The 67,220-nt window shown below is 39.0% G+C and overlaps 2 protein-coding genes across 6 annotated transcripts; both read right to left on the bottom strand.

The window, feature by feature from the left end:
• Positions 1 to 14,284: 14,284 nt before the first annotated feature.
• On the bottom strand, positions 14,285 to 45,902 carry LOC121864679 (plant UBX domain-containing protein 2-like). 5 transcript variants are annotated; one of them, XM_042363837.1, is made up of 5 exons: positions 45,802 to 45,902; positions 28,577 to 28,708; positions 25,677 to 25,838; positions 20,484 to 20,625; positions 14,285 to 16,413 (listed from the first exon to the last, which is right to left on the bottom strand). In XM_042363837.1, exons 2-5 carry the CDS (start codon positions 28,702 to 28,704, stop codon positions 16,261 to 16,263), a joined length of 585 nt encoding a protein of 194 aa, XP_042219771.1. In that variant the 5' UTR covers positions 28,705 to 28,708; positions 45,802 to 45,902; the 3' UTR covers positions 14,285 to 16,260. The 5 variants fall into 5 exon arrangements, with proteins under 5 accessions (XP_042219771.1, XP_042219767.1, XP_042219770.1 ...); XM_042363833.1 differs by having other exon boundaries at positions 45,819 to 45,859; XM_042363836.1 differs by having other exon boundaries at positions 45,806 to 45,828.
• Positions 41,727 to 45,373, bottom strand: LOC121864678 (vacuolar protein sorting-associated protein 18 homolog). Its single transcript, XM_042363832.1, has one exon. The coding sequence runs from the start codon at positions 45,029 to 45,031 to the stop codon at positions 42,104 to 42,106; it is 2,928 nt and encodes a 975-aa protein (XP_042219766.1). The 5' UTR covers positions 45,032 to 45,373; the 3' UTR covers positions 41,727 to 42,103.
• Positions 45,903 to 67,220: the final 21,318 nt, after the last annotated feature.

The raw sequence follows: 67,220 nt of genomic DNA, 5'->3' as shown, positions 1-67,220 counted from the left end.
AGAAATCTGTTGACATGTAATTATTGCGGGGTGAAGACGTGAGGTAGATACAACGTTTAGGGCGGTACAACTTGCTGTAAAGACTGAAGGCTGTTGTTGGTATTGCCCTGGCTGAATAGTAAAGGTGAGATAGGCGATTGCAAGCCATAAGGAAATGGGTTTCCTTGGGATGAAAATAGATGAAGCTGGATCCCTGCTGGTTGCCAAACTAGAACAAGTTGAGAAAGAGATCCTTGCTAAGACTGAGGAAGTCTTCAGCTGTAGGGAGCTGAAATTATCTACAAAGTTACCCGTATACCGAGGAGTGGTCCTAACCATCCTGATATATGGCATCGAGACATGGGTCACATACAGGTGGCACTTGAAGGCTTTCACCAACGTAGTCTACGTTCCATCCTCTGAGTTCGCTGGGAAGACAAGAGAACAAATGTCAGTATTCTTGCTGACACCATCTGTAAAAGCATCGAGGCTACCATTTTCCACGAACAACTATGCTGGACTGGCCATGTTACCCGCATGGATGACAGTAAACTGCCAAAGCAGCTACTTTACAGTCACCTAACGAATAGTAAACGTAATGCTGGCAGGCAACTGAAAAGGCATAAGGATGGTCTTAAGACAAACCTGAAAAAAGGATGTAATAGGCCCCTGTCTCATCAACAGAACGTATTATATAAATGGGTCAATACATCTGATATTATATTCAGATTCACCACCCTGTAACTTTCCACTGTCTATGAGTAAGACATGAGATTGACACGTGAGCGGGCAACTTACCCAAGAGGGCGAGACCCATAGCTCAGCATTTCTGTAAGCACGCACTGCGATGCCCCTAAGCTTCAGTAGCTCACCACAACTCATATCGTAAGGACGTGACCTAACGTTTATCATACATAAACGCCGTCCCTTTCTCATTCACTCCTAGACAGTGAGACTTACGGTTGATATACACTCAGGAATTATATATACAACCTTTTATAATAAAACAAAGGAACTACCGTTTGGGTTTCGTTACTTAAAACCCAAATATAAATATGTGTGAACGGACTGGTTAATTGGACAAGCAGCCGATTCATATAGGTGGCAAGCGGTGTGTACGGATTCTTCAAACTGGTAGTCGTATCATCCGTCTGTGTCTTGTGAAAAACAAGAAACCACACAGCAGTGACGCGTTACATAATCCGAGTGTTTAAAACTATATCCCGTATTGAGACGATATGTAGTGAGCGCTCCTTATCTCTGTCACATACAAATACGTGCAGAATTCGTAATATACAAATATTACAGCCTGCTGGTACATATCCAGATTGAGCCGGTTGAGATAGACTCCACTCAGCATTCTCTAGACATTACAGTGTTGCAGTGTTGAACAACAGTTTCGTAACCTGGAATTCAATTGGTATTTCACTAGCAGCTGAGCAGTATTGTTGTGTCGTCAGCGCGAATTACGAATTCCGGTGTCATCATACAGATCTCCATATATACGTGGACTATGAAGAATTGGCACACGGCAGTTTTCGCCAGCGAACCAGCACGACCAGTGTGATAACCAATCATCAGTTTTCTGATCGCCGGAGGAGGAACTCACCTAAATCAAGTGGACTCGTCTCTCACCAAAGCAGAAGCGTCATCTCGTTGCCAAGGAAACCAGCAGCAGCGCACGCATCCTAGGAAGAGGCCCCGCCCACACTCCACTCAGAACTCTTGAAGGATTACATTTTCTATACAGAGGTACTACACTGTATAAATAGGTATTTAAATTACATAGTTCTACACACATGAACACGTTCGAGAGATATCTTCACACCGATAGGTTCGTCGGATAGGATTATTTCAATGATAAAGTGTCGAATGTAAGATTAATGTATTGAAATCCTATAATTTACAGTAGTTTGTAAGTGTCTGTCTACTTATTGATAGTTTAATAATTAACTACAAAACATATTCATTTGTCTTGTAAATGAGAGGCAAGTGATCTACTTACTGTTAAGTATTCATTGACCCAAGGGGGCTAATAGATAATTTCTAAGTTTCCCATGTCTAATGTAGATGAAATCGAACGCCTAGCGCAACTGTTTGCTGATAACCAACTCATCAATGATCAAGCCCAGACTGACATAGATTTTGAGTATGGAACACAGTTAAATGATTCGGTAGGAAGTAGTGAGAAAGTTATTGACGAATCATTTGACGACTTAAACCGTCGTACCCTACGGTCTGGTAATCACTATAGTACCTCACCTAAGTATACTAAAGCAGTTACCCCTGTTACAGGTGATAGTGTGTCTGTTGCTAAATCGGTAACAACCTTATTAACCCAGCCTTCTGTTAAGAGTAAGAATACTAACTTGCTTAATAACACTAAAATGGCATCTTCTAACCCTCACACCAGTACTACTACCACACCTAAAGCTGATAATGTTATTAATATCATGCAGCGCGGCGATTATGTTCGAAATTTCACGGGACAAGACGATTATAGGGTCGCACATTTTATTCGTGCATGTGAAGATAGCATGCCCAATAGTCACATAACGACTGACGAAGAAAAGAAAGCATATGTACGTTCCCATATAACGCAGGGTTCCTATGCAGGCAGTCGTTTAAATGCGTTTGGTTTACAAAGCCCTGACTATGAAAAGTTCAAGCGAACGCTAATTGGGATTATTGGGGGTAGGTCACAGCCTCACTCCCAGACTCCTTATGCGACACACTTAGCTCCGATCGCTCCTCCCCGCCTAACATATAAACAGAAAACATCGTTACGATGCGCACATTGTAATAAACGTGGCCACGTAATGGAAGATTGTTTTCAGCTCAGAGGTAATAGTGCTAATTTTAAGGCCACACCCGGTGCAAAGCCATTCTCAAGGTCAAACAGTGAGGGAGCAAAAGCAGCACCTCCTCCTCCTACCCAGACAGCGCGCAAATGGTGCGCTCTTCACAAATCGACATCTCATAGTTCACATGAGTGCGATATACTAATAAAGGCTAGGGGAGTGGACCTAAGTGAAACGGAGGTGTCGTATAGGCGCAAGCAGAAACGTCCCCAGGACAAGTCATCGGGGGAAGACCAGCGCACACTACAGCAAGGAGAGGGATAGATAGGGTAATTCCCGCCCCTCCTCACAGCACTTCTATAGCGGCCTCATTAATAGCGGCGCTTAGAAAGGTGGAAGTGTTGTCAGTGCCGGTGAGAGTGGATAATACCAGATTGGCTCTTGATATAGACACAGGTGCTTGCGCTAATGTATTGGTCTTGACATCATATCACGAGTTACAACGTAAATTCCCTCACCGCAAATTCAAATGGAGGCCTAGTAACGCTGAGCTCGAAGGAGTTTCAGGTACTCAGCTGAGCATCAAAGGAATGGTGACGTTACCTCTCAGATTCTCAAGACGTGGTACGCCCTTCTACGCGGACTTTTATATAATTCAGCAGTTCAATTTGCCAGCTGACGGGTTACTTGGTCTACCAACTCTTCGAAAGAACATGATAGATGTTCATCCACGTAATAATAGTGTTACGTTTAAAGGTGTTTCCTACACAGCAATGAGTCATTCTGAACCTATGCTCACCGCTAGGACGAAAGTGTTGTCTACCAATCCTATTAAGAGGAAGGCGGATCTTGCGTCAGAGATATCTCTCGACCTCAACCACACACCTTCCCAGCGTGATTACAGCAGCAAGAGTTGGAAGATAGTACCTGCAATGTTGAAGAGTACTCTCCATTACCAGAATGAGGAATTCACCAATGCAAAAATCCTGTGAGCTGAAGTGAACATTAGTTTCTGCAGTTACCAGCACCCAGCACCCACCCTAGTGATGATGACACATCCGGTCTGAGAGATGGTCTCTGCATTCTGAGGTATGGTGTTGTGGATGACGTTGTGTGACAATTAGCGGCGGTTTGCTGTATTCAGGATTTTTGTGAAACATTGACCCAATCACCGGACCTTGGAATCAGCTGTGTCTACTGTGGGACACACACACACAAGTCTACGAGATTGCGGGAGCAATTTCACATTATCAAGAAATTAAAGAAAGGATGTTATGTGTGTGATTTTCTAGATATCACAGCAATGTCGAAGTGCAACCAAATAAATTCCTAATTCGAGGTATTGTTGCGAATTGCCAACAGACTCGACTGGCCAGGATAGATCAAATAGCACCACATGTCAAGGTGATCGATCATCCTCAGGGCAAGACACGCCTGTTAGAGCTGCTTGCCGACTACAGTAATAGTAGCCTTGCCAGGGGAAACGCTAGGTCAGACAGATTTAACATCCCATCATATAGCGTTAAAGGAAGGAACCAACCCTATTTACGTACCAGCTTATAGACTACCTCATAGCCAGAGCGCTGTAGTGCAAGATATGGTACAGGGTATGTTAGATGAGTGTACTGCGCATCATTGTCATATTACGCTACATAACATTCAAATGCACAGCGCTTGTAGAACCCCAGAAAACGGGAAACATTGAGAAAGGACAACTCCCCTACTCAAGGTTCCTAGACCATGTGTGGTATGGTACCCAGGTATAATTATATCATATCAAGTGTATGTATTCATAGCATTAAGGATCACTCAGGGTAGGCATAAGATGAATGTTAAAGTCCAGTTGAGCCGGACTAGGGTACTGTAAGACTAAGTGTGGAGCAGGGTTTGAAGGTCCTACTATTTACGTCTGTGAGCGTGTAGCGAACCTAACTCCAACAGATATCATATGAAAATACATGAGAACAATGATCGGGAAAAAGGGATAAATGTATCAGAACTATGTGAGGTGTTGACAGTGATATAGAAACTATACTGGAAAGGAAATATCGTGTATGCGTCGGTATGAATTTAATACACCTCGTAGCCTCACGTGACGTATACCCACGACAGGTACAGTGATCAGAGAATCTGAGGTCTGTGTTCAAATAGTGCACTGTGTGAGAGGAGGATCCCTCATTACAGTTTTTAAGTGAAGTTGATACACCCCCGCCATGATCATTCGGCTTTTGTTTCAAGGCGCGTCATGTACCCGCCTCAGATGCCCGTTGATATTAAAATCCCAGGCATTTAACCAAGCACTAGCAAACCAAGACCTGACCTTAGTGTATAAGTTAGGATTAATATATGTGTTTATAAGAAATGAGTGACAATATACCGTAAAGTGTTCAGGGGAGAACCATAAGAAACAAAAATGTAAATTGAGGATTGGAAACTGTAGGCCTATGTGACGAGAAGCGGCGGGAAGCCGGCCTTAGTCTTTCCCGTTCTGCCGTCAACACAGGTCAGTGTCCTAGCGGGCTATATCCCGCCCTACAATTAAGGTTGATAAATAACAGTGACTACAGTTTAAAGCTTTGCCGGATATATAAGTGTGATAGGGATGTGTTAAGGGATGGGATAACCGCCCGTCAGGCATTATTGCTTAGTCTTTCCCGTTCTGCCGTCAACACAGGTGCCACGTGGTTGGGGTATCTTGCCGCCCAGCCGCCATTGTCTCCTGGAGCGCCACACCAGGTGGGGAATTACTCCCCACTATACCAGTCCACTATGAACCGGTGGATTCCCAGCGCACCACTCCACATGAATAGTCACAACTAAGGAGACCGTGAGAAACTGCGGTCGTCACTTGGAGCGACCTATAATACCAGGCGTAGAAATAGTGCTGGTATGTCTCTAGGTCAAGCCCTCGTCCTTACCCACCGAGGGCGGTGTGCGAACGAGGGGCCCGTGGTGTAGACCTAAAAGTCACAAGGAGTCACATACTTGCAGGTATGGAGTGTAACAGGTGTGTTGCGATGGTGCTACTATGTATGATAACCGACGGTGCTACAAGCCACACCAGTGGAACAGTCTGATGTGTTAAGGGATATTGTAAGAAGGAACGACCGAGATACGGCGTTCACCGATTGTTGTGCAATAAGTGGGTGGATGACCCGCCAGTAATGTAGGAGTCTGGGGCCCAGTTGGGTAACCAAAATTCCGTTGTTCTTCTGAGGAAGGCCAGTTCATGTATGTTTTTTTTACCAGTGTGTTTTATAAGAAATAAATCAATGAAGACATGTTATGGTTTCACCCTTCTTTACCCTTATCGATCTGATCAATGGAAAACCTAACCCAATGCCTAGTTCACTCTGCCCGCTACCTAACGAGCTACATGCTGTCCAGAGGGGGTCTGGTGGCAGCGACCCTTAGAAATTAAGATTAGAGTTAAGTTATCCCCTTAGATTTAGTGACCCCAGATCTGGCAGTATATGAGAATGTCATTAGACACTCAAAATCCCCCTTTAACAGCCCATTATTCCTCGTCCCGAAAAAGGATGGTGGATGGCGCCCTGTCATAGATTTCAGGCGCGTAAATGATCAAACAATCCCTGATAGGTACCCAATGCCTATCTTGAGTGACATATTGCAATCCTTAGGCAAGGATAATGCGGTATTTAGCAACTTAGATTTGCTTAGTGGGTATTGGCAAATACCACTCGATGAAAAATCACGAGAAATCACGGCATTTAGCACGCCTCTAGGCCACTTTGAGTTTCTACGAATGCCATTTGGTCTCAGAAATGCCCCACTAACATTTCAAAGAATGATCAACACCCTGTTTGCCGGACTAATTGGTAACACAGTCTGCGCTTATTTGGATGATCTAATAGTAGTCAGTAAGGACGTCGATTCCCATCTGATAAAACTGCGTGAAGTTTTGGCCAAACTTTCCACAGCAGGACTCAAAATAAAACTCTCAAAGTGCGAGTTTTTAAAATCCAGAATCCATTTCCTTGGTCATGTAGTTGACGGTGAGGGCATACACACAGTTAATGATAAAGTCAAAGCTGTATCTCAGTTCCCGCGTCCTACCTCAAATGATCATGTGCGTAGCCTTCTCGGATTATCTGGTTATTATCGTTCCTTTATCAAGGACTATGATTACTCCACACCGTAACGCTTGGAGGATCACCACACAAGAAGGTGTCAATACTTTCGAGTTAGCCTGACTGCATAACTAGGCAGACAAGCACCAGTGCTGGAAAGATGTAGCCCCCCCCCCCCACATGTGGTACATCTGTGATCGACCCTACCGGTCCCGTATCGGTCTCTTTAGTCACCTCAGAACTCACCAACCTACTGTAGGTGACATCATTAATAACTCATAAATCATTGTATCATAGCTGGATGAGAGTCATACTCGATTTCGAGTGACAGCAAAGTAGTAATTATATTTGTAAAATAACAGTACTAAATGGGGGTAGACTGTTAGCCTAGTTGTAATAACTAATTTTACACACTTGCCTGGGCATCTGTAGGGTGAGGGGGGTATTTGTACCTCCTGGAAACTTACAAATGTGCTTTTTAAAGCAATCATTATTCATAATATACATACTATATTACAAGATTTTAAGTGAAATATTTGTTCCTTAACTTTCTCACAACGGTCACTTGTGGTATGCCGATACTTTTGACAATTCCTTTACGTGTGAGAATTACGATGTCATTGGGAAGTTACAACTGGTGCTTGGGCCTGGCTGACTGATTCAGGTAACACTGTTATGATGTTCACATCACATAGGAACCATGTATAACTTGTTAGGCCACGATGAAGCCATGACCACTTGTCATCAAAACTTACTGTGCATTATTTTACAGTTAGTTAATTTAGCAATTGTCAGAAATACAGCTGCTCCCCGATTTATGACGGGGTTAGGGACCCAAATCCAGGTCGTAAGTCGGAAATGCAAAAATAATATACATATAAAATCTAAAATGAAATACAGTACAGTAAAAGTAATCAATAATGAAGAATGGATACAGTGTTACTGTGCACTTACCTTTAATGTAGTCAGCTGAATGCACACAGGGCCCCCATAATTTTCTATTTACAGGTATACATAGAGACTATATTAATTGGATGAAGCAGAGGAGGAGACAGGGCTGGGTGGGTCATCAATGTCTCTTTTTTCAGACAGCTGGTTTATGTACAGGGGAAACTTGCTGGTTGAAGGTATTGAATTATCTTTAGGGAGTGAAGAGGCAGCACTGGTGGGGCGTGAGGAGACAGCAATGGGGGACTTCCTAAAAGAGATGTCCAATTTAGACTGAACAGTTTGCTTTTTCTTTTAATTACAAATCTCCCTGTAGCAAGCAAGTACATCTTGGACCATTCTGTCAACTTTGGCAAAACGCTCAACATTTTGATCCATTCCGTCAAACATTTGCATCCCCGTATTAATTGTAGCAAATGCCTCTGCCATTTGCTTTACTGAAAATTTTTTGGGGGGTGCAGGTTCTTCTTTTACATTTAGACTCTCTTCTTCCTCTGCATTTTTCTGTGCTTCCAGTTTGATAAGATCCTCGTTACTTAACTCTTCTGCTACACTTTCAACCAACTGTTCAACATTTTCATAATAAATTTCTAACTCAAGCTGTTTACCCAACTCCACTATCTTGTTACTAATCTCAGAAATTACTTCATCTTCATTAAATCCTCTGAAACTGTTCACATATCTTTTCAGGACTTTCTTCCATATTCCATTCATGCACTGTTCTGTAACCTCATCCCATGCTGCAATAATGTTCTTTATACATGTCAAAATGTTGTAGTCCTCCCAAAATTCTCCGAGCGATTTCTCACCTTCAGTAGCAGCAACAGCCTGAACGAAGGTCGTACGTAAATAATTAGCTTTAAAAGCTGCAATAGCACCTTGATTCATGGGTTGGATGACAGAGGTAGTGTTAAGTGGAATGTGGACTACCTTAACATCAGGGTGCATCTCGTCCAGGTGTGGTGGGTGTCCCAGAGCATTATCCAAAATTAACATAATCTTGAATGCAATCCCTTGTTGCAGACAATACTCCTTGGCTCGAGGAATGAAACATGTCATGAACCAATCCTCAAACAGTACTAGGGTCAATCAGGCTTTCTTGTTACTTCGATAATACACTGGCAGTGTGTGCTTGCCAACATGTTTGAAAGCCCTTGGGTTCTCTGAATGATAGATCATGAAGGGCTTTATCTTGAAACCAGCAACATTCTCCCCAACAAAAGTGTGATTCGGTCCTTGAATCCTGGCATTGTTTTCGCCTTATTGTGGATGTATGTCCGTTCAGTCATGTGCTTCCATAATAATCCAGTTTCATTCACATTGAATATTTGCTCAGGCAAATAATTTCCTTCCACGATGACACGATCTAGCTCCTCCTTAAAAGCTTCGGCAGCACCAACATCAGCACTAGCTGCCTCTCCACTCACCTTAACATTATGTAAACTGTAGCAGTTCTTAAATCTGTTAAACCACCCATGACTTGCTGTGAAGGTTTGCTCGCACTCATCTCCTGCCTGCTCCTCCAGGCTTTCGAAAAGGCTTCTTGCCTTAGCCTGTAGGGTTAGAAGGCTTAAGGGTACACGCTTCTGTATCTGGTCTTCCATCCATATCACAAGTAATTTTTCCATCTCATGAACGGGACCTTGTCTTTTCTTCATTATTATAATTCCCTTTATAGGTGCTGATCCTTTCACTACTTCACGAATACGTTCCTTGTCCCTCAAAATAGTAGATATGGTCGAGTGAGAGAAGCCTAGGTCGCGTGAAATTGTTGCTACAGTTTTTCCATTTTCATACCGCATTATTATCTTCATTTTCGTCTCAAAAGTAATTGACTGTCTCCTTTTCTTCTGAGCACTACCAGCACTCTCACTTGTATGCTTTCCAGTCATTCTAAAGTCAATTAAATACGAAAATAATGTCAGTACACAGCGCGATCATGCCTCCACATTGATAGGACATCAAATAGGTTATGTCATTGCTGTAAGTGTCTTCTGTATTTTAATATATACTGACGTGATATAATTCCCAGTATTTATTAGACAGAAAATGTGGACATTTTCTTTTGATCCCAGGGAGGACAAGAATGTTCATAATTTCAAACAACATATTTTAATGATGTCAAAGACACTTCTTAAAATAAAAATGATAGTTCTACAACAAAGTATCACAGACTGTAAATTTTCAGCCATGCCGTGTAGAACCCTTCATTGTTCTCCGCAAAAATGAATGTTTCGTTGAAAGAGTCTTATGCACCACACACTCATTCATCTAGCGTGATTACAGTAGCAAAAGTTGTACATTGCTAAGAAGGTGTGTTCTTAAACACAAAGTAGGCGAAGATTATTTCTGCCATGTTATTCCGTGATTTGCTTACCCAAGTTAACGATTCCACTATTGTCTTGATATTGGCAGTAATGTTTGTGTTTTAAGTCGGAATCATCCAATTTTGCCATTGTACATGAGATACTAGCCCGTAAGACACTTAAGTCTAGGACCCCAGTAGTTGATGAATCTATGGTTTCAGAGTCCCCAGCTGAGTGTTTACACATGTTTGTAACATGGTTAGGCTTATGTATAGGATGTTTATCTGCGAGTTTAGTGTAGTCCTCGCGGAGCTCGGAGGGTAGGTGACCGAGCGATGTAATGGCCCTTGTTTCATAAACAGAAGAATTATATAAATGGGTTACTTACATTTGATTTATATACTGATTCACCCCATTTAACTTTCCACTGGCCACGAGGTGACACGTTCAGTGCACGTGATAGGGTGTGCCCACGGGAAGCCGCGTCACATTATGCCGAGTAAAGGCATTTGTAGCCGGCTCTCTGGCCACCCAAAGCGGGCAGTAGTTTGATATCCTTGACTAGAGGAAGACATTATTTGAGAGTCATCATGGATGGCTCCGTCTTCCCTCGAGGGAGGACGACGTGCCTATTCCGTTCTCCCTCGATGGGTCACTACTCAGTCATACTCATACTCTTACATCGAACGGACGTGATTAAATGGTCTATTTACATAGCCGCCGTCCTCTCTTTTCACACTCATAAATAGTGGAAGTTACGGTTGATCTACACTCAGGTATTATATAAACAATACTTTTTAATAAAAGCAGAAACTTCAATTGGGTTTTGTTACTTAAGCCCAATATAATATAAATGTACCAACCTGGTTACCTTTGAATTAACCAGCCGGTTCAAGTTCAATATACATAAATGCAATATTGTTCTTCATCATCCAACCTCTAAAGGTCTCTAGGTTGAACTTTAAAATTGCAAGGTTCTTGAATCTCTGTCACAGTGTTAGTCCTCATAGTTTTGCACGAGATGATTGGGCCCTACAGGTTCAAACCTCACTTATTGGTGCGATTAACAAATCCCTTAACAAAACTCCTCACTGCTTTATATATGGGTATGATAAACATCTCCCTTATGAAATGTTATGCAATCCTCATTCAATTTTATAATTACAATGACTTTCAAAGATTCCATCAAAGAGTAAAGAAGAATTTAAAATTATCAAAGGAAGTTATGCTTCAGCAGCAACATAGGCTTGCATCACACGAGTAAAATAAAAAGGGGGTCATTCATCAGTTACATGCAAAGTTCACTGGTCCTTTTCATGCCCTCCCATATCAGGGGAAATAAGTGTAATGTTCTGAATATGGATACATTCGAGTCCAAGATTGTTCATGCTGATCATTTGAAACTAGTGCCTCGTTATACAGTTCCTCCTGGTGTTCATGATCAATGCCAATCTCCACTGTCACCCTTACTCGAGATAGGTGCTATGTACTACACTTGCACCCTTGTGCTGGATTTGGGTCTGAACTTTTCTCCCCTGGGCCATGATGAGGCAATTCACCCTGGGGCTCTTGTTTGACCTCTGGGTGAACTACTCGTGGTAGAGGACGTGGTCTCCATTTCCTACAACCTGGAAACGTTGGTCCTCCTATCAGCAGAATTGCAAAGAATGGCACAAGAAATTGACATTCTTATAAAGAAACCCAAAGAGAAATGTCCTGAACCCAAGTCTCAACTTTATCCGTTCATGTCATAATCTAATTTGAATGCCCATATTACTAAATTTGCTCAAATTCTCGTGAATGCTGCTAATGGGGGAAGTCTCCATGGATCTTGTTTAATTTTTTCAACTTCGTTCAGTACATAGTCTGAGTTTGAATTGACTCCTTTCTTTCCTGATTTATGAAGTGAACTTTATTATGCAATATTGGAGGCTCCCTTTACCTTGTCTTCAATTGTGGTACAAGTTCTATTTTGTTCTAAGGTCCAATTTGTTCTATTTGAAATGTTCCCTTTCTTTCTCAAAGTCAATGACATCTTACTCAGTATCAATGTCATACACTATTTTCATAGTTTGATGATCGCATATCAATTAATTACACTGATTATCAGGCTCTATACAAGTGTTCTTCAGTATTGGACTTGAGTCATTGTATATATGCCTGGCATTTTTATTTTCTATTCTGTCGGTTTTCTTGGCTAAGTGAGATACGGCGATTGTTCAGAAATTTTCTGTTCGATCAAAGTGTCAGTTTACTCATGCTTCACACTATCTTGTATTTGATGTTCACATTGGCCAACTACATACAATAATTTAATTTTCATCACCGACCAACGTGTTGACCATTTTGGGCCCCTTATGATAGACTTAATACATCACCATGACAAAGAGTTTATTAGGTACCAATCTTTTAATAAACAGAATATTTTTATAAGGCACAAATCTTTTAATAGATAAACGACTTTTAATAAGCTCAACACTTACACCCAAGATGGAGGAGGCCAGGGGAGAGAGACACTCAAATCTTTCATGTGAGACTGTTGTTTCACAGCCCTAGGTCCACAATTATATTCCAATCTTTCCCATTTTTTTTAATGGGAATTAGCCCACCCGGGCACAGGTCAAACGACCCACAACGGGGCCTAGGGGGCCCCGTTGTACATACCCCAGTACAGCATTTTAAAGGAACAAGAAAAATTAGCATTATGAAGTATGGTATATGTTAAAAAAGATTTTATGCTTAAATCATCTAGTCTCTCTCTCACGCACGCAACCACTGTATATAGCTCGCATCATATTCTTTGATATTCATATCATTGACAGTTTATCAAATGTAGAACATTTTACAGTATCGTCTGCATTTACGCGGTCAATTGAATCCGTGGAGGCCCACGTAAAACGAGAAATGCGTAAATGAAATAACAGAACATATGAGATTAATTGAAATAGAGACTGGGCCGACCCCCCAAACTCCACTTTTTCCGACACAATACGTACGTTGTAGTAAAAATAACATCTTAATTTTATGATGGTATGCACACACAATTAATAATTAAGAGAAATATCAATAATATTTGGTTTTTTAACACTTACGTTAGTAGAAAAGCTGGGTCGGCACACGTGGATGGCGGCTGGTTCCGAGGCAGAGGGCAGATTAGTTGCCCTCCGGTGAATCACTTTCACTACTCGCAGAGGTTTGCAGGGCCTCCCAGACAAACCCCTCAAAGTCCATATTCTCACTGTCAATATAACTATCACTGACTTGGGCTGGCTGTGGTTGTGGTGGGTTGCGGGCGAGGAAGTCCTCAATACTACGTTGACGACTAGCATTGACTTTATCGAGATAGATCTGGATATACGGCTCCATAACTTTCGTCAGATGGTTATTAGACACTTCATACCGATGCTTATCTGGGTCGTTGTCAAGGATGAGCTTAATTTTCTCCCCCAACTCGATGATTTCCTTCACATTATCATGGCTTGGTCCAGGTAATTCAATGTTTTTCTCGGGTGGTGGGGGTCCCGAGGAAGCCATTGTGAGTAGTGAGGGGAATAGCGGGCACAAGAGAGAACTGTATACGCGGACTGAGAACAATGAGACAGGCCCTGCTAGGTCAGCGACTTCTACCCTATGGTGGCAGGGCACGTCATGTTACATTAGACCAATCACAGCTAGTGGCGGAGGGAATGCGTGGGTGGTAAGGATGCGTGGTCCAATCACAGTCCGATAAGTCATATGACATCAGCGATAACGTAAGAGTGGCCTAATGCGCACCACTCACTGTGCCGCTTCCCGCGTATGGTCAAGAATGGACCGCGTGGGTAAAAAATGGCGCGGCGGTCTGGACCTCTCCAGCCGCTCGCCGCGTAAATGACCAAATTTACCGCGTAATTAAAGCATTTTCATTCTACAAGGCATCGCGTAAATGACCAAAAGCGTACCCGGTAAACAAAAACCGCATAAATGCAGACTATACTGTATTGAAAAAATAATGAAAACATCTTATACAGTAAGTTTCAAATTCATGTCAGTTATACACAGAAAATAAGGACCACACAACATAATGGTATGCAACCTCTTTAGCTGAGAAAAGTAATTAATTTCAGCTTCACACCATCACAGATACTGAATCTATGAGATCAGAATTTCCAAACACTCCTTTTGTGCCCCAAATTTTTTATTTATATCATCAATGTGAGTTAATGAAGTTTTTGTTGTACAGTACAGTACAATATATTGAAAAGTACATCAATACTTTGACGTTTCTTATCTATGTAGAGGTGCTCTAAAATGCATCCTCTAAATTATGCAGTTATATTTTTACTAGGTATTGTACTATAAACAATTCATCTATTTTATTCATAAACCGATTCCCATAAAATTTTTTGAACTAAAAATAATCACATAATGGTAGATACAAAAGACCACAAGAAATCCATGAAATAAAATGATTATGTTAACACAACCAGCGCAAAAGAATAAACCAAGCAACTTATCTTCTGGATATGCGAACATTTGCTGGGTATATGGAAATTTGAAGATAACTTGCAGGATATTAAAATTAAAATATGATTTCAATATACTGCATGCTACATTTGGTATACTTTTTTAACTCTGTAATTTATAATATTCCATCAGTATTCAAAATCTTTTCATTATTACCATTTCTGCCTTGATATTTACATCTACTACTGTATATCTAAATTTGATCAGATTACACACAAACATCTTCTAAATTTGCATCTATCTACACATGTAATATTTACTCTGTTAAATCTGTACATTTTCATTTAGATGTCTTAATTCAGAGACTAATACTTCTATTAAGACTCTTGCTACAATACCTTCCTTTATACAGTACAGTGTAAGTATAGTACCTGTACAGTACTGGATGTAAGGAAGGTTCAAGAAAAGTAATTCCCTGATATGGTGTGGATAAATATATCTCAAAGTAATAAAGGAAGTAAGTAGAAAAATGATGAGATAATCTCACAATACAGAGTTAAAGACCATACCCTTAAAGTCATGTAAATAATAATAAATGATACACAAATTTTCAATTAAATATTTAAGTGATGTATGAAGTTGGTTGGCAGTTCTGACCACGAGCATCCACTTTCACTCTGGCCTTCTGGCCTTGTCAGTGAGAGTTTCATTAACACCAGAAAAATCAACCAAAACTAAAGTAATTGTAATACATTTGCCTAAACAACTTACAAAAATTACATAGTTTTATCCCAGTGTTCTGAGTATGACATGACATCAGGTTATGATTTAGAGAGAAAACAACCACTTTCACTTGGTTTCTCTGGCCCTGTTAGTGAAAGATTCATTAACACCATGAGAACCAACAATTATTTCCACCATTGTTCTCAGCTATCTTTATTAAGACATCTTTGAAGCATATATTTTCATTAATATTAAACAATATGTGTGTGCAATAATGGAGTCTAATAAAATTGTTTACTTACAAATATTACATGAATCATATTTTCCTCCAAAAACATCTTAAATCTGTACTTTTCAAATTTTACATTTTATAAAGAAAATTGTGGTTCAATTAAACTTCGAATTAAAAAAAAAAATCAATAAAATGCCCAAAACACTGATAATAAAACTATATATTTCCTAGTCAGCAACCAATATGAGCCATCATCCCAAATTCATCTATGAACCGAAAGTTCACTGCAATGTCACAGAATGTGTTTTAGTAATTTTACATTAATCTAAAAATTATATTCACTCCCCAAATGATTAGATCACTGAGGTAAACTAAGTTTCATAAGACTACAGGGGTATAGCAGAAAAAGAAATACAGACAAAGTGTAAGATACAAGAATGAGAAATAATTCCCTCAAGAGGATAAGGAATAATAAGGAACTGTACACAGTGAGGACTTGTATATGAAAGAGGAACTGTGGTTCCAAAAGAAAATCTCACTGATATGAATTAATTTCAAATACTGTATAGCAATTTATTTATAAAATTAATACCTGTATATCACTTGCTTAATACACCCAATAACACAAATTTATCAAAACATGTTCCAACTTAACACCATTGACAACAATTGCTGTGACATCACAAAGTGGGATTAGTAACAGCTCACAGCAGGTGACTGACTCTTATTTAGCCTCATCCCCCTCCATTTTTAGGTAACATATCGGACATTTTTTTTGCTTCACCCTTGCCAAGTGGGACAGCCTTGGCAGCTTGTTTCACTTGCTTTAGTTCTATATCCCTTCTGTGCTCTGCTCTAATTCTTTCAGCAATTGCTTTACGTTCTGCCTGTAAATAAAGAAGTAAACATTACCATGGTTTGATCTTTAATTTATCTCCCAGTAACAGCAAAGCTCTTGAATATCTCAACAACAAAGCACCATGCAAGATATATTTAAAGGATTCCACTTATAGGCCATAAAGAGGAGGTAATCTGACACTGTACAGTATAGAGATATTACATGTAAAAAATTTTCATCTCTGGGTGCCAGAGTTTGAACCCAGACCACCAAGATTGGACCACAATCCAGTGGATAGCTGACTGACTGCCAACTTTGGTGGTCTGAGTCCAAACCTTGGCAACCAGAGGTGAAATTGTTTACACTGATTTACCTGTGTACATTACAGGTTCTAATTTATATGAGGTATCATATGATATCAATGTTTGTTCTCATGTAATTTTACTGGGACACTCACAAACACCACTTCTGAACGAGAAAAAGGACCACTAACAACAGTAAACAATGCATCTGCACCACTTAAAACTATACGTGCCCAAGCTGGGCCACATCTACGTACCACTAAGATTTAGAAACCATTAGACAATTAACAGGATGTACTAAACCAAAAATATTTGCCAGCTACAACATGAATCAAGACTATTCCACATACACCACCACCTTGACAACAGAGAGACACAGTTCTTGTCTCAGCACAAATTCTTAATCCTTCCTCCAACTTCCCACTTCAAAATCACAAAAAAATTCATGAGCACAAAACACTACACCCACACAGTTTAAAATATCCTATTTACACCTTCTCATCATGACAATCCACAAACAATTTTGAAACGACTTTGCAACTTCATCCATCCAAAAACCCTACTAAACAGCTTATTGAACATCCACATCTCAAAACCAATTTTTTTCTTCAGATATATGGGCATGGGGCTTGCATTCCCAGAAAATGCTGTATAGAGTGAACCCATTATAACAGGGAGAGATAGGGGTTGCGTCAGGTGCACAACAAAAAGCCGCTCCCCACCAAAAACAATCCAAAATTAAAATTCAAAGACATCACACAGCTCTAAAGTAGCGGACTAATACACAAACATCTACCAAATTCACTTATACATGCTGTTGTGGAGGCACTGGTATGTCCATGAAATTAGTCCTGAATGTTTAACACTGCCGCCATTTGTTGAGGCTAGCTGAGTCACGCATGGCCACCCTCATGCCTCAACATAGCAACCCGACCTAGCTGGAGACTCTTCCCCCTCCTGACCCTTAGCAACACTCCCCTTGCTGCTGGCACATAAAATTTTTTGACCTAATGATAATTTTTTTTTTTGCACATTCTTTATGTAGGATTGTGTGTGCATGTAACTGGAAAAAAAAGAAGAAGTCAAGTTTACCCACCAGATTTTGAGTTGAAAAATGACCGTAACATAATTCCTGCTAAATCTCGCTGGAGGATGAAGAAATGTTTTATTAATTTTATGTTTTTGACCTAATGATAATTATAATAATTATTTTTTTTACACATTCTGTATGTAGGAGTATGTGCATGTAATTGAATAAATAAAGTAGAACCTAAATAAACTGGATTGATTGGGGCAGACCCCTGTATGGAAAATGAGAAAGTCCGAAAATAGTGATTCTTTGGGGGTCCAAACATAACCCTGCTTATCTGGACTGTTTCCAGAAAATCAGACATAAGTCTCATTGTCGATAACTGTTTTCACTGATATGACTGTTTCATACTGTAAAGTGTTTACCCATACTATAAATAGTAGAAGAGCATCTCCATGTGTACTAGGTAGAAGTGTGGCTAATGAGCCAATCAAATGGCAAAGAGGATACAAGTATAAAAGTAAAAAGTAAGTAAAAGTTAGAAGGGTGTTAAACAGTGTGACCCTACCAAACATCACAGGTCTTCTCTGGGTACTTTTGTTTCTTCCTGTACTGTACTAACACAGGATAATAAAGGTCATACAAAGTAAAACAAATTATATAAAATAAAATAAAAATAAAATAAAATGAACCATGCCCAAATGACGCTCAGTGTAGTTGAGTTAATTGTGAGCAGTATTTTAAAGGGTTTCAATGGAATATATATTATATTGTAATGGTCACCTACTGGGGAATTTTCTCTCCTTAGTGGTTGGTGTTGAGTAAACCATGAATGGCCTACCCACAAACGACAGAAGAGGATGTCTTCTGCCATGGAACATTGTGGCGGTGTTCACAATTTTAACAACTGAGGTTTGATTTCTCTACTGCCACGTTTGGTTTAGAAATAATGAAATAAACAGGTCTATTGGAGAAATTGGAATTAGATGGACTCTGGTAAGGAGGTTGCTTTTCTGGCCAGTCTATCTGCTTGCACTCTGATAGGTCCTGCCACCTAACTTAAGATTATACAGTCTCACTGCAAATGGTTTTTAGACTGCTGATTTCGCACCAGAAGGATCTATCTTTCAACTTCCCAAAATTGGAAATACTATACCAAAGAGAATTTGCACACGAGCAGTTCGAAAAAATACCATGAAAAGAAAGAAAATAATATGTATATTTGTGCTATCTTTATATTTCAATAGTACAGTGATCCCTCGGTTAACGAATTACCTTCCATAAGAATCTTCAATTCGGTTAATGAAAAAAATTCGGTTAGCGAATTCCTTATGAATTCTTCCCAACATGTTTTCGCTTGCTCACTAGCTGGAATATTTTTCCGCCAATACAGTAATTGGTTCTAGGGCTTAAATTCGTTCCCATTTGAGTAAATATCAAGAAGGTTGTGCTATTCAATAATTTTAAAAGTTTTATATTAAAATTTTTAGTCATTTTAACAATTATTGAACATAATTGAAGTAGAATAAACTAGTTTTTAGCGCGCCAAACAGCCACTTGACTCACCCAGCAGGCGTCAGTTTGTGTCTCAGCTCAGTGGAGGTAACATCTTGCTTAAGACTCTCTTGAACATAAATTTGTTTCAAGTTTTTACAGTATAATTATTGGTCATTCTGAAATTTATTTTACACATTGACAATATATAGTGCAGTGCAGTGTTGATTTAAAGAAAATAATCTTGAATTACACCTAGTAAACTTAAAATTTTATGGGTGAAATGGCAGCATGAAGCATGGGGTGATTTCTCTTCCTCCCCCACTTCCTTCTCTTCTCCCTTCTCCTCCACCCCCACTTCTAATTCCAATCATTATCATCGTCAACCAGGAGCCTTCTTCATGCACACCTCAAAGTAAGTGTACTTTACTGCATCTATTTTTTGTTTGTATGTAATTTTCGGTGAGCTGGAACCAATTACCCAAAATCCCATTGAAACAATGGTTTCGGTTAACGAACGACCTTCTGGAACGAATTGTGTTCGTTAACCGAGGGACCACTGTAATCACATGGTGTTTGATTTGAGTGGCTTCAGCTGGATTTTAGTTCTGGTTTTCAGTTCAGCACTGTGTTGGCAAACAAGCATTCATTACCTCAATCAAATGAAATTCCTACAAAAAACCATGGAACTTATCATTATTGGAAACAAAGTTAGAAATTTTAAAAAGATTGTCAAATGATGAAACCAAGTCAGATCTTGGCCATGTTTATACAGTAATGTAGACAAATCCATCTTCAGGTCAATTCACCAAAATGTTAATGGAATAGAATAATCTGTTGAGCATTTGAGTGGTTTATCTGTGAAGATAGCTGGTCATGATGAATCCCTTGACTGAAGAAAAAAAAAAAAGAGGACAGAATGCTAACTGCGTGGATGAGGACAAAACTCAAAATAATGTGCCCTGAAGTACAGTACATTTGTACATTACTTGTATCATTCCACTGAAGGCCTTAAAAATTTATGATTATCCAAGGAAAGAACAAGGTTATTTTTCTGTCAAGATTTTCTAAGCCGGCCAATAATAGTTTGAATAATATAAAGAAAGACAATTGTTTCACAAGGCAGACGACATTTGTTGGTCATGCTGCACCCATTATTTTTTCTGCAAGGTTGAAAAAAACAAACAACAACTTTGGACTGGAGGCTACACGTTAAATTCCAACTACGGGTATAGTTCCTTTGAAAATCCATTTTAAGAAATAAAAATGTATAAAAATATTACAAAAACTTACCATTTCCTTTTTCAGAGCTGCCATTTCTTTTTTCTTCTCAGCTAAAGCTTTTTCCCGAAGCTCTTCATCACGTAGTTTCGCAGCATTTGGAACCACAACTTTTGTCTCCTCTACCCATTCCTTCTCATCAGGTTTCACCTCTCTGGCAAGTAAATCCATTATGTATTATCGTATTTTAACGCATATAGGACACTTTTAGTCTGAAAAATGGCAAAAGTAATCAGCCTGCTTCCCATAAGTGAAGTTGAGGTCTCCCACAAGCTAATGAACCCCCCAGTTGCTGCCTCCAGTAGGCTAAGTTTTAGCCGACCCATTTCCAGATTTAAAAATATGTTTTTGCTTACATAAACACATTATTACTATTTTTAATTAATTAAAAAATAATTATTGTAAATATAAAAACTCGATTTATAACTACTGTTGATAACCCGAGATGATTAACTTCCATACGACAGACACCCAACTCTTCAGAGGTAGCTAAGCAGTAACCATTTCTGAACTCTTACAAGCATTACAATCTATTAATTCCATACCTGCAACATTCATTTTGCAATCTACAAATACCTGATACAAATGAAGATTTACAGATAATTTTCTTTTCCCATTTGCATCTGTTAACATTGCTGGCAGCATTGTAGACAGGTTTGACTCATCACTGAGGCAACTGGGCCAAGTTGTGAGGTGTTATGTTTGTCTTTCATCTCATATTTTTGGGTAGATATACATAACTTTCTTCAATTATTTTTACTCAGTTACATGCACACACCATCCTACATACATATTGTGAAAAAGTAAAAGAAATAATTGCCGTAAGGGCAAACACATAAAGGGAATATACATTTCTTTGCACACACGTTAGCTGGCTGGCTAAGTGGGGGAGCAAGAGGAGGCGAGACGTGTGGGGAGGGAAGGGGGGGGGTGAGGGAGAACTGTGTTAAACTTTCATTTGGCTTTTATTTACTGGTACTGTATATATTATCTTAAGAATACTATGGATACAGGAGGAACTCCCAGCTAAAATGGGAGGGTGCATCTTATATGGCCGTGCGTCTTACAAGCTGTAAAATACGGTAATCAACAGTAATCACCAAACAATAACATAGTCCATCAGACTGTAACAACAATCAGACCAGACTTAACTTGGCAAGAGAACTTCACTCATTTACATACAGGAAAACCCCCATAATTTCAAATAATACGAGCTCTAACCCTTATGAAAAAATAAAACAACATTACTTTTCCGTTATCTGCCCCAATCAAACTCTAAACATCATTTTGGATGAAAATCCACTGAACACTGGTGGATTAGTACAACTAAAATTTATGATACACCAAATGAAAAAAATTAAGTGGTAATTCCATTACCAAATCTCAAAATAACTTAACAGTCCAACAGGTGCTGCACACTGTTGGGACCACAGGTGATGTAGTAATATGACTTTTAACACTTAATTTTTCAAGCAATGCACATTGAATAAAAATCCTAAACAGTCAACCAGCTGACTCACAGACATGTGGCTGCCACTCTGCATTGTGTGAATGCCATACATTAGGAGGGAGCATAGCACACAGTTATAGCCCACCGCCTCCACACATACAGCCCCCTGTATACAGTACACACCAATACATTATATTTTTCTATTTTATAGTTTTATATTATATTTTCTTTATTTCTAAGCCACATTAGATTACTGTAAGAATTTTTTGCAACTTTTATAATTTCCTTGCAAGTAACAATATACAAGGCTGAAAGTTGGCCACGTAGTTATAGCCAAGGCCTTGGCAATAACCGCTGTACTGCGCACACCATGGTCACCCTTTATCTCTCTTCATTCATATTACAGCTGCATACCATTGAGATTCACCGCGCTTGTAAAGAGTCACAGAAAACAGTAAACTTTGGAAGGGGTGACTCACATACTTTTATGTTATTTTATACGAATTGTGCCAATGTACGGACATATCATATTGTGTGTATGTACTGATAGTATTAAGGAGAAATCAAGGTATCTATACTGTAGTATGATTGGGAAGGTCCAATTGATACAGACTAGTGTACTAAGAAGGAATAAGTGTACTGTGTACCACGGTGTTGGAAGGTTACCGTATTTACGTCTGTGTACGATTACCGAACATAACTACTTCAGGTATCGAATGAAAATATATAAGGACAATGATCTGGAAAAAGGATAAACGTATCAGACATATGTGAAGTGTTGGGGTTGACCCATAAACTATACTCCAAAGAAAATATCTTATGTACCTCGGTGTGAGCTTAATAAACATCGTTACCCCATGTGATGAATAACCACAGAAAATGCAATGATCAGAGAACTTTTTGACTGTGTTGAACACTTGCAAAGTGTGGGGGACTGGTCCATAAATACAGAATAAAGTGTGGTGGAAATACCCAAGCTGAGAAACTTAGGCCTTTGTCATGTTGGCGTCCATTCTGCCCTAGGCTACAGTTTTGAGTTAATGATATAGCCCAATTAATTTTCCCAGGAACTGGCAAACCAGACATGTACTTTAATATGTAATTTAGAATTAAGGTATGTAATTATAATATATAGAAAGGTGTATGTGTGAGGACCAGAATAATGTCAAAGTGAGAATTAAGAATTGGCAGTCATAGGCCAAGTGAGGGCGAGACTTTGTGCCACGACCTCACCCAAGCAGGTCAGTACCCTAATGCTCGTAATACCCCACCGTACTTATAGAGGCCTATCTAGCAGTTTATGTACATCTTAAAACCTTGCCCAATGTTATAAAGTGAATTAATGAATTTTATAGTGTTGTTTGGTGATATGAAAACCCCTCAGGCATTATTCTCAGTCGGGCGTCGCTTTCCACCCACGCAGGAGTTCGCCCAGAGCATAGGTCTGCTCCACATCAGAAGATTGTCATAGAACCCTTCTCGAAGCAGGAGAGAAGGATGCTACAGTTGATGATGTGGAGGCTTGGCTGGAGGCTGATGAGGATGATCCTGGATACCACAACTTGACAGAGGAGGAAATTGTGGACTTTGATGATGATGAAGAGAAGGAAGATGAACCACCAAAAGTAAAGCTGCCAGAAGCTAGGGACTGCCTGGACACCCTTATAGAATTTACTCATCAGACTAAAAATAAAAAAATGGGGCCTAGCCTATTATGACCACTTAAGGCACTTGAGGGAACTTGTCATACAGGAGCAAAGAAGCAAGGTCACTCAAACAAAGATTGACACTTTTTTCAAGCCAAGACCCTCCAGCAGTGCCTCCTTGCCCTCACCATCAACTTCCTTGGCTGAGGAGGTTCTTCTTCCTATCCTCATTTCTGACTCAGACTCAGAGTGACTGTAAGCCTCTTGCAGTCAGAGGCATGTCCAGCTAGATCTGCCTTCCATTTTTTGGGGTATGTGTACTTTGTATGCATTACTTTTTTTAAATTAAGGTAATTGTTATTAAAAACACATATTTCTTTAATAAAAATTGGATACATTGGTATTGTACTAATTTTTTTATTAAAATGGAGGTCTTTTTTTTTTTAATTTGCCCTAAGGCGGACAACCTCTTATCCTGGACACCCCTTCCCCCAATTAGTCTGCCTTAGCGAGGTTTTACTGTATTGTTTAAAAAAGTAAAAGAAATAATTGTCCTAAGGGCAAACACATAAAAGGAATACACATTTCTTTGCACACGAGTTAGCTGGCTTAGTGGGAGAGCGAGAGGAAGGCTGGGCGGTTGGTGGTGGGGAGGAGCGCTGTGGGAATAGGAGGAGGTAACGCCACCATTGCTATGGTTCACAGGGAGTACAGATGTACATTACAGTAGTATCTCAAGTTTAGCGAGTTTTAGATTCATGATTCATATGTTTTGCGTCACTTTTAAAATTTCCAGCCTCTCAAGAATAGCAATTTTCATTACCAGTTTCGCGAGTCAATGGAGAGTGGGCAGGGCGCATTGTCGCCAGACCTTTGTTATCCGCCGACCCGCCAAGTGTTTTTCGTTTGCGGCAGTTAGTTTGAATGAGTGAGAGCGAGCGGTGCAGTGACCTTGGATTAAAAAACCCATTGTGCTTACATTTCGCGAGATTCTTGTTTAATTATTAACGATTCTTGTGTACTGTATTAAAGATTCTTGTGTATTAATGATTCTTGTGTATTAACAATTCTTGTGTACTAGCGATTCTTGTGCACTAGCGATTCTTGTGTATTAACGATGAGTGAGGTGAGTAATGTAAATGTCGGGAGCGGTTCTGGTGGTAATGATGGCCATAGAGAAGGTCATCAAGGAAAGCCCCAAGCCAAGCGTGACTACCGTAAGGGGGTAAAGAAGAGGAAATATACACTTGAAATGAAACGAGAGATGCTCGAGATGATCAAAAGTGGTGCTCATACCTGTGAAATCATGCGTAGGTTCAACTGCCCCGAATCAACCATACGTTCTCTTAAGAAGAACAAGGAAGCCTTCACTGCTTCTGTGAATGTATTCTTAAGATTTTCTAGTAATAGCATTATATTGTGTCAAAATATTTTGTTTAAGGATCTTTTATTAAAGCAGTCATGTATATAATTTGTTCAGGATCATTAAGGTAACAAATTCATCTCTCTAACACAATTAGAACTGATGCTGTTATTAGAAGTTTATTCACTTTTTCACTAACCATACATATTTTGCTCAAAGTGAAATGGGCAAGTGTTTGTCAGTGGGAGATGAGATGCATAGTTTAGAGTTGAGATGAGATGCATAGTTTAGACTCTCTTAGAGTCTCAGAAAACTTTCCCCACCCAGAAACATTCCGGAGATGTGCGATAGTGTCTGTTCTTGCGAGATGCGTAGCTTAGACTCTAGAAAACTTTTCCCAGTACTAGACCCAGAAGAGCTCTGCACCAATTGTTCCAGCTAACAGGGAAAATGTGCTTCGGTCTACAAAATTTTTATCATGAATGGAATAATTTTGTAAATCAGGGAATGCCAGTACTTACAAGAATAAAAGTTAACTAAAAATCAATGAATAAGTATAAATGAATAACAAAAAGAAAAAACCCTGAAAAGTCTGAAATTACTACAGAAGATGTGGTCAGAAACCAAAATTTCATAAATGCATTTGCATAGATGGTCAAGTAGATCAAACTTCAGCCTTTCAATTAATTTTACAATAAAGTTAACTGTTTTAGGATTAAATCTTGTTAGTTACCCAATTTCCTTACCTATTATCAAGAAGGATTTGAAGTTCCACCGTGAGGTCTACATGTGAAGGCAGCTGGACAGTCTCCTCTTTGATCATCCAGCCTGCAGCCACCATAACAAGCCTCCCTGGTTCATGTCTCCACACATCATTATTGAAGGTTTTGTTGGTTATCTTCAATATCCTAATAATAAAGAAAATATTTCCATGTTTCCAGGTTTCTCACAATAAAAGAATCAGTTTATCAGCAGACTCTTGATTATCCACATACTAAGTAACACGAACCATCAATGGTCTATAGTGTGACAGATGGGGGAGCAGGGGCGGATCCAGGATTTTATGAGGAGGGGGGTTCGGATTTTGGGTGAACGGTAATAAAGTCACAAATTTGACTTGGAAAATTTCGCATTTCCTTTAAATACTGTACCACTAATTAGTAAAGTAATAAACCCAAATGCCGTTTATGGCAGTTGTTAATTAATAATACATGACTTCCACAGACTGGCAACATAATATACAGTATCATGGGATTATAGGTACAGTACTTAAAAAAATCACATCGTACAGCATTAATATTTAATAACTTCACAAAGTAATGAAACAAACTTTGTCGTTATACTGCCCTGACAGCAGGCACTGGATCTTTTCTCACATTTCCATTGTAACTTGGTTTTGTGAGTGGCATGCTTGGTATTAGTATACATGAACTCCTTGAAGCAGATTTTTTTTTAACCACGTTTATAATTTTAGATTAAGTATACTGTAATATCAACTGACACCCCCCCCCCTTGGATCTGCCACTGGGGAGGTAACTACACTCAAGCTAGGCTTGCCCAGTACACCATGGAATTTATGAGTTGACCTAGGGCATCTGTCAAGTGGACCTGGTATCACATATTACATATAGGATGAAAGAGGAAAGGTACATCTGCACTGAAGTCTGAATATTTGTAAATGAGTTGGATTTCACAACAAGCCAGTGATGGTAATATACTGTAGTAGTTATATACTGGTACCTGTACTCGCTCACACCAGATAATCACAGACTCAGTACCTACATAACTGTGAGTGTAAGAGTGAGGTTACAGAGAACCTATACACAAAGATATATACTGTAGTAGCAGCTACAGAAATAAAATAACATGAGGAAGCTCATCACAATTAACTCTCAGGGTTTTCATACATATTTTGCATATGAAATTTATTTAACCATTTGGGAATTTCAAACCATTTTCAGGTATGAATTAGTGCCAAAATTTTTTTTTTTTTTTTTATTTGTGTATGATTTAGATTCATATCCAATGTACTGTACACCAAGCAGAGTGAGTATCTCACTAAGTGCCATCAGTGAGAGTCAGCATTGTGATGGGGCAGACCCTGAGCAGTTGATTGACTTGGATCCACCCATTCCCTACTGTTATGAGTGTCCGCTGTTAGTTTCTGTTCTTTGTATAAAATTCGTTGTTTCGGATGGTGTGTGGGTGTCTCGGGCAGCTTCGCTCACTACTCACCCACACCAACTGAGCCCTTATTTAAGTATTAACTTTGTTTATTACATTGTATTATGTTTTATTGTATTGTATTGTATTGTGGAATTAATGTCAGGAGGGTAATTTAAATATACTGTAGTTTTATGTCTTAGCCAATCAGGATATGTTACGTCAGTATTTGGCAGTAAAAGGTGACGTCGGTGACCAGCTGGAAGTCAGTAGTCAGTCTAGGCACAGCTGTCTTTAAGTTAAGTAATATACTCACTATCTCTCTCTCTCTCTCTCTCTCTCTCTTATGTTTTGGGAGTTGGAATTTGACTATTGTGATTTGTGTTGATTGATATTGATATTGTGTGATAATGTTGGACCTTCAGTCTTACTCAGCCACTTGCAAACATCTTGTCGTATTATTGTTGTTTTAGTGTTTGTTTGTTAATATAATATTTTTAATTAAATCTACTTCATGAATTTCAATATACCCCATAGTAATGAGGTGATGAATTTGGTGGGATCTATTCCTGGACCTATAGTACAAAGAGAAATTTGAATTTGTGATATTGTTACACCCTATGAGGCCAAGGGTCGTAACACCTACCCTGCTCTGACACACTTGAGGTAATAACGGATTAGCTAATATCGGACAGGTTGTGCTCTTAAGAATAAGCTGTCATTAATGTGCCTAGTCTGTTTGGTTGATGTGTTTTGCACATTGCCACAGCAGCCATGAGCTTTCATTTTCAGGATGAAAAGCATTAGCCAATTGAAAATGTGAGATACTGTACTGTACTTACATCAGAGATTCTCAGGGGCTGAGAGAACACTATAACCTCTAAACTGAAAATTAAACTGATCGCTAATGGCAATGTTTATTGACAGGGATCCTAGCTTTTGATGAAGCCTCAGAATTAGGTTCTGAATGGAATAGACAGGATCACCATCTTATCTAGTGCAAAATAATTGGGGAATACTACATCAGCTTTAGCCTTGTGTTCTTAACTAGGCTGCCAAATTCCATGCACTGGAAAACCTATAAGTGATTTCCTTGGGTTGCACAACAAATAAGATGACTGGGATGAAATACTTGGGTGGAGGTGATGGAACATTTTGTGATACAGTAATTTGCTTAAAGAACACTTCCTGTGTTCTATTAGGGTTTATTGTGTTTCTAGTTGACCACAGTATTACAAAGGGCCATTTATCCAGAAAAATTCAGTACCTACTAGAACTCTGTCCCAAACTTATCACAAATTTGCATAATTTTTTCTGGGTGCAGTACAATTGCATTACAGTATTATAGTACTGTACTATGCTGTATATTGTATACAGTATTTTGAAAAATAAAAAACTTATTTTGCTAAGCAAATAAATTTCTATTATTACTATATTACTGTACTATATTATTATTATTATTCAAAGCAAATGGCAAACTAACCTATACTTAGACTCGTCTGGATGATTGACGACATTTCTAAAGATTCGAATTAGGACCTCTAAGCATGCTCTTCTGTCCTTAGAAGGGAGGTCACCTAGCAGAGTAAGAGCTGCTTCTAGCGATGCCATAATCCTGAAAATAGACAAATCTGTATAAGATAGATTGTTGTAACTGTGCATGAAAAATTAATTAAATGTTTCAGTTGAATTACACATGAAGTATTAAAGTACAAAATCTCATTTTATGGTCAAGAGAATGGATCACCTGATGATTCTCCCGGCCCCCAACTTACCTCACCCAAAGATTAATCATCCTAATACAATTTAGGGTGATGAGGTTAGGCTAGTGTAAGGCTGTTTAATCATCCTGTGAAATAAGCTGAGGGAGGGTAGGGAAGAAAATTTTCAGGTGATCCAAAAGAACAATACAGTAAAAATGACCAGTGAGAATCCAGCAATACTGTACAATACAGTATACAGTGGCAGGATGATTGGGCCACGGGCCACGACCCTCAGATGTTTGGGCCATTGGATTTTATTATGCATAATGATAGAGATTTACACTGAGAAAAACAAATAAAATATATACCTGTATACTACCATACTGTTTAATAGAAGAGATGTAAATTGTAAAAAAAAAAAAAAAAAAAAATTGTATTCAAACCAGTAAATTACAGTATAATCCACCTTAATACCCCTGGGAACCTTCAGGTCATCACATCACATCACCACAAAACATGTCAAGATACAATACGGACGATAATGTTTCCTCTAGGACAATTTTGTATTTTTATGATTACTTTGACCCATGGCCCAAACATCCTAACTACCATGGACCAAACGTCCAGGGATTATGTCCCATGGCCCAATCGTCCATCTTCCACACTATACACCCCCAGACAAAGCCTGCCAGGGACCAAGATGCTTAATGACAGGAACACATTAATCATGTGGACAGTGTTGCAAGAAGCATTTACACTTAACATTCCAGGTACAAATTTGAATTGATAATTGTCTCAGGGACAAGTGACTCCTCAGGTCATGAGTCAACTCTCACAAGTGTTCACCTTGGTTCAAGGTCCCTTTAATAAGGTGAACTTATCCTCCAGCCCTCTCGGTAAAGGGGATTTCACAATTCATTCAATATTTATGGCTTACGTTGGTTCTCACAAGTGAGCCACAAGATTCTAAAAGTAACTTAAGAATGAAATGTTGTTATTTATCAAGAAAAGGTCCCAAATACATCATAAATTAAGAAGAGCATACTGCAATGTAACAAGTATAATGGATAAATCTTTTGTGCTTTCTTGTGCTAGTCTGTACAGCATATTAAAGATTTCCATTTCAACATATTTACTACAAAATCAAAGATTTATGGCCACTGTATCTTTGTAAAAGCTACTGCCTTGAACCCAGAGGTATGCCTCTCCTGCTTGTTTATGTATGTTCTACCAGGCAGTTTCTTCTACTATAAACCAGATTCATTGGCATTAAACACTTGCTCTGATCTAAAGCCTTTCTCTTCAATTATTTTCTTTAGCTTGGAAGGAAATGCACCTGCGGCTGTGTGGTCAGCTCATGCGGCCTCCTCAATCAGCTTCACATTGTGAAGCAAGAATCTTTTCTTAAAATTCTCAAACCAACCTTTACTGGCACTAAAGGTTGGTTCAGTCACTGCACTAGCCCCTTCACCACCTGTTGTCTCGTAATAATGAGCATAAAGATTTTTAGCCTTTCCACGAATCACGTTACTGTTGATCAGAACATTTTTGTGGTGCTGGTCCTCAATCCAAATGTTCAGTGCTTTCTCAGTTTTTACTATGTTCTTGTCACAAACAACCTGCACCACTTTAGCACTTGCAGGAGCACTCGTTTGAACAGAATCACGAATTGCTTGTTCATTCCTTCTTATGTACTGCACTGTGGATTCATTCACACCAAACAATCAACCAACTGTTGCAGCACTCAGTCCCTCTTTTAACTTGTCTAATAATTAAATTTTCTTTGCCAGGGTCATCACTGACTTTTGACTTTTATGTTTCGCTCCACTAGCATCACTAGTACTGACACTAGGCAGTCTTTTCAGGGCCATTTTCACAAATGGCATGGGATGCTAGGTCACGGGTATTGGGTGAGGGTAAACAGCGAAATGAAACGCCGTGAGTGAGTGGGGTGACTCGTTGCGCTGCGGGAGAAGGCTCGCATGCTAGCCACCAGCTGTTTACTGCGAATCGTCGAAATCGTGAATCGTAAACCCATGAATGGGAAGGGTCGACTGTACTCCATAGAAATTGAAAATGTATCCAAACCCATATGGGATTCGAATCCAACAGCAAGGTAGTTATAGGAATCTCATTCTTTATATAGTACATGGAATAGGTTCAAGAACCAATTGTGCAAAAAGAAAAAATTAAGATACTGTAAGTGCAGAATATAAACAAGAAAACAAGGAAAGTGAAGCCTATAAAATTGATAACAAAAGATAAGCAAGCCAATAGCAATTTTTGGTAATAAAATGCCTGATGTGACGCTCAGTCACTACAGTACAGTATCTGTAAGAGTTTACAAAGGCCGGATTCAAAATTTATTAGTTTGAGAGCAGACGAGAGAATAATAAGCAAATTATTTATGGTAAAAAATATATATTTTCACATACAAATCATGTAAACACATGGAATTACAGTACAGTGGTCCCTTAGTTAACGAACGGTTCGGTTAATGAATTACCTTCCATAAGAATCTTCAATTCGGTTAACGAACAAAAATTTGATTAACGAAATCCTTATGACAACATGTTTTGGCTTGCGCATCGACTGATAGGCTAGTCCGCCAATACAGTAATCGGTTCTAGGCTTTCATTCATTTCCATTGGAGTAAATATCAAGAAGGTTGTGCTCTTTAATATTTTTGCAAGTTTTATATTAAAATTATTAGTCATTTTAGCATTTATTTAACATAATTGATAATATATGCAGTACAAGGACTAGTTTTTGGTGCACCCATCAGCCACTTCACTCACCCACCAAAGCGTCTGTTTAACTCTCTGTATAGTGGAGGAAACATCTTGCTTGTGGGTCTCTTGAACACAAGAGTATCTTTATGTTTTTACATTATAATTATTGGTCATTCAATTTATTTAACATATTGATAATATATAGTGCAGTGTTGATTTAAATAAAATAATCTTTAATTACAGCTAGTGAACTTAAAATTTTAGTGGTGAAATTACTGTATTGAATCCAGCATGGGTCCAAAGAAATCGAGAAAGGCGATTTCAATTCAAGTGAAACAGGAAATTATTAAGAAACATGAAGAAGGCATTAGAACAAATGTACTAAGTAAAGAATATGGCATGTCGGCATCAACTGTGTCGACAATTCTTGCGCAGAAAGAAAAATTTAAAGAAGTGAAAGTGAGAGATAAATCTACCAGTGTTTAAAGGCAGATCACTAATTGCAGAAACAATGAGGTTACTTCTTATTTGGATTAAAGAAAAACAAATGAAAGGAGATTCAATTTCTACTGAATTTATTTGTGGAAGAGCCAGGGAAATTTACGAACATTTGAAGGATGATCAACCTAGTTCTTCTGAAACTGACTCTGAAGAGTTTAGGGCCAGCAAGGGCTGGTTCGATAAATTTAAGAAAGCAGTGACATTTTTAGTGTTGTTAGGCATGGTGAAGCTGCCAGTGCAGATAAAGAAGTAGCAGCAAAATTTGTAGTGGAGTTCAAAGAACTGATGGATGAAGAGAATTATCTTCCACAGCAAGTGTTCAATGTGGATGAAACCGGGCTGTTCTGGAAGAAAATGCCCAAAAGGACATTCATCACCAGAGATGAAGCTTCTTTACCGGGGCATAAACCCATGAAGGACTGTCTCACTCTATTGCTTGGTGCCAATGTTTCAGGGGATTTCCGACTGAAGCCTATGCTTGTCTACCACTCTGAGAACCCCAGGGTGTTCAAGCAACAAAAGGTGGTAAGAGGACAACTTGGAGTTTATTGGAAGTCCAACCATAAGGCATGGGTAAAGAGACAGCTCTTTAATGAATGGGCTGTTGAGGTGTTTTGCCCATCTGTGAAGAGTTACCTAACCAATAAGCTTCCTTTAAAGGCTCTTCTCCTTATGGATAATGCCCCTAGTCATGACCCTGAACTTTGGAGGCTCGATTTGACTTTGTCGAAGTGTTGTTATTGCCTCCCAACACTACATCAATTATGCAGCCATTGGACCAAAATGTAATCAGCAACTTCAATAAGCTGTACATGAATAAAATGTTCAGGTGTCATCAGGCAACTCCCACTGATCCTGAACTAACACTGGTACAGTTCTGGAAGAAACAATACAACATCCTGGAGGCTGTAAAATTTATCGTGTCATCATGCTAAGAAGTCTCCATTCGATCCTGAATTTTGCATGGAAAGCACTGTCGCCAACAGCAGTCCATGATTTTGAGGGATTTGAGGAAGAAACGGAGTTGGACAAGGATATTGTGTTCATTGGTCAGTCAATGGGACTCAAAGTGGAGGATGATGATGTTGAAGAGCTTGTGATGTCTCATGAGCAGGAACTTACTCCTAAAGACTTGAAACAACTGGAAGAGATGCTAGAAACAGACAGTGGTGAGGAGGAAAGGGAAAGTGATGACCATATGTCTTCTTCAGAATTAAAAGATGTTGTTCACCACTGGGAGATGTTCAGGAAACTGGCTTCAAGGCACCCTGATGTGGAAACAAAAGAAATGATTTTGTGTACTGTTGAGGACAAAGTGGTCTCCTCCTTCAAGAACCAGCTAATGATCAGGAAAAATGGCCCACAACCAAAAATTGACAGTTTCTTCTCTAAAAGGCAGCGGGAGAAAGATGCTTCCCCTCATCCTTCCACTTCAAAAAGGAGAGAGGATTTTCCTGTTGGAGAATCTGTCAGTCCAGAGGTTCCTGACATTATTATGGAAGGTGACTCGCCTTCCAAGAAGCAGTAAAATGCTTCTCCTCCACCCCTACTTCCTTCTCTTCTCCCTTCTCCTTCTCCACCCCCCCACTTCAAATTCCCATCAGCATCATCAACCAGGAGCCTTCTACATACACACCTCAAAGTAAGTGTACTTTACTGCATTTTTTTTTTTACCTTGTATGTAATTTTCGGTGAGCTGGAACCAATTACCCAATATCCCATTGAAACAATGGATTCAGTTAATTAAGTTTTTGGTTAACGAACGACCCTCTGGAACAAATTGTGTTCGTTAACCGAGGGACCACTGTACTGCCATATGATCAGTTTTTGCTGTTTTTTACTCCCGTAATTTCCCTCTTCTTTCATGCCCTGCCCACTACAGGTGATTTATGATTGTTGATGAAGGGAAAAATAATAAAATAAAAAATACTCAAGATTAACAGAAAAAGTTGTTGTATGGTTTTTATTAGGCAAAGAAAACCTGTTAAAAATATTAACAAATTCTATAAACTCTTTCAGGTACTAACTGTCTGCTCCACTATTACTACACAGGTACCTTATTTTTATATCAAAGTCATGTTTCTAGTTCAGATTATTGTACTGTACATTAAACAGCTGCAACCTACCTTATACAACTCAAACATTATCACTGCCCCTTCCTCTTGGCCATACAGAATAACAGAACAGGGTACTTCTTGTCTTCATTCCACATGCTAACACAAACACTTCCTACATACTCTTGTCTATCACTGGAATTCTTCTTTCTGTCAAGCTCATATCTCCCTTTATCTCACCCCTTTAATCATTATAATAATTGTCCTAGAAACTACCGTATTATATACATCTGCCAGACTCGTATCAACTAATCTAATGCATATAATTATGTAGTACAGTATTTTGATGTCTTATATAGTACAGTATACAGTAAAGCCAGCTTAAAAATTAGTTTTTCATTTTATCTTTATTAGTACGGTAACTCCTTAAAAATGTTTTATAATGTACTGTATTTCTTCATACATCTTCAAATTTTCTTTTATAAATCAGTGTTTATTATTTTCAATCAATGCTCTTTATCTTTGATATTTAAGCATTGGTGAAAGAGAAAGCAGATGATGAGTTAAACACAATTACTTTCACAAAGAAGGGTAAAGAAGCCACAAAAACAGTCAAGGATCTTCCCGAGGTAATTATGCCAGAAATCCCCAAAGCTATAGGAGCAGCAGTGTCGGTGGCAGTGTCAAGCTCCATGACAAAGGTAATGGAAGTGTTTAGTAACATGAATAAGAGATCAAGCCAGGCACAGAAACATGCACTCTGGAACAAATATGAATATGACAAACTAGATCAGTATCAGAGAAGAGAAAATAGGGGAGACTGATGAAGACTTGGAAAGAAAAGTGGTAAATTTAGTATCTGATATGGGTGTAGGCCTGAAACCAGAAGATAGCCAAGTGGTGCATTGCCGGGGCAGATCAAGGAATGGGAGCGACCGGTGATTGTGAGACTATGTCAACGTAGGAAGAGAAATGAATTGTTAAGGAAGAAAGCCAAGATGAAAAAGAAAGAGAAGACAATATTCCTTAATGAAGATCTTACCCCCAATGTGAGCAACAATGATGAAAATTGTGAAACAGTAACAAGAAATGAATACCTGTAATGCCATAATAAGAGATGGCAAAGTTGTGGCATGGCTGAAGGCTCAACTGGACAGGGCGGTAGAAATAGACAACCCTGATGATGTTTATAAAGTGGGAATACAGTATAGTCTGCATTTACGCGGTCAATTGAACCCGTGGAGGTCCGCGTAAAACGAGAAACGCGTAAACGAAATAACAGAACATATGGGATTAATTGAAATAGAGACTGGGCCGATTCCCAAACTCCACTTTTTCCGACACAATACGTACGTTGTAGTAAAAATAACATCTTAATTTTATGATGGTATGCACACACAATTAATATTTAAGAGAAATATCAATAATATTAGGTTTTTTAACACTTACGTTAGTAGAAAAGATGGCTGGGCACACGGGGATGGGGGGTTGGTTCCGAGGTAGAGGGCAGATTATTGGCCCTCACCTGTATCACTTGTATCAATTGTATCACTATCCACCACAGGGGCTTGCAGGGCCTCTTTGTCAAACCCCTCAAAGTCCATATCCTAACTATCACTGACTTGGGCCGGCTGTGGTGGGTGGCGGGTGAAGAACTCGGTAATGTTTTGATGACTGGGCGATCTTGTGCGCACCCTGCCCGTGCCGCTTCCCGCGTAAATGATGAAATTTACAGCGTTATTAAAACATTTCATTCTGGCAAGGCACCGCGTAAATGACCAAACGCGTAAATCCAGACTATACTGTAGTTTCCCCTGACTGGGAAAGGTTAAAACTGACCTATTTAATTGCAAATGAAGTTGCATGGGTTAAGTCTGGGGCACAGAAACAAGTGAGAAATATTGTTACAGTATTTTGACTTTGAATGTGTGTGGTCTGAAAAATAGGTTAAACTTACTGGAGTTTATTGAATTATGTAAAAAATATATGATATTTTATGCTTCATTGAAATATGGTGTAATGATGTAGATATGGTAAATGTAGAAGGGCTGATGAAAAATATACCGGTATAGAAACAGCAGTTTTAAGTAAAGGTCTGGTGGAATTATGATTGCTGTTAAGGATGAAAAAAAAATCGGAGTGAAAAACGCTTAAAACTACATCTGAGACTCTTATATCTATAAAGGTAGACAAAAATGCGTGATTTTACAAAAGAATATTATTATAAGCTCTGTCGATATTCCATCCAGTAACTCTAGGTATGCCAAAATTGAACACTTTGATGATTTTGAAGATTTATTGTTGAATTATAAATATTCACTGATAATTGTGCAATTTAATGAGTATGTATGGGATGAAAGAAATAGTGATGATTATATCAGGAGCTTTTAAGACATTGCAAACAATTTAGTGGAACTTGGAATACCACAAGAAAGATATTCTCAAGACAAAACTGGTGATAATATTGGATATGGGAGGAAATTGCTAGATACAGGTATTTGTAAAAATAACCCAACAGGTATTTTTATTAGAAGAATTGGAGAGGACTTCTTCATAGGAAAAGAAACCACTGTTCACAGAACTGTTGTTGATTATGTTGTTGGCTCATCATCTTTACTTAGTAATGTACAATACACTTAAAAATTTTAGACTTTGATCCCTTATTTTCAGGTGTTCATTGAGGTATTTATGCAGATTTAAATTTTGAGATGCCATTACAAGAGGATAAGGTAAATGTAAGTACTGTACAGTATAATCAAAATGAAAGTGGATATATTGATAAACTGGGTAGGTGGAACAAAAACAAAATACGTAGAGGAATATACAGTAAAAGTCCAAAAATCCGGATGCCAGAAATCCGGACCACCCGAGAATCCGGACTTTTCGAAAACTTTCAAACTTTTTAAATTTAGCGGGCTTTTGTGGGTTACGTGAATGAATGGCGTTCCTTTAAAAAAATTAATTTACATAATTCTAATAATAAAAGTAATTGTAAATTATAGGTAGCTAATTTTGTTAGTTTTGTAATTAGCTTGTCCTCAAATGTAAAATTTGTGGCACTATAAATCTTTTGTGTGTACTGTATGTGTGCATGCCTGAACGCCACAGCTACACAGCGACCACGCGATCGCCACTTTAAAACAAGCAATAAAACCGTGACAACATATGTAATTTTGAGTCCTACTGTTTCCATTTACAGAGTACAAGCCCATAATTATGGCTCCTAAAGTAGATAAACTTCATTGTGTGAAGAGAAAGAAGAACACATTGAAATTGAGTGACAAACTTGAAATAATTAAGAAACTAGAAAGTGGTGTGAGCAATACTGATCTAATGGAAACATACGACATTGGAAAGTCTACAATTTATGATATGAAAAAGGCAAAGAATAAAATTTTAGAATTCACAGCTTTATCTTTAAAACTGCTCGTTTTGATAAATGAAGCATGCTATATTTGCTAATGAATAAACTATCAAAATGTACCTGTTCATCTCTTCTTTATTTCTCCTGAAATTTGAATTTTAAAAGTACTGCCTGAGAATCCGGAAAATCCGAAAATCGGGACCGACCCAATCCCCAAGCAGTCCGGATTTTTGGACTTCTACTGTATTAGTACAGTAATGTGGATAATGAATATATGCAAAGAATTCTATCAATATTGATTTTATGTCTGTGGACCAGGTAAATGACAAATTAAAAAAAATACTTATGAAATCAGCAGTGAAGATGGTCCCCAGAAGAAAGGATTAGAAATTTGTCAAAAAGAGTAACAGTGAAAGTGTAACAGGTCATGACCAGTAATGTTGGGTAAGTAGAAAGTAATATCACAAAGCAACACATAGACAGAGAATAAAAATGAATGTACAGTCTCTCCTCGACTTACAACAACCCGGACATACGACCACGACCGCCGTGGTCATATAAAATATTTTTCACATTACGTATTTTCAAGTCCCGGAATGTTTTGTCGTAATGTGACCCCGTATGACAGCATGGGCCGAGCCGCCTCATGGTGTAGAGCATCCACGCCGTAGCGGCTCAGTTAGCGTTTGGTCGTCGTTGTTGTTGTTAGTGATCGCACTGTGTACTGACAAAATTTTCGTTTTTAATTCCCTTCAAAATGACTGGCAAGCATAAAAGTGAGAGTTCTCGTGGTACTGAGAAGAAAAAGAGACAGTCAATTACTTTTGAGATGAAAATGAAAATAATAATGCCATATGAAAATGGAAAAATGGTAGCAACCATTTCACTCAACCTTGGCTTCTCTCACTCGACAATATCAACAATTTTGAAGGATAAGGAACGAATTCGTGAGGTAGCGAAAGGGTCAGCACCTACAGTATAAAGGAAACAATAATAACGAAAAAAAGACAAGGTCCTCTTCATGAGATGGAAAAATTACTTGTGATGTGGATGGAAGATCAGCTGCAAAAGCGTATACCCTTAAGCCTTTTAATCATTCAGGCTAAGGCGAGAAGCCTTTTTGAAAGCCTGAAAGAGTAGGCAGGAGATGAGTACGACCAAAACTTCACAGCAAGTTATGGGTGGTTCCAAAGGTTTAAGAAACATTACAGTTTGCACAGTGTAAAGGTGAGTGGAGAGGCAGCAAGTGCTGATGAGGGTGCTGACGAAGCTTTTAAGGAGGAGCTAGATCGTGTCATCGTGGAAGGAAATTATTTGCCTGAGCAAATATTTAATGTGGATGAAACTGATTTATTCTGGAAGCGCATGCCAGAACGGACATACATCCACAAAGAGGCGAAAACCATGCCGGGATTCAAGGACCGAATCACACTTCTGTTGGGGGGAATGTAACTGTTTTCAAGGTAAAACCCTTCATGATATATCATTCAGAGAGCCAAAGGGCTTTTAAAAATGTCAGCAAGCACACACACTGCCAGTGTTTTATTGCAGTAATAAGAAAGCATGGATAACCCTAGCACTGTTTGAGGATTGGTTCTCGAGTTGTTTCATTCCACGAGCCAAGGAGTATTGTCTGCAGTAAGGGGTTGCGTTGAAGATTTTATTAATTTTAGATAATGCTCCGGGACACCCACCATACCTGGACGACCTGCAGCCTGATGTTAAGGTAGTCTACCTTCCACCTAACACTACCTCTATTGCTGCTTTTAAAGCGTATTATTTACGTACGACCTTTGCTCAGGCTATTGCTGCTACTGAAGGTGAGAAAACGCTCGGAGAGTTTTGGAAGGACTACAACATTTTGCAATGTAAAAAGAACATAGCTGCAGCATGGGATGAGGTTACAGGTCAGTGCATGAATGGAATATGGAAAAAGGTACTGAAAAGATATGTGAACAGTTTCAAAGGATTTAATGAAGATGAAGCAATTTCTGAGATTAGTAACAAGATAGTGCAGATGGGTCAACAGCCGAGTTAGAAACTTATAATGAAGATGTTGAGCAGTTGGTGGAAAGTGTAGCAAAAGAGCTAAGTAACAAGGATCTTATTAAACTGGATGCACAGAAAATTGCAGAGGAAGAAGAGAGACAAAATGTAGAAGAACCTGCACCCCCCAAAAAGATTTCAGTGAAACAAATGGCAGAGGCATTTGCTACTATTAATAAGGGGATGCAAATGTTTGAAGAAATGGATCAAAATGTTGAGTGTTTTGCAAAAGTTGACAGACTGATCCAAGATGCACTTGCTTGCTACAGGGAGATTTACAATGAAAAGAAAAGGCAAACTGTGCTGTCTAAATTGGACATATTTTTTAAGAAGACCCCACTGCTGTCTCCTCACACTCCACCACTGCTGCCTCTTCACTCCCTAAAGATGATCCAATACCTTCAAGCAAGTATGATAGCCTGTCTGAAGAAAGCGAAATTGATGACCCACCCAGCCCTGTCTCCTCCTCTGCTTCATCCAATTAATGTAGTCTACGTGCTTAATTAAAAAAATATTGAGGCCCCGTGTGCATTCAGCTATTCTACATTAAAGTTAAGTTCACAGTAACACTTTATTAATTTTTCATTATTGATTACTTTTACTGTACTGTATTTCATTTTAGAATTTCTCTGCATTATTTTTCGCTTTTTCGACCTGGTCGTCGGGAATGAACCCCATCATAAGTCGAGGAGAGACTGAAATTATAAAGATAAGATAGAAAAAAGTAAGACATATATGAGTAAACTTCAAATATTGGTGGAGAGACTAATTTAAGAACCATTTGTAACCTAATGGTTTGTGAAATTTGTAATAGATATGTTTAGGTAGATTAAGAGATACAGTACTGTAGTTCATACCAACATATAACCATTTTTTATAATGTACTGGTAAATGTATTAAAAGTACAGTAAGTTGTAATTTTGATGTGTGATTGTTGTGATAAGCTGTGCTCCATATGTACTCTGTAAAAATCTAAGCCAAATAAATTTGCATCTGTCTGTCTGTCAATACAGGAATACAGTACAATGTTCCTCACTTCAATGACTGTTCTTTCAGTTCAGTATATATGTAATGAGAAGGGTGTCTTAAAGATCACCCAACACAGGACAATTAACGTTCTCTTCTTTTCTTTTTCAAATAAGGTTATCATTGCAAATAAACAAAGATTGAGCAACAAGGACCATCAGAATAGCCATAGAGGTCACCAGACTTCACACTCTCAGCTGCTTCTTATTGGGTCACCTAAATTTTGTTTATCAAATCATCCAAGAGCTATTTAAGTAACCCCAAAGGAAGAAATTAAGGGGTGTGAGGTCCGGCGACCTTTCAATTAGTCCTTATTGCCTAACCTTCATTTATTTGTCTCAATTCACGGCCTGAAAAATAAAAACTGTATTACTGCCTTATTTTACTTCAATGAATTACAGATACTACAGCATCTCAATTTCATGTCAGTAAGCCTGTACTGTATATCAAAAACACTTTTCATTATATAACAGTACAGGACCTCATTTCTACAGTACAGTATAGGATAGAAGTCCAGGTGTTTGGACCTGACAAGCAAGATGTCACAACAGAGCCTCAGAATGACAATTCCATAACCTAAAATTATTGAGCTGGCACAAGTGTATATAACCATACAAGCAGTTAAATAAAATGTAAATTTGTAAAATCGTTTCAGTTCTGTTTTGCCTTCAAATCCCATTTTCCTTCATTTCAAATTTTTTCTCATTGACACCATGCGATGGACCCAACACAAAGATTGACTGAGAAGGGTCCACCTATGACTACAGTATTATGTTAATCAAATCTGATGGATCTAGTTCATCTGGATTACACTCTTACTGTACAATATTTTAACATCTGGATACAGTACAGCTCCTCCCCGACTTACAACGGGGTTAGGGACCCAAATCCAGGTCATAAGTTGAAATGGTCGCAAGTCGAAAATGCTTAAATAATACATAGAAAATCTAAAATGGGTGTCTCTTTTTCTTCTCAGCACCACAAAACTCTCACTTTTAAGCTTGCCAGACAGTTTAAGGTGAATTACAAACAAAAATTCTGTCAGTACACAGCGCAATCACTGACGTTGGGACTCGAAAATAAGTAAATTGACAAAATTTTGGTACGGCTGAGGTAGGTAGTAAGTGCGGGTGGTCGTAAGTCGGGGAGGAGTTGTATATACCATTACTAAATCAAGAAGAAAACAGGAATAAAGTAAAGTCTACAGTATATAACTTTGTATTTTATTGATAGTTTCTGAAAGGCATCTTCATATGATATACTGTACTGTATCTCCATAATTTAAAAAACAATAATATAATATGCAAAAACATTTGATTACTGTACAACATCGCAAATGAATATAATAAACTTCATCACTTTAACCTTAATTTTACAAAAGACATGAGCTGAATTGTGTACAAACATAAGATTCTGCAGTCCTGCATCAAGTCATATAGTGCATCGTACCGTATTGATTAAATTACAAAAGCTATGTCAAGATAATGTAATAATAAATTCAGTGTACATACAGTAATAAATGTAAAACAATATAATGATTTGGTTTTATGACATGTGAAATTTACAGTGAAAGGAAATGTTTCTTTACTGCCATTCAGCCATCAGAGCATCCCAGTCCCGATTGCTGATAAATGGTGTGTCAATATTTGCCACAACATTGTCACCACAGTAGAGGCATTCTCCTGCCACCAAGTTATCTATATCTGCTCTGATCTGTTCCCTATCACCCCATACACCTGTAGCACCAGTACTAGCTCCACTCTCATCATTTGATAGAGCCAAAAGTTTCCCCTTCAACTCTGAAACTTTCTTTTGTTTTGCTTCACTAAGATAGCCCATTACTGAATCTGACAAACAGTCTTGATGGAACTTGTGAGAGCAAGGAAACAAGTAAAATGGTCTAGTTAGAAGGGGATAGTTACATTCACAACAACGATCTTGTGCATGTACACGAGAAAACTTCTGCTTGAACTTCTGAATATCTTTACGGATATTTTCTGCTGCTTTAGATGCATCGTCCATCTCTTGTTTAAGATCTTCAATGTGCTGGTTATATTCTTGAAGAGATGAGCAGATAGCATCTTTAAACTGGTCAATTGTAACAAAGTCTGGGAAAAAGGGAAGTATATCCTCAATTTTTATAAGATCACATTCTTTCAGGACCTCCATGGCACGAGACACATTCTGTTCTTCCTGTACCACATGTGCAGCAATCATCAGCCAAAGCTTCTTCCTCAAATCTTGGTCATACTTGGGACGGTTTGCAGTTGCCTTTGCCAAAGACGTATCTAACTTCAGAGCCAATTCTACAGCCTCTTGATAAAGACCCATAGTGGTAAGGATGTGCACACAGGCCTTGTCTTCCCCAACAGACATACATTCTCTAAGGGCAAATTTGACATCATAATGGACACTCTGGCTGTCATCCCCCTGCAGTTTGAAATAAGGCAATAACTTATCTGGAGCCTCAGCAGCATAAAGAGTTATTAAGAAATTATGCAAAACTTCATCAGTGACTTCTAGTTTGTCAACACAGTATTCTAAATAACGAAGAATCTCTGCTCCACTGCCATGTGAAGTGTGACAATGAACAAGGCTCGGTAGTAATTTTATGGAATTTATCCTTCTACCTTGTAAAATTAATGCATCTACTGCAGCACTTGGTGCTGCTTGCAAAAGAGCAGGAAAATGTTGATAAAAAAGTTGTTCAGACCCCCTGGTCGACATAACATCAAGGGCCTCAATGTAACGTCCATGGCCCATAAGATGAAGCAACACTCGATCGTAGTCTTTAAGCATCAAAGAAACACTTATATAATTATCTTGATCATCATGTGAAGAGAGCAACTCATAAATAGCAGTAGCATTGTTTGTCACACACTGAAGTACTTTTGGATCATGAAGGAGTGATTTAAGGTGCTCATTGTAGTTGGAGTACTCCTGAGTGTTCTCCTTCCCTGCATCACGTAAGTTTCCTAATTGCTTCAGGTACAACTCAAGTAACCACATCACAACAAGAGTAACTTGAGTTTGTTCACTCACTTTTAAGGCATCCAACTTTTCATGCAAGTAGACCTTGAGGGCTTCCTCCTCTTCTACCTCAACAAACTTTAAACTTATTTCTTCAAATGAAGTTAATGTTTTAGCAAAAAGCATTGCACTCTGAAGATATTCTTCCTTTTGAAAAAGATCTTGGGCCTCTTGCAACAGTACAACAGATAAACATGATGGGTCTGAATTACAATGTTTCTTTGCCAATTCATAATTTCCCTGGTCTAAATATATTCGCCACACATTCCGTCCTTCCCGATCAACTTTATACTTGAAAACACCTCTCTCTGCATAAATCCAAATAGTTCCTTTCACCAAATCTTTGGATATGCCAATCAATTTTCCACACTCTTCTGGAACTGTACCCTCAAACACAACCTGATTATTAAGAATACACAGTCCACGTATCTTATCAGGCCACACAACAAGAACATGAAATTCACAAACAATCATACCACAGGGAATACCAATACCCTCCATCCCTTCTGGGTTTGCATGGAGTCTTTTATTGATGGTCATATCATCTGGCGCTCCACCCCAAACAATATCACCAGTGTACACACCCTGTTCAGACAGCCAAGCAAAGTGTTTTGGGGTTGAAGAATTTGGGGGATGATACAGCTGGAGCCACGAACTTTTCCATTTGCTTGGTAATTCTACAAATCTTGGAGGCAATCCCAAATAATTACTGAAAACAGACATAAGCATTGGCCTCTCCTCCAAAGACTTTACACGGCCAGAAAACTGATAAAGCTTGTCTGGTGTAGTACACAAGACAAGAAACTTCAGCTCATCCACTGGACTGCTACGGACTTCTAATGCTGTTACAGTAACGGGCACGTCCTTCCCAATGTCGAAGACTTGTTTGCAGTACTCCTCATGGCTCGACTGGAAAAATCTTTCGTCTGAAGTGAGTTCAGTTTCTAAAATCACTCCTCTTCCTGTTCCAATCAAAATTGGTCCTGTAACACTATCCGACTGGTTTCTCTGATTCCACCCAACTGCCGTTACAAGATGACCTTTCAGCTTGCTCGTCGACTTAGGTTTGTTGGTGCGTAAAGGTAAATAAAGTGTGTCCACAGGTGTTGATCCATCCCTACTCACAATGCTGATCAACAGATGTTGTCCTGTAGGGTCAAGAAAGATGTTGTGAATTTTTGCTTGCAAGGCAAACTTGCTAATGTCCACCTCTTGATCTTCTATAGTGCCAGCATTAGGGTGAATCAAATTTATTCTTATTAACTTCTTGTTTGCCATAGCCAAGACCAGGTGATGGTTAGATACAACCAAATGAGAAATTGGATGTGTGGGACAGAAATTCACTTGGCGGTCTTTCAAAAATATTGCTGCTTCCTCCTCCAACTTCTGGTTCCTAAACGTCGTGGTGCCAAGTATGGAATGCATTGGACCTCCACCCACCCCATACTGGAGGGATTCGTACTGGTCAAATAGGGTTGCCATAGTAGTATTGTGCTTATAGATATGCTCAAATATAAGCAAAAACACTAATTTCTTGGAATAAAAATATCTTCGCTGGATAACACTTGTGGTGAGTGTGCCCACAAAAATTTCACATTTCACATCAGGAGAGCTTCACATGGCCAATCAAAATATCCTAGTGGGTTTAGGGAGTTTTAGCCGATTGGCCGTAGTCAGGAGTGTAATATGTGGTGTCACGGGAGCCTTGTATTAAGTGGAGTAGCCCCGCCTCCCACCCTTGTGATCAATGTGTTGTGATGACGAAGTAGTAACGTAGGGTGGTTCTCTGGTCAATAACAACAAATATCATCTTCCCCATAAATGATTGCATAAACATAACCCTTAATTTATTATCCTGTTGATAATTTGACCCAAAGTGTACATTGCAACAACTGATACAAACTAGATTATTAATACACAAGGTAGAGCACACACCACCAACCTGCGTAGTGGTTCCCTCACTCGTGTCCTCCACCACAGTTCTCAGACTTGACGTAAACATTACTGCCATGTTTTTTATTTATATAAAATTTACGAAATGAAGTATTTGCCATCGGGATTGAATGCACAGTACAACTTATAATATTTGTTATCATATTAAGATACATACCATTCTATGTAGCTAAAATATCTTCAATACGTAGAACTAATGACTATGAAACTATAAATAACTTCACAGCATTATTATATTTTATAAGCTTGAGAAACTTTCAATAGATATTAGTAATATTATATAGATATATATATCTTACTTACAGAGGAGCCAGACCTTACTGTACCGTGAGAAAAGTTCATGTACAGTTAGTACAACTGTGCTATTGTAAGATGCAGCAGGGTTGACAGGTCTACGACAGGTTCACTATCCCATGAACTAAAAGAATCCGGTGTTTGTGTGTCTGTAACTTCACCACATGATGCAACCAACAGCAATACAGAATATATTAATAATTACAATATATTACCTTATAAAGAAGTAATAAACTACATATTGAGAATAACATGAAATTATGCCACGTCTTAGTATAAACCCATACAGTGATATTTATAGTTTGCTAGCCAAGGAGGTGAACCTAGAACTGTCGAGTACAATATGGTTTTATGCTGGAAATGCAATGTACTGGTCGTGAGGACTCAGAAGCTGCCGGATGCTAATTTGCATATATTGAGAATTTTGCATAATTGACCTAATTAGCACATTCATAAGGCCAAATCACATCAATAGTAGGCAAATTACTGGAAGCAATCATTTCAAACTCTATTCGAAATCACCTGGAGAAGCACCGATTGATCAATGATTCCCAGCAGGCTTCACAAGCGGACGTTCTTGTCTAACTAATCTATTAACATTCTTTTCATCAGTTTTCGAATCGGTGGACGAGGGGCACAATTATGATGTGGTATATCTCGACTTTAGCAAAGCCTTCGACAGAGTCCCCCACGAAAGACTAATTAGAAAGGTAGAAGCACATGGCATCAAAGGTAACAGCCTTAAATGGATTAGGGCGTGGTTACAGGACAGGAAACAGAGAGTGAGCATTAACGGCACTAAGTCCCATTGGAGCAACGTCATAAGTGGAGTTCCCCAAGGCTCAGTACTTGGACCATTATTATTTATTATATACATAAACGACATAGATATCGGCATAGACAGCAACATAAGTAAATTTGCTGATGACACTAAAATAGGACGTGTTATTAAATCTGACGAGGACTCCGCAAAACTACAGGAAGATCTAAACAAATTTTTCGAATGGTCTGAAAAATGGCAGATGAAATTCAACGTGGACAAATGTAAAGTACTCAGTATAGGGGATGTAAACAGGGAAACCAGACACCAGATGAACAACGATGCCATAGAGAAATCCGACTGCGAGAGAGATTTAGGAGTAATGATAAGTAGGAACCTTAAGCCAAGTAAACAATGTGTTTTTGCTCGTAACAAGGCTAATAAAGTACTTGGGTTCATACAAAGGAGTATTAGTTACAAGACTAGCGAGGTCATCCTAAAACTGTATCTTGCTCTTGTGAGACCTCACCTGGATTACGCAGTTCAGTTCTGGTCACAGTATTACAGAATGGATATAGAATCCCTAGAAAGAATTCAGAGAATGACAAGACTAATCCCGGGCATTAGGAACCTTGAGTATAGAGACAGGTTAAAGCACCTTAATTTGCACTCCCTCGAGAGACGTAGAGCGAGGGGCGGCCTAATATAGGTGTATAAGTGGAAGTCAGGGCAAAACAAAGGGGACATTACAAAGGTACTCAAACGATCCAACCAGGAGCGAACTCGTAACAATGGTTTTGAATTTGACAAATTTAGATTTAGGCGTGAAATAGGTAAACACTGGTTTGGAAACAGAGTAGTGGATGAATGGAACAAGTTACCAAATATCATCATTAACTCGAATACGCTGAATAGCTTCAAACATAGGTTGGATGCTTATATGAGCAATAGGGGTTGGGTGTAAACGGGACTGCCCAGTATGGGCCAATAGGCCCGCTGTAGTTTCCTCCATTCTTATGTTCTTATGTTCTTAAATCAAGAATATTTTCCTTAGTAAACCACCTAGATTTTTTTTTATGTCTAGACCCGTGTTTTCGACCCCAAGGAATCAATCAAACATAGTTACAGGCTCATACCATGCATCAAACCGCATGAAATCCAATATGGCCACCTTGCAAAATCAGAAAATAAAAAGAACCCTTGTTATGTTGATTATAGCACTCTTGTTTTCATTATGGTACTCTTGTTGTGTCTGTAACTATACTCACTTTACACTAGCTTGGCCCAGAAGCCACGCCCCCTTTCTAAGCTAAAAAGTAGCAGATTGGTCCATAAAAAATGTTCGTTTACCTCTGCATTTATCATACTAATATGTTCACAATTTATAATTAGACCTGTTCTTCTCAATAATAATGTTAAAATTACGAACATAAAAATGCAAATGATTTCAAGGCATTAGCACTTCAAAGAGGATGCCAAAAATGTTAAAATATGTAAGTATTACGAACGGTCGAAGTCAAGGACAAAAGTTGCATTCGGATAAAGCCTATATCATTTCTTTGTTTTGTAGCAAACAGAAAGCAAACAGAAACAAATAACACCAAACATACCTACAGTTTGTAAGGGTTAGATATATCGCAAATCATTGTTTAACAGAAAAAAAATGATAAACATACGCGCAGTTCGTGGGGAGGTACGCTTAGGGGAGCAGCCACAGGGGACGGAGCGAACTGGATAGTTGCCAACAACCTTTTACATTGAATTTCAGCAGCCATTTCTTCGACCATTCTTGAAGCCCACAGAGGTCCTTCTGCAAGCTCTTCACAGCCCGCTTGGTTCTTGATTTCCCGAAATAACTTGGCGTCATCGGCAAACATTTGTATGGAGGAGTGTACACGTTAGGCATGTCATTTATGAAACAAACAAACAACAGCGGGCCCAGTACACTGCCCTGTGGTACCCGGCTTGTGACCGGTACTGATGATGATGATTTCGTGCCATTAATCACAGCACACTGCTTGCGGTCATGTAGAAAGTCTTCTATCCACGCTAGGACATTTCCCCGAATTCCGTACCCTTCCAGTTTGATTTTCAGCCTTTCGTGGAGTACACTGTCGAAAGCCTTGGCAAAATCTAGGTAAATATTGTCGATATTACCACCCCGTTCCAGAATATGGGTCCAATTATCCAATACCTTGAGCAATTGTGTTAAGCAGGAGCGCCCCGGCATAAAACCGCGTTGGCAATCCTTTACAAGGTTGTTTCGTAGTAGATGTTCCATCGCGGCATCTCTGATAATACTCTCAAGTACTTTACATATTATGCTGGTCAGACTCACCGGTCTATAGTTGTTCGTGGAGTGACGATCGCCCTTTTTGAAGATAGGACTCACATAAGCCACTTTCCATTCACTGGGAACCTTTTGTTCATCCAGGCATTTACAAAACAGGATCTTCAGGGCTCGGCTAGCTCGTTGCACAACTCTCTTAGCACTCTAGGATGCACCATGTCAGGGCCAGGACTCTTATGGACCTTTAGTTTTGACAGTTAATTTCTAATACCATCTTCTGTGAACACAATGTGGGTCAGTGCTGTGTCGAACCGTCTGTCCTCAAACGCAGGAAGGTTAATCACATCCTCTCTTGTGAACACCGAGGACGTCGCGGTTACGCACTGTTGGCAAGTACTGGGCATGCCCCAGTTCCTAAATGTACTTGAACCTGCTCCAGTGCTTGTCAAGTCTGGTCTTGAAAGAGCTCACACTCGGTGCCGTCACAACACTTTCTGGCAGATTGTTCCAAGAGTTCACAACTCTTACTCCGAAAAAGTTACTCCTCACAGTTTTCTGGACTTGCTACTTCTTCAACCTTGAGCTGTGACCCCTTGTGGGGCGAGCGTCCGCCAGCTCCAGGTAAGGGCACTCGACTTAAGAGTGCCCTTTGAGATGCTTGTACACCTCAATTAGGTTTCCTCTTGCCCGTCTGTAGTATAAGCTAGGCAATCTCGGGCCGCATTTAATGGGCGCAATCAGAACGAGATTCCATGACTGGTTTCGATTTGGAGTTTAACGAAAAATCCCGTCACAATCACACACACTAGTGTTTCCACTTTGGGATAAAATACCCCACTTTTGGGTATATAATCAGACTTTCTTAAGGGTGAAATTTAGGGTATGCAAAATTTTTGCAAAATCTAGGGTAATCAAGGTTCTTGGGTATGCTATATTGCTTACATTTCAGGAAAATCATTGTATACTTTGTAGTAGTAAATAAATTAGTGTTAGAGTAATTTTATGTTGGACTGACTGGTAGTTTCTCAATTTCTTATGACCATTCCGCTTCTGCACAACCTAGGCAAGTCACCCATTAAAATGAAAAAGTATACGTTTTCTTTTATCATGTTACTATGCTGTGCTCTCACTTTTAAGGAAATGTACAGTACAATGCCTTGATCTCAGAAATACTGCAAACCTTCATCAGCCAATGACTGGTGAAGAGCGAAGAAATCATTATTTATTTGATGAATTGTCAAATCAGCTCAAATGCACAGCGTACTGGAACATTGTCTAAACAAAAGGAATGCTGCTAACCCTCCTTGTTATCCTTTACTTTTTTACTTTTACTTTTATCCTCTTCGCCACTGATCAGCTCGTTAGCCGCTTGGGCGATCGGTCACGTCTCTGATACGCACTGTTGGCAGATACTGGGCATGCACTGGCTCCTGAATATATCGGAACCTGCTCCAGTGTTGGTCAAGTCTGGCCTTGAATGAGCTTACACTCGGTGCCGCCACAACGCTCTCCGGCAGATTGTTCCAAGAGTTCACAATTCTGATCGAAAAAATTTGCCTCACAGTTTTCGGGACTTGTGGCTTCTTTAACCTTGAGCTGTGACCCCTTGTGGGGCGGACTTCCGCCAGCTCCAGGTACGTACATTCAACCGAGTAGTGCCCCCTGAGATGTTTATACACTTCGATTAGGTCGCCCCTCGCCCGTCTGTAGTATAAGCTATAGGTAGTTGCAGGCGTTCCAATCTTTCTGGGTAACTGAGGTTCCGTAGAGCAGAAACCAGTCTGGTGGCGCTCCTTTGGACATATTTAATCAATTGAAAATCTCTAGTATACATCGGGGACCAGGCGGGCTGACAATACTTCAGACGGGGAAGCACCCCACTCTTGAAGATCGTGACAAGTGACGGACGAGCCAGATATCTAAACGACCTTCTTATAAAGACCTACTATTTTCGTTGCCTGATTCACCTTTTTCTCACAATGGCCCGATAACTAAGTTCATTGTCGATACACACACCCAGGTCCTTTCAACATTCGGTCTCAATTAATGCAGTTTCTTCGTCCTGTTGGTACATGTGATATGCCTCCTTACTATTGGTGCGACCCAGGTGCATCCTTTTGCATTTCGTGACATTGAATTTTAGTAGCCATTTCCGCGAATCAATGTTATACCTTAGGTCAGGTTAGGTTAGGTTAGGTTAAGGTAAACATATATACTGCCATGTAAACAGTGGCACTTGGGGAGGCTCAGAGAGTAATTATTAGCCAATGTATATACTATATGGGAATCTCTATACCTCTGATGATTTTGTTGTGTATTCTTAGTCGAAATACATATCTGAATACCATTGTTTGTATACCCGTACTATCCGGGTATTTTGGGAAATATATACCACCATGGTCTATACTATGTACACTGTATACATACGTTATAAACAAGATGAACTATATACTTGCATTTTCTATATACATCCTGAATTAATTGTAAACTTGTATGACGATTTTACTGAATATTTATGTATCTATCTCTCTGTCTATCTACCTGTAAAAAATAAATCTATGTGAAAAACTGGGACGTAGACTTAAGAAATTGACAGATGCTTGTAATTCATGAACAAAATAGCTAAATAAATTTGAATATTATTATAACACAATAACACTAAATCACAATTACAAAAGGTGGCGGTGGCTGGCCTCATTATCTGTTTAATTATCCCTTTTAGACGGATTCTCCAACTTTTCCTCACCAGGTACCTCCTGAGTTATCGGACCATCGACCTATACCCCCATTACTGAGACACTGAATATAGAATGGTAATACATTAACACTAATTCAATATAAAATTGCAGTGTTAAAACATATTTGGTACTTGGAGCGAAGCTACTTCCCACATTGTTAATATAACAATAAATTTATATCACCTCATGAATCAAATCTGGTGAAATTAATAATATTCAATATTGATTTTCGTCAGCCCTCAATGTACCCCCTGAAACCCCTCCTGCGTACCCCTGGGGGTTTGCGAACTCCAGTTTGAGAACCCCTGCCAAGGGTTTCTTTCGGCTGAATAAAATCGTCTGGCGTCTGCCAGAATAAAATACTATAGGCGCCGTTGCTCTCTAAAGGGATAATAATTATAAAAAAACTTATAGATCCAATCAATAGTCAACCAGAGCTTCTGTTTATATTTTACTTATTAATTTAATGATCCGAAATATATTAAGAACTTTATATTTCATGTCTTTTAAATTATGGTTACCCCCAAATGGGCGAAGATAACTTTTTATGTTTTCTCATGGAACCAATATTTTACTTTGTAGGATAAGGGTTACTATCATATAGTAAGTGGAATTCCCGATGAATTGCGTTTTTACGCAAATAGACAAAGAGAATACTATAAGCACGTTTCTGTCGACATTCGGACACTAATGTGTTGTCACAATTCGGTATAACCGATATTTTTTTCATTATTTTCAGTGTTAGCTACACAAAACTTACGGTGCCACTTAAGATAAATGTGTTACTGCATTGAAATTAGCGGCTGAATAAACTGATGTTCCCAAGAAATTCAGCAAGTCATTTCCAATAAAAAACACATAGAAAACGTTATGAGTCACATTCTCCTTAACTGTTTAAGGGTTTGTCTCACCCCTGGAAAGGAAATGGAAGAAGCTTGAAGATGATGACAGAAGGCATAATTATAGGGAAATGTACAGAAGGATAACTTAAATTAGAGAAAAAGGCTGCAGAAAGGCTTTATATGGCAAGGACTGATGTATATGTCAGATGCGTGGACACTTTTAGCAGACACAGAAAGAGGTTGAAAGCCTTTGAAATGTGGTGTTGTAGGCGAATGCTAAGAATAAGCTAATCTGACAGGAAAAGAAATAAAGAAGTACTAAGATTGGCAAAAACTTTAAGAGAAATACCAGAAAGGTATAGAAAAAGAAAAATGAGATACTTTGGTCAAATAATTAGGGATGATGTGATAATAACAGACATATTAATGGTAAAAAATGAGGGTAGGAGGGCCAGGGAAACGCAGAGACCAGGGTGAATGAATGAAATTAAAAGCTGAGTCCTCGGTGAGAAACAAAATTTTGGAGGACTGGTAAAAACAGCCTGAGAAAGTTTAGAGTGGAGGACTGTGGTCACCAACCCTCAGTGCTCTGATTGATTGAGTGTTAAACGTGAGGATATGGGTTAAGATACATGCAGTTTTCTCCTTACAGCCGTCAAACAGGAGTGAATATCCCTGCTCCGTCGCCTTCAGTTACACGCATGAACCAAATCCCACTTTTACAACTAGAAAGATTATCTCTCTTAATATTTATTGTTGATCTCAAGAAAATTACTGTTGACTCTCAGTAATACATTATAGTAATCTCGTGAAGATTAACCACCAGCTTATTTCACTCGAAGATTAATCACCCTAAAACTAACCTAATCTAACCAAACAAAACCTAACTTTAAGTTACGAGTAATCAAGCCCAACCTACCCTAATCTACCGCCCCCCCCCAAGTTAGTGTTAGGGTGCTTAACCATCAGGTGAAATAAACTTGGGGCTAAGCTACAGGTAAGTTGATTATGACATCACACTACTCTTACCTGAACATAGAAATGTTTCTTATTGTTTAAAAAAATATTTCCTGGTCACTAACATCTCACCTCCTTGGATCAAAATTCAGCAGTACTTTTAAACTTTTCTTTCACACACTTCTTTTTCAACTCTGTCCTAAGGTTTTCAGTTTCCTCGGAGTTTCAGAAATATTCTCAAACTTTCAGATAAAAGACGAGACCCGAGCGACCACCACCCAGTGCTAATGAAGGAAAGATACTGTGTAGGCGAGCGTTTATTCTGTCTCTCTCTCGCTTTGTCCCCCCTTCTCTCTCCCTAACTGTCTCTCTATGCATCTGTTTTCTCTCCTTCTCGCCTCACACACACACACACACCTGCATTGCCCCAAGCTACTGTCCTGGCCACGTGGCCACACACCTGCCCAACCGCAACCAGCCCATACGAGCACGAACTGATTGCTATACGAACAACCCAGTCCCAACCATTGTAAAAATTATCAACACCTAATTATTATATATCATATTTGTATAACTTATGTTTCTTGTATATCATTTGTAAATCAAGAGACCCATTCCCCAATTATGTAATTGTATATTTTCAGCCTTCCGGCTGCCATGCTCTTTTAATAAACCGTTAATTATTATTATTATTATTATTATTACACATACACGTCTCGTCTGGACATTTCATTAGAATCTAAGAAGCCCTTTCCTAACAACATATATATACTATTGTGTTCTACAAGCAGCGAAATCAATCCTCTAAAACAGGGGTTCCCAAGCTTTTTCTAGCACGACCCCATCCAGTGTTGTCAACTATCCAGTGCGACCCTAAATCATTTCACTGAAGTATATATATATATATATATATATATATATATATATAGAGCATAGTATCAACTTACTTGTGAAGCAACAGACCTTTTCCGTTAGTTTACCTGAACTGCTTTCACACCCTAATGTAGAGGGTTTCCATCGTTCAAGGAAAGAACTTGCAGAGGAGTAGTAGTGGTGGTTAGAAAAAGGGGCCATGGCCGAGTGGCCCCCTATATACGATTCTGTTTGTGTGTGTAATTATACAGTAAGTATAATTAAGTAAGAGAGAGAGAGAGAGAGAGAGAGAGAGAGAGAGAGAGAGAGAGAGAGAGAGAGAGAGAGAGAGAGAGAGAATGAATGAATATTGAGTAAGAAGATAAATAATATAGCTAGACAGATAAAGCAAGAGAGATAGAGATACTCACCCAGCAAGACCTCACCATTAAGCTGCACAGTTACACAGGGCATAAGTGAACATCTTCCTAATAGTCTTGATAAACACTACACCCATAACTGACTGGCAGCCTACAGGGGAGAATGAGGCTTGCACCATAAAAATAAACAACGCCAGAGCGGGCATTCAGCAGCGTCTGTCGTCCTCATAAACAGAATATTAAGCCTCTACAGCACAAGAGAATAATTCACACTAAACAGGACCTCTGATCATTTTACGCCAGACTCTATCTCTAGTTTTCTCGCTGTCAACCATAAAGGAACTAAATCTTGAATCAAAACATCGCCAAGACGGGCATTGAATAGCGTCAGGCGTTCTCATAAATAAATCTATCACGTTTCCCTTACACAATAGGTATAATCTACAGTAAACAGGACGACTGATCATCTTACACAAGGAAATGTCTGGCGCCATCGCCTGCTCATCAAAGGAAACTGAAGGTAGCGAGCGCCAGCCTGAGCGAAAAGGAATTCCTGGCATTTCTTCTGCAGTCCCATAATTCGCGGATGAGAAATAACGCCCAATGAACCTCCTCCTCTTATCCCGCCTCTTATGGTACTGACACTTCTCTTATGGTACTGGCACTCCTCTTATGGTACTGGCACTTCTCTTGTGGCACTGGCACCTCTCTTATGGTACTGGCACTTCTCTTATAGTACTGACACTTCTCTTATGGTGCTGACACTTCGCTTATGGTACTGACACTTCTCTTATAGTACTGACACTTCTCTTATGGTACTGGCACTCCTCTTATGGTACTGGCACTTCTCTTATGGTACTGGCACTTCTCTTATGGTACTGGCACTTCTCTTATAGTACTGACACTTCTCTTATGGTGCTGACACTTCTCTTATGGTACTGACACTTCTCTTATGGTACTGGCACTCCTCTTATGGTACTGGCACCTCTCTTATGGTACTGGCACTCCTCTTATGGTACTGGCACCTCTCTTATGGTACTGGCACTCCTCTTATGGTACTGGCACCTCTTGTGGAACTGGCACTCTCTTATGGTACTGGCACTTCTCTTATGGTGCTGACACTTCTCTTATGGTACTGACACTTCTCTTATAGTACTGACACTTCTCTTATGGTACTGGCACTCCTCTTATGGTACTGGCACTTCTCTTATGGTACTGGCACTTCTCTTATGGTACTGGCACTTCTCTTATAGTACTGACACTTCTCTTATGGTGCTGACACTTCTCTTATGGTACTGACACTTCTCTTATGGTACTGGCACTCCTCTTATGGTACTGCACCTCTCTTATGGTAATGGCACTTCTTATGGTACTGGCACTTCTCTTATAGTACTGACACTTCTCTATGGTAATGGCACTTCTCTTATGGTACTGGCACTCCTCTGGTACTGGCACTTATGGTACTGACACTTCTCTTTTGGTACTGACACTTTATGGCACTGGCACCTCTTTATGGTACTGGTACTCCTCTTATGGTAATGGCACTTCTCTTATGGTACTGGCACTTCTCTTATAGTACTGACACTTCTCTTATGGTAATGGCACTTCTCTTATGGTACTGGCACTCCTCTTATGGTACTGGCACTTCTCTTATGGTACTGACACTTCTCTTTTGGTACTGACACTTCTCTTATGGCACTGACACTTCTCTTATGGTACTGACACTTCTCTTTTGGTACTGACACTTCTCTTATGGCACTGGCACTTCTCTTATGGTACTGGGATGAGTTACAAGTTCTGGCAAGTTTGCGACAGTTCCCAACAGCTAAATCAATACCTAGACGTGAGAGAGAGAGAGAGAGAGAGAGAGAGAGAGAGAGAGAGAGAGAGAGAGAGAGAGAGAGAGAGAGAGAGAGAGAGAGTAAAATACCCCCCAGAATAGGTTTTCCATTGTCTTTTCATCAAGTGGTCACCATAACAACACAATTCCAGTGAAAATTGCATGTTTTTCCCTATGTTTTTCCACTCACATTATTCGTTGTTGTTTTTCAGCTCGACAGAATACTTTGCCTTTCCTCCCCCACCCTAAAAAATATAAAGGATTAGGGAGGAAAATTAATTGAGTATTCCCCGTTGTTTATGATGTATCTGATTACTGGACCAAACCTGCTGCTTGTTTTCGCATTAAGCGTTTACCAGGGGAGAGAGAGAGAGAGAGAGAGAGAGAGAGAGAGAGAGAGAGAGAGAGAGAGAGAGAGAGATACATACATACATACCAGAATAGACAAATAATTAATAAGATAGATAGATAGATAGATAGATAGATAGATAGATTTACTGTTCATACACAGACACAGGAAAACAGTTCGCTTTACTTACGAAACAAATAGAAAAAACACACGCACACAAACACACACATACACACACAAGCACATACACGCACACAAATACATATACACACGCGCACACAAACATACTTACCTCGTAGCCATCGGAAATTTAGCACAAATGCCCCAAACTCGCCAATTCCGCCAACTACACGCAAGTATCGTATTCCACGGCAGTGCCATCAGCTAAACCACACAATGTGAAGCCCAATGATGGAGTAATGAAATCAGACAAACTCACCCACTAGACCGCCTGCAACGTCGCGTCTCTATGCAAATTGTTCTTAACTAAGCTTATGTGAGTAGTGTTGGAGTCAAACAGTGGCATTTTAATCTTTGTGTTCTTCTGTGAGAGTGTATATTAATGTCTGGCGGGTGCTGGGTTAATGTTGGTAGGTTTAAAGGGTGCTGGGTTAATGATGGTAGGATTAAAGGGTGCTGGGTTAATGATGGTAGGTTTTGAGAGTGCTGGGTTAATGATGGTAGGTTTTGAGGGTGCTGGGTTAATGATGGTAGGTTTAAAGGGTGCTGGGTTAATGATGGTAGGATTAAAGGGTGCTGGGTTAATGATGGTAGGTTTTGAGAGTGCTGGGTTAATGATGGTAGGTTTTGAGGGTGCTGGGTTAATGTTGGTAGGTTTAAAGGGTGCTGGGTTAATGATGGTAGGATTAAAGGGTGCTGGGTTAATGATGGTAGGTTTTGAGGGTGCTGGGTTAATGATGGTAGGTTTTGAGAGTGCTGGGTTAATGTTGGTAGGTTTAAAGGGTGCTGGGTTAATGATGGTAGGTTTTGAGAGTGCTGGGTTAATGATGGTAGGTTTTGAGGGTGCTGGGTTACGGTTAGTAGGTTTGGAGGGTGCTGGGTTACGGTTGGTAGGTTTGGAGGGTGTTGGGTTACGGTTAGTAGGTTTGGAGAGTCCTGGGTTACGGATGGTAGGTTTGGAGGGTGTTGGGTTACGGTTAGTAGGTTTGGAGGGTGTTGGGTTACGGTTAGTAGGTTTGGAGGGTGTTGGGTTTATAACAAGACAGATCTTGCATGAAAAAGATTACATATATATATAGGAAGAATATTTAGTAAGAGAGTATAAAAGAGAGGAAGATTTTGGTAGCGTGGCCGAGTTAGTTATTTGAACTGGACTTACACTTATCTTATTTTATATGTCAATACACATCTATTACGTTCTTAAGGACGACTTCTCAAACACCGCTTCGTTACAACTGTTTATTAATTACGACAATGACATGGACGCATTAATAACACCTTCTATCGAAGTTACTAGGACATTACATTTACGTTACTAGGACATCATATTACGTTACTAGACACTGATTTTCGGACACGAACATGAAATGAATACACTTCCCACGTAAGTAACTCATCCCATGGAAAGCTCTGACAAAAGCTCACGTGAGGAAGTCGGGGGGGGGGAAGTCTTGCGTGACTCTCCTCCCATGAGCGGGACTGGGCTGTGGTGGACCTCCTCCTCCGATCCCTGTGTGTCTCTCTCTCCCCGACTCTGTCTCTCTGACTCCCTCTCGCTGCTCCCCTGAGGGAGGGCTACGAGCTGGACTGGGGACGTAGTTGCTGGCCCTTCTTGGTTACAAGACACACTCTCTCTCTCTCTCCCGAGGGAGGGTTACGACGTCCTATATATTGGGAGACGTCAGGTTGAGCTGATCGGGGGGGGCGGCGAAGGGTCTCCTTACATTTGACCTTGCTAATGTAGGGTCAGGTCTGGACTTTTTCCGAGACTAAAGTTGTTGTATACATTGGAGGAATCTTCTGATGAATGCTTGCCTGTTAACATCTTTGGTGGGGCCGTGTGACATGAGAGGCTCTGGTTGATTGTGGCCCCTTGACTTGGGCTGCGAGGGTTACATTTGACCTGGCTAATGTGAGGTCAGGTCTGGACTTCTTCTGCAATGTAGGCTATTGTGTATATTGGGAGAGAGTCGCAGGTGCCTTCTTACATGTTTGTTGGAGCCTTGTGACATGTGGAGGGGAACTGGTTGATTTGTAACATCCTTGAGTGGCCCCGAGGGTTACCCTTACACTTGACCCCCCTAATGTCGGGTCAGGTCTGGACTGTTTCTGAGATGTAAGCTGTGGTCTGACAACCCATCACTACAGGTTGATGTTGGTAGGTTTGGAGAGTCCTGGGTTACGGTTGGTAGGTTTTGAGGGTGCTGAGTTAAGGTTGTTAGGTTTGTGAGTCGTTCGAATTTTTGTGAGTGATGACTTTACTGTTACTGATAATGACAATGGTAATGGTAGTACAACAGAAGTAGTATTTTTAATAACTTAAATAATAATAATGATAACAACAACACTAATAATAATAATAATAATAATAACAATAATAATAATAATAATAATAATAATAATAATAGATGCAGTCGTTCCCTGTCTGTCTTTTAAGAAAACTAATGGCATATCTTTAAAGTTTTTAGGCTCGGACTAACCATTCTCATAAATTACATGATCTTCCTGATAAAAGCCTTAGCCCACAAAAGTTTATATCGATGGAGTGTACTGGACATTAATTTTAAGGGCTGAAGTTGTCCCAGTCGTAACCTTTTGAGGGATAGCTTAAAGCAGATGTCTTGTGTTTTAACGTTACTTGTCGCCAAATATCGATAATTTTCAAGATTTTTTATTATTTCTAGGATAATTTTGACTAATGTGTACATAGTAACAGTCATGTAGATAAACAGGCGTACTATATATGAATAACATCAATACTAATCTAACTAACGTAGCCAAATCAAACCTAACCAAACCACTGACCTTACCTAACCTGACCTAACGTAACCAATGCCAACCTAATCTAATCATACCTAATTCAAATGAACTATGTTCCTTTTACGATGGCAGAGAAAGTTTGAAATAAAAAAAAATTACCTACTACGAATTTATTTCCCGGAGTTGTAACAATAAAAGCGGAAAAATTATCCCTATTTGGCAAGAGTTCGCTTCGTTTGAGGGTTAATGGGTCGATTATCCCTTAACTAATGGCAAGTACTCGGGTGAATATTACACGGTGAACTGGTGATTGTATCTCTTACATAATAGATTAGGATATACTAATTAATTCATTAAATATTCCTACCTGGACATGAAACAGGTAAATTTGTGTGATATTTTTTGTGTATATTCATTTTACTAAACTATATACTGTTTATTTATTTATTCTGGCTCCCGAGAGATCCAGAGAAGAACAACACTCTTGGTTTTATCTTCTCAAAGTGTGTTAAAAACTTTTTGACGCGACTCCCAAGTTTATGTTGAAGCGGGTCACTGAAAACTCAAAATTATATCCCAAGAAGTTTATGGAGCTTCGGTCGTAAAATTTACCGTCATTTGAGAGACCAGAATCCAAACAGGAAAAACAATTATATATATATATATATATATATATATATATATATATATATATATATATATATATATATATATATATATATATATATATATATATATATATATATATATATATATATATATATATATATATATATATCTATATATATATATATATATATATATATATATATATATATATATATATATATATATATATATATATATATATATATATATATATATATATATATATACATATATATATATATATATATATATATATATATATATATTTTTTTTTTTTTCCTGAAGTTAGAGTTGTATGATAAGTGTTTAGATCTGTGGCTTAAGAAGTTTATTATAACGTTTGGACAAAGTTGGTATCATTAATGAGTTATTGTCATAGTAAGGCTCCCGATTTTGGATTATGAAACAATTTGATTCAATTAATTCTAAATCCTGTGCAAAGTGCCGCTGATTCACGCCCGGTGCACTCCCAGTCCACCCAGCTGTGAATGGATACCTAACATTAAGATTGAGGAAAATGAGGGTCTGCCAGCCACACTGCCTCTTCTTGTACGGATAAAAGGGCTTAGTATCCAAATTGCCCTTAAAAAAATCCTCAGGCCTATGGGAATCACTTACTCAGTCTCACTTGTTTTTGAAGAATGCTTAAGACTGGATGATACCTTCCAAACTATGCAGGGAAATAATGACTAAATATACACGTGCAAACTAATAAAGGTAAATGCTACTGTTCTCCTTCCCCACAATTGTTCTCCTTTATCACCACATCTGTTTTCTCTTACCACTACATCTGTTCTCCTTCCCCACAATTGTTCTCCCTCCTCACCACATCTGTTCTCCCTCCCCACCACCACACCTGCTTAACTCACCCCCCCCCTGCCACCATTACCAACACCTGTCAGGGAAGGCATGAATAAACCCTTGACCAATCTGACAAGGGTGAAGACAGTGCTAACCACACAAAATACTCAAAGACTAGACTCTATCTCCGCTTCACCCATTTCTTTATCCTTTGTCTCCCTCGTATCACTATCTCTGTCTCTATTTCTTTATATCTATCTCTATTTCTCTTTCTTTCTCCCTATCTTTCCTATTTTTTTATCTCACTCCTCTTTCTCTTGCTCTATCATATTTTCTCTTCCTGCTTTCTCTTTATTTCTCATTTTCTCTCTCTCTTTATTTCCCCGTATCTCTCTCTTTATTTCTCATTTTTTCTCTCTCTCTCTGCATTCAGTTTAGGGAGGGGGCAATATATCACCTACTTCCTCTCCTGCAAATAATATTTTCCGAGCGTTCGTTTTTCACTCGGTATCTTTGAGACGTTCGCGAGCAAATCCTACAAGACGGATCGTAGACGCCTTGAGGAGATTGTAATTTTTTTTGTCAGTGTTATGTTTACGAGGACGATGATACTTGTGCCTCCAGCGATGATTTGGGGGCATTGATATTTGTTCCAGCGATGTTGATTATTTTGAAAATGCTTGTATCTTTTAGTGATGTTTTGAGGTGATTAATATTAGTTCTAGCGAGGTTCATAGACAGTTCAAAAGTGCTGCCGTTGGAAAGATGTGCTGTTCGGTCTGTTTACAATCCTCAAATCTGCGCGTATTACCAGACAATGGGGGAGGGGGCACTGGCAAGTGTATTACCAACAGACATTTATCGGCTTCGTTTAATTACTCTTTATTCCAGCCTTTCATGATCTAACTGATAATATTTTTATACCTGAGTTTTTTCTTCATTTTTTTTCTTTCAAATACTTCTAATTATATACGAATTTGGGCATACTAACACTACTTTGGCTAATTCACGGTCAACAATATTTTTGATAAGACTTCTGAAAATAATGACTCGCTTAGACATTATCGTGGAAGGTAAGTAGAATATCAGAGCCCTGTTGATGGAAAAAAAAAATACCACGAAAAGTTTGAAACATATTTTGGTTTTACCGTAAATGAATTTTTGTCTTTACTGAAACTACAAAATCACGTCTCAAAAAAAAAGAAAAAGAAAAAAGAGAAATATTCCAAGATTTGTAAGGATTTAAAGTTCGGTGCCAAGGATAAGTGAAGGATACCAGAAGCTCCCGTATATAATCTGACGGGGAAAGAAATGTAGCCAGCAGGATTTCAGCTTAAAAAAAGGGGAAAGAAATAAAATAAGTTCCTTGAAAAATAATACAGATGTTTATGGCTTCGTTATTTATTCAGTGTACATACATACATACATACACAAAAATATACTCATACAGACACACATACATATATACATACATACATACATACATACATACATACATACATACATCTACAACGCCTTTATTCTCCCCAAACTAACGTATGCGTCACCAGCCTGGTCGTCTTCTCTCAACTCCACCCAACAACGTCAGCTAGAGAAGGCACAGAAAAGGGCCTGCAGAATCATGCTCGGCGCAGAATACTCCGGCTACACCAACGCTCTCTCCACCCTGGAAATGCCATCCCTCAGTGACTTCCACCACCAAGCATTGGAAAGGTTTGGCAGTGGACTACTGCACCACCCTCGTCATCGCCACCTCCTGCCACCTGCGGCCCCCCACCCACCTCGCGCAGTCCGCCACTGCAACAAAATTCAGCCCAAAAGAGCCCGCACCGATAGATATAAGAACAGCACCATCCCATCTATTGTTAAAATAATAAACAACTCCTGATTTATGTACTGTACAGCCCTGTAAATGTATTCATTGCATATTATATTATTATGTCTAAATCAAATGTAAGTCTGTATATTTTCAGCCACCGGCTGCAACTCTATTAATAAACCGTTTATTATTATTATTAAAAATAAACTCATACAGACACACATACATACATACATGCATACATACATACATACATACATACATACATACATACATACATACATACATACATACACCTAGTGATAAAAGAGACGTAACTAGAGGGAGGAAGGACGATAATAATAAATACAGAAATTTAGTAAATTGTACTAAGAAGAAGAAGAAGAAGAAGAAGAAGATGCAAAACACAACTAACATTCTCTCACCTTTAAAACGAAAGATTATAAATTATTATTATTCAACTGCTGGATGAAGGGAGGAATATGAGGAGGAGGAAGAGAAGGAGGAGGAAGAGAAGGAGAAGAGGAAGACGAGAAGATGAAGGAGGAGAACGAGAGAAGACCAGGTTAAAATGGTAGCAGAACATGGAGATTGAATATACTAACGGTACCACCACCGCCTCCACTAATGGCACCACCACCACCACCACCACCACCACCACCACCCACACCATTAACCACATAAGCTACACAACAATACCTGAAGGTTGTCTCTCTCACCTGTCCTTTGTTTTGTTTTGTTTTTGAGGACAAAGTTTGGTTGTTCAGTGACGTGGCTGATCACTGAACTTCCTCACACGTTGTGGAAAATGGTGGAACTTTAGTGATTCTCAGCCACTGGTATCACCCCCTTCCTTTACTTCCTCTCTTTACTCACTCTCCGTTGTTTATTGTTTGTTATGCTCTGGTCTTTGTACACATACATTCATTATTTATTTATTTTTAAGTTTGTGATTTCTCATTCATCTTTTCATCTATTTTGAGCCGCTTTTATCTTCCCCCTCCCCTTACTTCCGTTGTTTACTCATTTAACTTGTCTATTATTCTTTATTCTTACTCGTTTATTCGTTCTTTTTAAGTTCTTTATCCACATATGATCTTACAGTTCTGTCCTGAGTTGTAATCATCACCTGTCTCTCTTTTCCCGTTCTGTCTAATTTTAAGAAGAATAACAGATTAACGGAAGGGTGACGGAAAAAGAGGATGTTGATGATAACAAAACTAACGATATGTAAATAACAGAGAAAAATAAATCAATAAATAGATAAATAAATAAATAAATAAATGAATAAATAAATAAATGAATAATAAAAAAAAGAAGAACAAGAATTTATTAAATGCCGGGATTTGTATTCTCAAGGGTTCGTAAGGTACTTCAGATACGGTACATTGTTAAGGTTGAGTCTCAGTGTAATTCTGGCTTCGAACTTTGTGTCGTAACTTAAGTGAGACAGTTAGATGCGTTCTCACATCTCCAGTTAAGAGGAAAAATTCGAGCTTACGAAACTTTGAGCATTCAGCTAAAGTGAGGCAAATGCTTAGGTTCTCATGCCAACAGTAAAGAGAAAATGGTGCCTGAGCTTACATGTGTTAGGTTAGGTTAGGCTTTTAACATTACCAATAACGAAACAAAACAATTTAACGTATGGGTCTTGGAAAATCAGTGGGTTAGTGTGGATATCCGGATGTCAATGTGTGTTGTGAGTGGTCGAGATAGAGGAGCCGGCCCAATTATAGTAATGAGGATCCTGTCTCAGTGTTTAATGGTCAGGATTTGAAGAGAAAGGTGCTCTCTCGCTCTCTCTTTCGTTCTCTCTTACTTTCTTCTTTCTTTACATATGTTTCTTTCGATCTTTCTTTCTTTCTTTCTTTCATTACAGGAAACAAAATCGATGTGCTAAAAGCTAACGAATTTCTTTTATTTCTTTTTTATTTACATTTAACTTCGCTTTCATCCCATTCATCTGTTTCCGTCCTCTCTCTTTTTTTCTTTATCCCTCACTCCCTGGTTCTTTTGTATTTCTCTCGCGATTCTCTTGCGATTTAACGTGTCGTATATGAGAGCATTTTAAGAGGCATTCCTAATTGCCTTCATCGGATCAGGACCTGTATCCCAGTTTTTTTTGTAAGGGGGTTTGGTGATGAGGCGTTGGTCCTGTTTACTACCCCCCCCCTCTCTCTCTCTCTCTCTTTCTCTCTGATTGTCATTTTTTGCTTCTGTCTGTCTGTCTGTCTCACTCTCTCACTATATTCGTTCCCTCTCTCTCTCCCTGTGTGTGTGTGTGTGTGTGTGTGTGTGTGTGTGTGTCACTCTCTCAATCTCACTGTGTCACTATAATCGTTCCTCTGTGTGTGTGTGTGTGTGTGTCTGTCTCAAACTCTCTCAATCTCACTGTGTCACTATAATCGTTCCTCTGTGTGTGTGTGTGTGTCTGGTGTCTGTCTGTCTGCCTCTCCAACCAACTAATGGGTTTCTGCTTGTCTAATGTCTGCCTGAATCTTGGTCATGAATAACTGTGTCAAAGTTGTTTTAGGGCTGTGGTGATTGCGGTAATGGTGGTAGCAGTTATGGTAATTGTAGTAGTGGTAACACACACACACACACACACACACCAGTTGAAATCAATCACCCGTGAGTCATTGTTCACGCGGATAATATTTTGTTCATTTTTATTTTACCGTAAGGAATTTTTCTCAACCTGAAGATGAATGTGTTATATCGAGAAAAGTCATAAACGTTTATCATGTGCAGTTGTGGACAAAAATAATTCAGCAGGGAGGAAGTGTAAGCTGCATCTGCCTCATAAATATACCATAAAAATCAATTTGTGGTGTGGAAAGAGAATCGCAGACTTTTAATCGCTTCTTATATGTGATGTTGCCAAGTCTCCACCTCTCCTCTACCCTGTCATACACCATCTCCCTCTCTCCCTCCCTCCCTCCCTTCTTCCCTCCTGCCTGACTAACTCTCTTTATCCACAATTCCACACTGAGAAGGACGATAGTATTATTACCTGGCGTCATAGTTTACATAGTTCATACAGCAGTAAACACGTCTTTGTCACATACACTGATATACACCAAAAAATACAGTAGCGTAACCAAGAATATATACAGAGAAGTGACCAAATCCTTCATTCTCATCTTCGCTGTATGTCATGAAAACGTAAATATTAACTCCATAAATATAGAAATTAAACTAAACTTCATTATAAGTTTTAACTGTTCCCAAATCCTCACTTGAAACTTCTGCAGAGTTACATAGTCTTACGATACACAAAGACACGACAACACTGACTGATGTAAAGTTCCGTTCGTTTGATTGTGTCCGATAGATGCAGTAGAAGACAACAGATTGGAGATTAGTGGATGGCCCTCGACTCGTTACACCACAGCAAGAATATATACCTTTTAGATCACCAGAAGCCTTCTATATTAGCCAAACACCTTCATATATAACAAGGATTTATATTTTACGATGAGCAGGTGCGGTGTATTCATTAGGTACAGTTATTATGTTGTAAGGATAACCATTAGAATTTAGTGATATTTATCTACTTTCATTATAAATCTCGTGTCTTGACCAGTAAAGTAAGGGTAGGGACTCACACTCACTAGTATCCTCTCATGTTCACTAGTGACCACACATGTTCAATAGTAACCATACATGTTCAATAGTAACCATGCATGTTCACTAGTAACAAGACAAGTTCCCTAATAACCATACATGTTCAATAGTAGTCATACATGTTTACTAGTAACCATACATGTTTACTAGTAACCATACATGTTCACTAGTACCATACATGTTCAATAATAACCATACATGTTCACTAGTAACCATACATGTTCACTAGTAACCATACATGTTCACTAGTGACCATACATGTTCAATAATAACCATACATGTTCACTAGTAACCATACATGTTCACTAGTAACCATACATGTTCACTAGTGACCATACATGTTCAATAATAACCATACATGTTCACTAGTAACCATACATGTTCACTAGTAACCATACATGTTCACTAGTGACCATACATGTTCAATAATAACCATACATGTTCACTAGTAACCATACATGTTCACTAGTAACCATACATGTTCACTAGTAACCATACATGTTCACTAGTAACCATACATGTTCAATAATAACCATACATGTTCACTAGTAACCATACATGTTCACTAGTAACCATACATG

Source organism: Homarus americanus, unplaced genomic scaffold, assembly GCF_018991925.1.
Source record: "Homarus americanus isolate GMGI-L3 unplaced genomic scaffold, GMGI_Hamer_2.0 scaffold57965, whole genome shotgun sequence".
NCBI lineage: Eukaryota > Metazoa > Arthropoda > Malacostraca > Decapoda > Nephropidae > Homarus > Homarus americanus.
This window is presented reverse-complemented; position numbering and strand designations above follow the sequence as displayed.

What these genes read in the sequence shown, in the direction of transcription:
- LOC121864678 (XM_042363832.1), bottom strand. Translation starts at nt 45,031, where the DNA reads ATGGCAACCCTATTTGACCAGTACGAATCCCTCCAGTATGGGGTGGGT.
- LOC121864679 (XM_042363833.1), bottom strand. Translation starts at nt 45,844, where the DNA reads ATGAACTTTTCTCACGGTACAGTAAG. An exon ending in TTTTCTCACGGTACAGTAAG is followed by an intron (nt 28,709 to 45,818) that starts GTCTGGCTCCTC and finishes GTCTATTTTCAG; the next exon opens with GATTATGGCATCGCTAGAAG. An exon ending in CAGCTCTGAAAAAGGAAATG is followed by an intron (nt 16,414 to 20,483) that starts GTAAGTTTTTGT and finishes CTTTATTTACAG; the next exon opens with GCAGAACGTAAAGCAATTGC.